We start from the raw sequence: 71,523 nt of genomic DNA, 5'->3' as shown, positions 1-71,523 counted from the left end.
ATTCAATGGGTGATGTGATTGATCTGTTATTGGTGATGAATACTATACTATTGTCTCTCTCATTTTGTTAATTTTTTAATTAATTTTTTAGAAATGGGAGTCTCATTTTGTCACCCAGGCTGACTGCAGTGACTCCATCATAGCTTCCTGAAGCCTCAAACTCCTGGGCTCAAGCAATCCCCACACCTCAGCCTCCTGAGCAGCTGAGACCACACACTACCACACCCAATTTTTTTTTCTTTTTTAAGATGAAGTCTCACTCTGTTGCCCAGGATGGAGTGCAGTGGCAGGATCTGAGCTCATTGCAACCTCCGCCTCCCAGGTTAATGTGATTCTCCTGCCTCAGCACTCCAAGTAGGTGGAATTATAGGCGCCTGCTAGCACACCCAGCTAATTTTCATATTTTTAGTAGAGATGGGCTTTCGCCATGTTGGTCAGGCTGGTCTGGAACTCCTGACCTCACATGATCTGCCTGCCTCAGCCTCCCAAAGTGCTGGGATTACAGGTGTGAGCCACTGCAGTGCACCTGGCCAATGCCCAGCATTTTTATTTTTATTTTTTGAGACACAATGTTGTTCTTGTTGCCCAGGCTGGAGTGCAATGGTGCAATCTCAGCTCATTGCAACCTCCGCCTCCTGGGTTGTAGTGATTCTGCTGCCTCAGCCTCCTGAGTAGCTGGAATTATAGGCACCCACCACCATGCCTGGCTCATTTTTATATTTTTTTTAGTAGAGATAGGGTTTTGCCATGTTGGCCAGGCTGGTCTTGAACTCCTCACCTCAGGTGATTCGCCAGCCTTGGCCTCCCAAAATGCTGGGATTGCAGGCATGAGTCACCACAGCTGGCCAGGCAGCTTTTTTTTTTTTTTTTCTTTTTCTTTTTTCAGTTTTATTTTAGAAATGGATCTGTGTTGTCAGGCTGGTCTTGAACTCCTGGCCTCAAGCAACCCTCCAGCCTTAGCCTCCTGAGCAACTGGGGCTACAGACATGTATCACCATGCCCAGCTTGAATTTGTCTTTTTAAAAAAGAGTGCATTGAACATTGGTGTAAACAGTCAGGATCACATACACTGCACTTCCCAATGTGGAATTGAGGATCCGTGAGAAGCATCTAGATATTCATAAGGCACTTCTGGAATCAAAAGCTGAAAGGCTGTGTCCTGCAGTGGGTGAATATTTCCACAATCTCTGGGCTCCTGAGCATCAGGGCCACCTCTTCCCACCACATGGGTTGGTCTGCAAACTAAGAAGAAAGTCATTCCTTAGTTCCAGTCATTCTAATAGTTTTTTGGAGATTTAAATTTTATTTCATGATACAGACTTAAAGAAGGTAGAGGGAAGAAAGAAGAAAGAAAGGGAGAAAGAGAAAGGGCCAGGCGCCTGCCTCACACCTGTAATCTCAACACTTTGGGAGGCTGAGGTGGGTGAATCACAAGGTCAGGAGATTGAGACCAGCCTGGCCAACATGATAAAACCCTGTCTCTACTGAAAATGTAAAAATTAGCTGGGCGTGGTGGCAGGCACCTGTAAGCCCAGCTACTCAGGAGGCTGAGGCAGGAGAATTGCTTAAACCTGGGAGATGAAGGTTGCAGTGAGCCAAGATTGCACCACTGCACTCCAGCCTGGGTGACAGAGCAAGACTTTGTCTAGGGGAAAAAAAAAAAATAAGAAATTAAAGGAAGGAGAGAGGGCTGGGGCAGGGAGGAAACACAGTCATAAGAACAACAACTTGTGTTCTAACTACTCTTCAGCTTCATTCATCCTTTGGTAATTATTATTTTTTTCTGTCTTTGAGATAGAGTCTCTGTTGCCCAGGTTGGAGTGTAGTGGCATGATCTTGGCACACTGCAACATCTGCTTCCTGGGTTCAAGCCATTCTGCCTCACAAGTAGCTGGGATTACAGACGCACACCACCACACCCAGCTAGTTTTCATATTTTTAGTAGAGACGGGGTCTCACTATGTTGCCCAGGCTGGTCATGAACTCCTGGAACCAAAGTGCTGGGATTGCAGGAAGGAGCCACTGTGCCTGGCCAAAACAATTCTTTTTTTAAAAAAAATTTTGTTAGTTTTTAAAATTACTATAATTTTAAGAGACAGAGTTTCATGCCATAACCCAGGCTGGAGCACAGTGTTGCAATCATAGCTCACTGAAACCTCAATCTCCCGGGCTCAAGTGATCCTCCTGCCTCAGCCTCTCAAGTAGGTGGGACTATAGGTGTGCATCGCCACACCCAACTAATTTTGTTTATTTTTATTTTTTTTAGACAGAGTCTTGCTCTGATGCCCAGGCTGGAGTGCACAGGCATGATCTGGGCTCATTGCAACCTCCGCCTCCCAGGTTCAAGCAATTCTTATGCCTCAGCCTCCCAAGTAGCTGGGATTACAGATGCTCACCACCACACATAACTAATTTTTATATTTTAGTAAAGATGGGTTTTCACCATGTTGGCCAGACTGGTCTTAAACTCCTGACCTCAGGTGATCTGCCTGCCTCAGCCTTGCAAAGTGCTGGGATTATAGGTGGGAGCCACTGTGCCTGGTCAAAATTTTAAATTTTTTTTCTAGAGATGCAGTCTCCCTATGTTACCCAGTCTGGTCTTGAACTCCTGGCCTCAAATAGTCCTCCTGCCTTGGCCTCCCAAAGCTCTGGGATCACAGGCAGGAGACACTGCACATAGCCTAATTTTTTTTTAAATATTTTATTGTGTTCTAGGTTTTGGGGTACATGTGAAGAACATACAGGATTGTTGCATAGGTGCATACATGGCAATGTGGTTTGCTGCCTTCCTCCCTATCACCTATATCTGGCATTTCTCCCCATGTTATCCCTCCCCAACTCCCCACCCCGTGCTGTCCCTCCCCTAGTCCCCCACCAACAGACCTCAGTGTGTGATGCTCCCCTCCCTGTGTCCATGTGTTCTCATTGTTCAACACCCACCTATGAGTGAGAACATGCGGTGTTTGATTTTCTGGTCTTGTGTCAGTTTGCTGAGAATGATGGTTTCCAGGTTCGTCCATGTACCTACAAAGGACACAAACTCATTGTTTTTTATGGCTGCATAGTATTCCATGGTGTATATGTGCCACATTTTCCCTGTCCAGTCTATCATCGATGGGCATTTGGGTTGGTTCCAGGTTTTTCCTATTGTAAACAGTGCTGCAATGAACATTTGTGTGCATGTGTCCTTATAATAGAATGATTTATAATCCTTTGGATATATACCCACTAATGGGATTGCTGGGTCAAGTGGAATTTCTATTTCTAGGTCCTTGAGGAATTGCCACACTGTCTTCCACAATGGTTGAACTAATTTACACTCTCACTAACAGTGTAAAAGTGTTCCTATTTCTCCACATCCTCTCCAGCATCTGTTGTCTCCGGATTTTTTAATGATCGTCGTTCTAACTGGTGTTGAGATGGTATCTCAATGTGGTTTTGATTTGCATTTCCCTAATGACCAGTGATAATGAGCATTTTTTCATATGTTCGTTGGCCTCATATATGTCTTATTTTGAAAAATGTCTGTTCATATCCTTTGCCAACTTTTGAATGGGTTTGTTTGTTTTTTTCTTGTAAATCTGTTTTAGTTCTTTGTAGATTCTGGATATTAGCCCTTTGTCAGATGGGTAGATTGCAAAAATTTTTTCCCATTCTGTTGGTTGCCAGTTCACTATAATAATTGTTTCTTTTGCTGTGCAGAAGCTCTGGAGTTTAATTAGGTCCCATTTGTCAACTTCGGCTTTTGTTGACAATTCTTTTGGTGTTTTAGTCATGAAGTCCTTGCCTATGCCTATGTCCTGAATGGTTTTGCCTAGATTTTCTTCTAGGGTTTTTATGGTGTTAGGTCTTATGTGTAAGTCATTAATCCATCTGGAGTTAATTTTAGTGTAAGGTGTCAGGAAGAGGTCCAGTTTCTGCTTTCTGCACATGGCTAGCCAGTTTTCCCAACACCATTTGTTAAACAGGGAATCCTTTCCCCATTGCTTGTTTTTGTCAGGTTTGTCAAAGATCAGATTGTTGTAGATGTGTGGCATTGCCTCGAAGGCCTCTGTTCTGGGCAGTATGGCCATTTTCACAATATTGATTTTTCCCAGCCATGAGCATGAAATGTTTCTCCTTCAGTTTGTGTCCTCTCTTATTTTGTTGAGCAGTGCTTTGTAGTTCTCCTTGAAGAGGTCCTTTACATCCTTTGTTAGTTGTATTCCTAGGTATCTCATTCTCTTTGTAGCAATTGTGAATGGGAGTTTGCTCATGATTTGGCTGTTAGTCTGTTATTTGTGTATAGGAATGCTTGTGATTTCTGCACATTGATTTTGTATCCTGAGACTTTGCTGAAGTTGCTTATCAGTTTCAGGAGATTTTGGACTGAGATGATGGGGTCTTCTAAATATACAATCATGTCATCTACAAATAGAGACAATTTGACTTTCTCCTTTCCTAATTGAATACCCTTTATTTCTTTTTCTTGCCTGATTGCTCTGACTAGAACTTCCAATACTATATTGAATAGGAGTGGTGAGAGAGGGCATCCTTGTCTAGTGCCAGATTTCAAAGGAAATGCTTCCAGTTTTTGCCCATACAGTATGATATTGGCTGTGGGTTTGTCATGAATAGCTTTTATTATTTTGAGATATGTTCCATCAATACCTAGTTTATTGAGAGTTTTTAGCATAAAGGGATGTTGAATTTTGTCAAAGGCCTTCTCGGCATCTATTGAGGTGATTGTGTGGTTTTTGTCTTTGGTTCTGTTTATGTGGTGAATTACATTTATAGACTTTTGTATGTTGAACCAGCCTTGCATCCCCAGGGATGAAGCCTACTTGATGGTGATCGATAAGATTTTTGATGTGCTGTTGCAAGCAGTTTGCCAGTATTTTATTGAAGATTTTTACATCTGTGTTCATCATGGATATTGGTCTGAAGTTTTCTTTTCTTGTTGAGTCTTTGCCAGGTTTTGGTGTCAGGATAATGTTGGCCTCATAAAATGATTTGGGAAAGATTCCCTCTTTTTGGATTGTTTGGAATAGTTTCAGAAGGAATCGTACCAACTCCTCTTTGTATGCCTGATAGGATTCAGTTGTGAACCCATCTGGACATGGGCTTTTTTTGGTTTGTAGGCTATTAATTGCTGCCTCAACTTCTGCCCTTGTTATTGGTCTATTCAGGGTTTTGACTTCTTCCTGGTTTAGGCTTGGGAGGAGGCAAGTGTCCAGGAATTTATCCATTTCTTCCAGGTTTACTGGTTTATGTACATAAAGTTGTTTGTAGTAATCTCTGTGTGTAGTTTGTATTTCTGTGGGATCAGTGGTGATATACCCTTTATCATTTTTTATTGCCTCTATTTGATTATTCTCTCTTTTCTTTTTTATTAATCTGGCTAGTGGTCTATTTTGTTGATCTTTTCAAAAAAACAGCTCCTGGATTTATTGATTTTTTTGAAGGGATTTTGTGTCTCTATCTCCTTCAGTTCTGCTCTGATCTTAGTTATTGTTTTCTTCTAGCTTTTGAGCTTTTTTGATCTTGCTCCTCTAGCTCTTTCAATTTTGACAATAGGGTGTCAATTTTAGATCTTTCCTTGCTTCTCATGTGGGCATTTATTGCTATATATTTTCCTCTAGACACTGCTTTAAATGTGTCCCAGAGATTCTGGTATGTTGTGTCTTCATTTTCATTGGTTTTAAAGAACATCTTTATTTCTGCCTTCATTTCATTTTTTATCCAGTCAACATTCAAGAGCCAGTTGTTCAGTTTCCATGAAGTTGTGCAGTTCTGAGTTAGTTTCTGAGTTCTAACTTGATTGCACTGTGGTCTGAGAGACTGTTTGTTATGATTTCCATTATTTTGCATTTGCTGAAGAGTGATTTACTTCCAATTATGTGGTCAATTTTAGAGTAGGTGTGGTGTGTTCCTAAGAAGAATGTATATTCTGTGGATTGGGGATGGAGAGTTCTGTAAATGTCTATTAGGTTTGCTTGGTCCAGGTCTGAGTTCAAGTCCTGGATGTCCTTGTTAATTTTCTGTCTCATTGATCTGTCTAATATTGACAATGGTGTATTGAAGTCTCCCACTATTATTGTGTGGGAGTCTAAGTCTCATTGTAAGTCATTTAGAACTTGCCTTATGTATCTGGGTGCTCCTGTATTGGGTGCATATATATTTAGGATCATTAGCTCTTCTTGTTGCATTGATCCTTTTACCATTATGTAATGTCCTTCTTTATCTCTTTTGATCTTTGTTGGTTTAAAGTCTATTTTATCAGAGACTAGGATCGCAACTCCTGCTTTTTTTTTGCACTCCATTTGCTTGGTAAATTTTCTTCCATCCCTTTATTTTGAGCCTATGTGTATCCTCGCATGTGAGATGAGTTTCCTAGATACAGCACACTGATGGGTTTTAACGTTTTATCCAATTTGCCAGTCTGTATCTTTTGATTTGGGCATTTAGCCCATTTACATTTAAGGTTAATATTGTTATGTGTGAATTTGATCCTGCCATTTTGATGCAGCTGGTTGTTTTGCCCATTAGTTGATGCGGTTTCTTCATTGTGTTGATGATCTTTACCATTTGTTACGTTATTGGAGTGGCTGGTACTGGTTGTTCCTTTCTATGTTTAGTGCTTCTTTGAGGAGCTCTTATAAAGCAGGCTTGGTGGTGATGAAATCTCTCAGCAATTACTTGTTTGTAAAGGATTTTCATTCTCCTTTGCTTATGAAACTTAGTTTGGCTAGATATGAAATTCTAGGTTGGAAGTTCTTTTCTTGAAGGATGTTTAATATTGGTCCCCACTCTCTTCTGGCTTGTAGGGTTTCTGCTGAGAGATCTGCTGTGAGTCTGATGGGCTTCCCTTTGTGGGTAACCCGACCTTTCTCTCTGGCTGCCCTTAGCATTTTTTCCTTCATTTCAACCCTGGTGAATCTGATGATTATGTGCCTTGGGGTTGCTCTTCTTGAGGAATATCTTTGTGGTGTTCTCTGTATTTCCTGGACTTGAATACTGGCGTCCCTTGCTAGATTGGGGAAGTGTTCCTGGATGATATCCTGAAGAGTATTTTCCAGCTTGGATTCATTCTCTCTGTCAAATTCAGGTACACCTATCAAACGTAGGTTAGGTCTTTTTAAATAATCTCATATTTCTTGGAGGCTTTATTTATTTCTTTTTACCTTTTTTTCTCTAATCTTGCCTTCTTATTTTATTTCATTGAGTTGATCTTCAGTCTCTGATATCCTTTCTTCTGCTTGGTTAATTCAGCTATTGAAACTTGTGTATGCTTTGCGAAGTTCTCGTGTTGTGTTTTTTCAGCTCCATCGATTCATTTATATTCCTCTCTAAGCTGTTTATTCTCGTTAGTTTTTCATCAAACGTTTTTCAAACTTCTTAGTTTCTTTGTATTGGTTTAGAATATGTTCTTTTAGCTCAGATAAGTTTCTTATTACCCACCTTCTGAAGCCTGTTTCTGTCAATTCATCAGACTCATTCTCCATCCAGTCTTGTTCCCTTGCTGGTGAGGAGCTGTGATCCCTTGGAGGAGGAGAGGCGTTTTGGTTTTGGGTGTTTTCATCCTTTTTGCACTAGTTTCTTCCCATCTTTATGGATTTATCTCCCTGTGGTCTTTGTAGTTGGTGACTTTCAGATGGGGTTTCTGAGTGGACATCCAGTTTGTTGATGATGAAGTTATTTATTTCTGTTCCTTAGTTTTTCTTCTAACAGTCAGGCCCCTCTGCTGTGGGACTACTGGAGGTCCACACCAGACCCTGCTTGCCTGGGAATCACCTGCAGTGGCTGCAGAACAGTAAGGGTTGCTGGCAGTTTCTTCTTCTGCTATCTTTGTTCCAGAGGGATACCCTCCAGATGTCAGTCTGAGCTCTCCTTTATGAGGTGACTCTTTGGATGTATAGGGGTAGGGGAGCTGCTTGAGGAGACAGTATGTCCCTTATAGGAGCTCAAGTGCTGAGCTGTGAGCTCCATTGTTCTGTTCAGAGCTGCTGGGCGGGTATGTTTAAGTCTTCTGCAGTGGAGCTCATAACTGCCTTTTTTTTTCCCCCAGGTGCTCTGTCCTGGGAAGGTGGGCTTTATTTATAAGTTTCTGTCATGCTACTGCCTTTTTTCAGAGATGCCCTGCCCAGCAAGGAGGTAGCCTAGTCACAGTCTGCCAGCAGAGGCGTTGCTGAGCTGCTGTGGACTCTAACCAGCTGCTGTGTGAACTTCCTTGCAGTTTTCTTTATAGGGGTATAGTTAGAACTGCCTTGGTAATGGCGTCTGCCTCTGTAATGGCAGACTGTCTCTGTAATGGCGGGCTGCCTCAGTAATGGGGGACTGCTTCAGTAGTGGCAGACTACCTTGGTAATGGCGGGCACCCTTCCCCCACAGAGCTGGACCCTCCTGGGTCCAGCTGTGCTTGCTGTGAAGCTCTCAATCCAGAGCATTTCAGATTGCTGGTCTTTGTGGGGGTGGGACCGGCTGAGCCAGATCACCTAGCTCCCTGTTTCAGTCCCCTTTTTTCTTCAGTTGCATGGGTGACTCTGTCTCCCAGGTGTTCCAGTCACCAGTTGAAAAGGTGCCTGGATTTGTGTGAGTTTTTGTGCAGAGACCCTCTGCACTGGCTGAAACAGCAGCGCTGGGGGCTCATGGCGCTTTACCACCTGGGAATCTCCTGGTCTATGGGCAGTAAAAATCTGTTTGGAAATGCAGTAATCACTCACCCTCTGCATTTTCACTGGGAACTGCAATCCAGAGCTGTTCCTATTTGGCCATCTTGGATCCCTCACATATCTGTTTTTTGTTTTGTTTTGTTTTGTTTTTTGAGATGGAGTCTTGCTCTGTCACCCAGGCTGGAGTGCAGTGGCTTGATCTCAGCTCACTGCAACCTCTGCCTCCCAGTTTCAAGGGATTCTCCTGCCTCAGCCTCTGGAGTAGCTGGAATTACAGGCACCTGCTGCCACACCCAGGTAATTTTTCTATTTTTAGTAGAGACAGGGTTTCACCATGTTGGCCAGGCTGGTCTTGAACTCCTGACCTCGTGATCCACCCGCCTCAGCCTCCCAAAGTGCTGGGATTACAGGTGTGAGCCACCGCACCTGGCACCTAATTCCTATTCACAGGTTGTAGATGGGAGCTATGGAACCTCTCCCCAGAATACATCCTGACCCCATCAGAATGTCAGGGTTCAGGCTCTTAAGAGATGATTCCTCTGTTTGTGCTCCACACCCAAATAATCCATCTTAGTCTACTGTCAGACAACTTCCAGGAATGACAGTGGCTGTAGTCTAGCTGGAAAAACACTGAAGTAGGAGTCAGTAAACCCCCGGGACTCTTTTGACTCAGCCACTATCAACTTAGTATGGCCTTGGGAAGAAAAGAAGCTGGAGCGACCATGCCTGTAATCTCAGCACTTTGGGAGGTCGAAGTGGGAGGACTGCTTGAGCCCAGGAGTTTGAGAGCAGCCTGGGCAACAGAGCAAGACCCCATCTCTACAGAAAAATTCAAAAAATTATCCAAATTTGGTGGTGTCTCCCTGTAGTCCCAGCTACTTGGGAGGCTAAAGTGGGAGGATCAGGACTAAAGTCCCTGAGGCCAAGACTTCAGTGAGCCAAGATCATGCCACTGCACTCAAGCTTGGGCTTCAAAGTGAGACACTATCTCAGGAGAAAAAAAAAAAAAAAGCGGGAGCTTTTGTTTTCTCATTTGTAAAAGGTGTATGATATTATCTCCTTCATGGAGTTACGTGAGGATGGAAATACAATTATTATTTTTTCCTCTCCTTTTAGAAATACAATTAGATAAGCACAGTGGCCATGTGTGGTGGCTCACGTCTGTAATCCCAGCACTTTGGGAGGCTGAGGCAGGTGGATCACCTGAGGTCAGGAGTTCAAGACCAGCCTGGCCAACATGGTAAAACCTTGTCTCTACTAAAACTACAAAACTTAGCCCAGCGTGGTGGCATGTGCCTACAATCCCAGCTACTCGAGAAGCTGAGAATTGCTTGAACCCAAGAGGTTGAGGTTGTGGTGAGCCGAGATCATCCCACGGCATTCCAGCCTGGGTGACAGAATAAGACTCCATCTTAAAAAAAAAAAAAAAAAAAAAAAGCCAGGTGTGGTGGCTCAGGCCTGTAATCCCAGCACTTTGGGAGGCCAAGGCAGACGGATCACCTGAGGTCAGGAGTTCAAGACCAGCCTAACCAACATGCAGAAACCCCATCTCTACGAAAAATACAAAATTAGCCAAGCATGGTGGCTCATGCCTGTAATCCCAGCTACTTGGGAGGCTGAGGCAGGAGAATCACTTGAACCTGGGAAGCGGAAGTTGCAGTGAGCTGAGATTGCACTCCAGCATGGATGACAAGAAGGAAACTCCGTCTCAAAAATAATAGTAATAATAATTAGATGGGCATAGTGCACAAGATAATATCAGATGACACCTGCACCACCACTTAGTACCACTTAGAGTCCGGACAGACGACATAGGCCTCTGTGCCTCAGTTTTTCCACCTGTCAAATAGGAACCATATGAGGAGTTACTCCTAAGATGATGCTCAAGGTTAAATAATGTAACCCACAAAGGTACCTAGACCAGTACCTCCTGCATTTTAAATACTCCCTTTTGGCTGTTGCTGTTACTGTTATTATTTTACTAACTGGAGTTATTTCTAGCCTGTAAAAAAAAGGATCAGAAGTTTGTGAACAAGACCATTATTCCTTACCAACTGATTCATAACCTCACTTTTTCTTTTTCTTTTTCTTTTCTTTTTTTTTTTTTTTTTGAGAAAGAGTCTCACTCGCCCTCCCAGGCTCAAGTGATTCTCCAGCTCAGTCTCCCAAGTAACTGGGATTACAGGCACCCACCACAATACCAGGCTAATTTTTGTATTTTTAGTAGAGACAGGGTTTCACCATGTTAGCCAGGCTGGTTTCAAACTCCTGACCTCAGGCGATCCACCCACCTCGGCCTCCCAAAATGCCGGGATTATAAGCATGCACCACCTCCCCCAGCCCATGACCCCAGTTCCTTTTTACCAACTTTGATTACAGAACTTGGCAGCACGCCCAGATTCCCATAATACAAGTTGTCCTCCCCAGTTATAACTGCCAGTTTGTTTTCATCTAAGAAAAACAAAACAAGACAAAACAAACATTGAAATGCTGGTCATTTCTGTGGACAAAAAGAAGTATGGCCAGGTGCGGTGGCTCATACCTGTAATTCCAGCACTTTGAGAAGCTGAGGCGGGAAGATCACTTGAAGCCGGGAGTTCAAGACCAGCCTAACCAACATGATGAATCCCCTTCTCTATTAAAAATACAAAAATGAGCCAGGCGGGGTGGCATACACCTGTAGTCCTAGCTACTCAGGAGGCTGAGGCAGGAGAATCGCTTAATCAGGGAGGCAGAACTTGCAATGAGCAGAGATCATGCCACTGCACTCCAGCCTGAGCAACAAGATCAGAACTCTATATCAAAAAACAAAAGTAATGCAACTGCTATTTTCTGGTTATAATCACAAAGTTCATGCGGAAAAGCTAAGCAATATGAAAAAATATAGAGTTAAAGTTTTTAAAAATTACCCCAGGCCGGGCGCGGTGGCTCAAGCCTGTAATCCCAGCACTTTGGGAGGCCGAGGTGGGTGGATCACGAGGTCAGGAGATCGAGACCATCCTGGTCAACATGGTGAAACCCCGTCTCTACTATAAATACAAAAAATTAGCTGGGCATGGTGGCGCGTGCCTGTAATCGCAGCTACTCAGGAGACTGAGGCAGGAGAATTGCCTGAACCCAGGAGGCGGAGGTTGCGGTGAGCCGAGATCGCGCCATTGCACTCCATCCTGGGTAACAAGAGTGAAACTCCGTCTCAAAAAAAAAAAAAAAATTACCCCAAATTGGATCAGCAAACCTTGTTTTTCTTTTTTTCTTTTGAGACAGACTAGGTCTTGCTGTTGCCCAGGCTGGTGTGCAGTGGCACAATCACAGATGACTGCAGCCTTAACCTTCCGGACTCGCTCTGTGCTCCTGCCTCCCGAGGAGCTGAGACTACAGGTGCACACCCCTACTGGGTGCACACCCAGCTAATTTTTTTAAATTGTTTTTGTAGAGGTGAGGTCTCACTATGTTGCCCAGCCTGGTCTCGAACTCCTGGCCTCAAGTGATTCTCCCACCTTAGCCCTCCAAAGTGCTGGGATTACAGGCATGACCTTATTGGAGACCGGATCTTTACAGAGGTCATCAAATTAAAATGGGTCATGAGGTGGGGCCCTGATCCCATATAACTGGTGTCCTTACTAAAAGGGAAATTTGTTGCCCGTAAACAAAAGAGAATAAAATACTTTTTTTCTTGAGACAGGGTCTTGTTCTGTCACCCAGGCTGGAGTGCAGCGGTGTTATCTCAGTTCATTGCAGGCTTATCCTCCCTGGCTCAAGCAATCCTCCCACCTCAGCCTCCCGAGTAGCTTGGGAGCATAGTCACATGCAACCATGCCTGGCTGATTTTTTTTTTTTCTGAGATGGATTCTTGCTCTGTCCCCTAGTCTGGAGTGCAGTGGTGCAATCTCTGCTCACTGCAACCTCCATCTTTCTGGTTCAGGCAATTGTCCTGCCTCAGCCTCCTGAGTAGCTAGGATTACAGGCATGCGCCACCACACCCAGCTAATTTTTGTATTTTTAGTAGAGACGGGGTTTCACCATATCGCTGGTCTCGAACTCCTGACCTCATGATCCACCCACCTCAGCCTCCCAAAGTGCTAGGATTACAGGTGTGAGCCACCATGCCCAGCCTTGTATTTTTTCAGTAGAGACAGGCTTTCATCATGTTGGCCTGGCTGATCTTGAACTCCTGACCTCAAGTGATCCTCTCACTCACCCTCCCCAAGTATGGGGATTACAGACATGTGCCATGGCATCTGGCCTGAGACAACAAATTTGTCTTGTTCTAAGCCACTTAGTTTGTGGTACTTTGTTACATCATCCCCAGCAAAGTTATACCCAAGGAATAATCCATTTCACTCTTCGTCTTTTTTTTTCTTTAAAGACAGGGTTTCATCATGTTGGTCAGGCTGGTCTTGAACTCCCGACCTCAGGTGATCCGCCCACCTTGGCCTCCAGAGTGCTTGGATTACAGGTGTGAGCCACCATGCCTGGCCCATTTCACTGTTAAAGGACACAGAAGTTCATGCCCTCGGTCATTTCTGAATGTGTAATTAGGTTTTCGCCAGGAGCAGAGGCTCATGCCTGTAATCCCAGCACTTTGGAAGGCTGAGATGGGAGGATCACTTGAAGTTTGGAGTTTGAGGCCAGCCTGGCCAACATGGTGAGACCCCATCTCCACAAGCACACACAAATTAGTTGGGCATGGTAGCACACAGCTGTAATCCCAGCTGCTCAGCAGTGGGAGGATTGCTTGAGCCTGGGAGTAAGAGGCTGCAGTGAGCTATGATCGTGCCACTGCACTGTAGCCTGGACAACACAGGAAGACCCTATCTCTTAAAAAAAAAAGGGGGGCAGAGGGGGCTTGATCTTGTGGTTTTGTTTTTGTTGTTGTTACTGTTGTTTTTGAGATGGAGTCTCGTTCTGTGCCCAGGCTGGAGTGCAGTGGTTCAGTCTCAGCTCACTGCAACCTCCGCCTCCTGTATTCAAGTGATTCTCCCGCCTCTGCCTTCTGAGTAGCTGGGATTACAGGTGTGAACCACCACACACCGCTCATTTTTGTATTTTTAGTAGAGATGGGGTTTTACCATGTTGGCCAGCCTGCTCTCAAACTCCTAACCTCAGGAGATCCGCCCACCTTGGCCTTCCGAAGTGCTGGGATTACAGTTGTGGGTCACTGCGCCTGGTCGATTTCATGTTTTGGCTGGGTTGGGTCTGGTAGGCATATGGTTAATAAACCAGGTCTAAATATTTCTAGGCTACTGGTGGGTCGGGCACGCACTGACAGCAATGTTGTGGATGGTGAGATTGGCTTCAAGCATGGAAGAAAACAAGGTCTTGTCTCCTTTTTTCACCCAGACGGTGTGGACAAGCTGATCTAGGAGATAACAGGTACATGAGGCCCCATGTACATCCTGGGAAAGGGGATGCCAACTGCTGGGACCCCAGCCCCCTGCCACCACCCAGCCCACCCAGCCAGTGGCTCTTCCATATTCCTTACAGCTTTGGAGAGGTTCGCTATTCAAAGGAGAATGAATCAAGGAAAATACAAGGCTGGGGCACAATCTTATCAAACAAGGCAAGGAATATGCTTTGGTTTAAGAAAACCCATGGCTGGGCATGGTGGCTCACACCTGTAATCCCAGCACTTTAGGAGGCTGAGGTGGGAGGATCACCAGAGGTCGGGAGTTCAAGGCCATCATGGCCAACATAGTGAAACCCCCATCTCTACTAAAAATACAAAAATTAGCTGGGTGTGGTGGCACATGCCTGTAGTCCCAGCTACTCAAGAGGCTGAGGCTGGAGAATCCCCGCAGGCGGAGGTTGCCGTGAGCCGAGACCACGCCATTGTACTCCAGCCTGGGTGACAGAGTGAGACTCCATCTAAAAAATAAAAGATAAAAATAAAAAATAAGAAATCCCGATCCTTCTGCCAGGAATGGGGTTCCATGCCTGTAATCCCAGCACTTTGGGAGGCTGAGGAGGGCAGATCACTTGAGGTCAGGAGTTCGAGATCAGCCTGGCTAACATGATGAAATCTTGTCTCTACTAAAAATACAAAAATGAACTGGGCATGGTTGCATTTGCCTGTAATCCCAGCTACTTGGGAGATGGGGGCAGGAGAATTGCTTGAACCCGGAAGGTGGGGGTTGCAGTGAGCTTAGATCATGCCCCTGCACTTCAGCCTGGGGGACAGAGCCAGACTCCATCTCAAGAAAAAAAAGAGAAAAGACAACTCGACCCCCATTAATCTTCTCTATAAGCAGGCTCAGAGGGATGGCCGTGGAGTTTTTGGTCAACCAGGGGCTTGAATACAACAGAATGTCTTCTAATACAGGTGACCACTATAAGGAATAAAACAGGTCAGGTTTGGTGGCTCTCATCTGTAATCCCAGCACTTTGGGAGGCTGAGGCTGGAGGATCACTTGAGCCCAGCTGTTTGAGACCAGCCCAGGCAACAGGGTGAAAGCCCATCTCTACAAAAAATAAGTTAGTCATGCATGGTGGTGCACCTGTGGTCCCAGCTACTGAGAGGCTGATGCAGGAGGACTGCTTGAGCCTGACAGGTGGAGGCTGCAGTGAGCCACAGCTGCACCACTGCACTCCAGCCTGTCTTCAAAAAAAAAAAAAATCCCATTGTAAAGATAAAACAGTCTGAGTACAGTGGCTCGCAGCTGTAATATCTGGACTTTGGGAGGCTAGGGCAGGAGGACTGCTTGAAGCCAGGAGTTTGAGACCACCATGGGTAACATAGGGGGACCCAGTCTCTATAAAAAACACAAAAATATTAGCCAGGCATGGTGGCACATGCTTGTCACCAGCTACTCAGGAGGCTTAGGTGGGAGGATCATTTGAATCCAGGGAAGGTAGAGGCTGCAGTGAGCCATGATGTCACCTCTGCACTCCAGCCTGGGTGCAGTAGTACAGTCAGAACTCAGCGCAGCCTGCACCTCCACAGAGTGAGACCCTGTCTCAAAAAAAGGCTGGGGGCTCATGCGTGTAATCCCAGCACTTTGGAAGGCTGAGGTGGGCGGATCACAAGGTCAGGAGATCGAGACCATCCTCGCCAACATGGTGAAACTCCATCTCTACTAAAAATACAAAAAAAAATTAGGTGGGCGTGGTGGCACATGCCTGTAGTCCCAGCTACTCAGGAGGCTGAGGCAGGAGAATTGCTTGAACACAGGAGGCAGAGATTGCAGTGAGCCGAGATCGCACCACTACACTATAGCCTGGGATTACAGGTGCATGCCACCAGGCCTGACTAATTTTTGTATTTTAGTAGAGATAGGGTTTCGACATGTTAGCCAGGCTGGTCTCCAACTCCTGACCTCAGGTGATCCTCCCACCTAGGCCTCCCAAAGTGCTGGGATTGCAGGCATGAGCCATCGTGCCCAGCCTGATTTTTTTCAAGTATTTAAAAATATAAAACAAATAAACATTCTTAGCAGCTCATGGGCTGTATAAAAACAGGTGAGGCATCTGTGTGTCTCCCGTGTAGATACTATATGCCGTGGTTTCCAGAGCCCTGGCTGGATGTTTGTTTGTTTGTTTGAGACAGAGTCTCACCCTGGCCAGGGTGGTGGAGTGGTGTGATCTCAGGTCACTGCAACCTCTGCCTCACAGGTTCAAGCAATTCTCATGCCTCAGCATCCCTAGTAGCTGGGATTACAGGCACTACTATACCCAGTTAATTTTTTGTATTTTAGTAGAGATGGGGTTTCACTACGTTGGCCAGGTGCTCTCAAGCTCCTGGCCTCAAGTGATCTGCCTATCTCAGCTTCCCAAAGTCCTGGGATCACAGGCATGAGCCCTGGCTAGGTACATTTAAGGTATAATGGCATATGGAGCCTGAGGTGGGAGGATCACTTGAGTCCAGGAGATCAAGACTAGCTTGGGCAACATACCAACCAGAGAGATCCTATCTCTAGAAAAAAATTTTTTTAATTAACTGGGCATGTTGGTGGTAATTGCACACCTATAGTCCTAACTACTTGGGAGGCTGAGGCAGGAGGATCATTGAGCCCAGGAGTTCAAGGTTATGGTGAGCTGTGATCACACCACTGAATTCCAGCTCTGAGACACAGCAGGACCCTCTTTCTAAAAATTGTAAAACATGTTTTGTTTTGTTTTCTTGACACAGAGTCTTGCTACGTCACCCAGGCTGGAGTGCAGTGGTGCAATCTTGGCTCATTGCAACCTCTGCTTTTTGGGTTCAAACAATTCTCCAGCCTCAGCCTCCTGAGTAGCTGGGATTACAGGCATGCGCCACAGGGTCTGGCTAATTTTTGTATTTTTAGTAGAGACTGGGTTTCACCTTGTTGGCCAGGCTGGTCTCGAACTCCTGACCTCAGATGATCCACCCATCTCAGCCTCCCAAAGTGCTGAGATTACAGGTGTGAGCCACTGTGTCCGGCCTTGTAAAAAATGTTAGTGGCATTTTGATTATAATTGACTACTTCAAAAAAAGTCAAATGTGCATGCATATGATTATTTTTGCCAGGACTAGGGGCCAGGACCTTTTCTAATGCCTTCACCTTGTATTCCAGGGCCTTGCAAACAATAGGTGCTTAGCAAGTGCAATAGAAGGCACTCAGACAGTGCTTGATGTGCAGTGCGTACATGTCATCATTAGGAAGAAAGAGACGGAGAGAGGAAGAACATGGGAAAATTCAGGGCAATTGATCAGGTTGGCCCCATTGTTGCTAAAAATCAGAGGAGACCAGGCCGTGCGCAGTAGCTCATGCCTGTAATTTCAGCACTTTAGGAGGCTGAGGAAGGTGGATCGCTTGAGGTCAGTAGTTCGAGCAGCCTGGCCAACATGGGGAAACCTCCTCTACTGAATATAGAAAAATTAGCTGGACATGGTGGCAGGCGCCTGTAATCCCAGCTACTAAGGAGGCTGAGGCAGGAGAATCGCTTGAACCTGGGAGGCGTAAATTGCAGTTAGATGAGATTACACCACTGCACTCCAGCCTGAGGGACAGAGCAAGACTTCACCTCAAAAAAAAAAAAAAAAAATCAGACAAGACCAAGATATCTGCAGATAATGTACGGTGTCACTTTTCCTGTTCACTTTTCCTGCCTCTTTGTAGACAGCTCCTAACATCACCATGAGATGCTGGTGAAGGAGGGGTGGATACTGGGGTTGCTTGCTACAGTTAAATGAACCATTTTTCCCCCAGAGATAAATGTTCATCTTCTGTCGTATTCCTTTGAGTGTTTTTCCAACACCTGCTGTGGGAGGTTTACCCTCAGGGCACTTTTCCATGAAGCCACCAGATGGCGCCATTGCTGCATAAATGAAACAAACTGACCCACGATTAGAACAGTGTTCTATTTTCTTTGAGCTGGGCGGAGTGGCTCAAACCTGTAATCTCAGCATTTAGGGAGGCTGAGGTGGGTAGATCACTTGAGGCCAGGAGTTCGAGACCAGCCTGGCAACATGGTGAAACCCTGTCTCTACTAAAAATACAAAAATTAGCCAGGTATAGTGATGCACGCCTATAATCTCAGCTACTCGGGAGGCTAAGACAGGAAAATTGGTTGGGAAGTGGAGGTTACAGTGAGCCAAGATCGCTGCACTGAACTCCAGCCTGTGTAACAGAGTGAGACTCCATCTCAAAAAAAAAAAAAAAAGTATTCCTAAGGACTGAGAGGGGAACCTGAGGCACACAGACTGGAGTTGGGGTGGGGATTGGTGAGAGAATGAGTTCAAGTAACCTGTCAAGGACTCTCAGAAGTCACAGCAACTTAAAAATCATTTATTCTACCTCCCACTTCCACATTTTCCAGATACAGAAACCAAAACTGAGAGGGGGAAGATAACTATCCCAAAAGCACCATGTTGGTGGGGAGCAGGATTGCCAGAGAAAACCCCAGACATCCAGTGAAGTGAGAGTTTCGGACTCTCAGTGTATATCCCAAATAATGCACGAGACTTAGACTAAAATCTTATTCACTCTTTGTCTTCAAATGTAACTGGGAATCTGTATGATGATTTGCTAAGTCTGACAACCCTCATGAGGGTGAAATGAAGATTAGGAAGATTATTAAATGTAAAAAGCAAATGTGCAAAATGAGGACAACTCTGTTCCCATTTTGCAGACGAGGGAATTGCACGTTAGGGAGGTGACTTGCCCCAAGGCCACACTCACAAGCATCAGAGTCAGGATTTGAACCCGGTCCTGATTCCAGAGGTCTCAACATCCCCTAGTCCCACTTCTGTGTGTGCAAGTTCTGTCTTGACTATAACCCTCTCCCCATTGTGTAAGTGGGCCATTCCCCTCCCTGACATTGATATTGAAGGACCCCGTCTTCAGCAGGCGCCTCCTGACCCAGCAGATCCCCATGAGCCCAGATCCCTGGGACCTGGTGGCTGCCCTTATCACATCCCCGACTCCCCATCTTAGGACCCAAGTCTGACCCCCTTCAGGATCTGCAGCTGTGTACAAGAAAGGGGACCCGATCCAGACCCCAAGGGAGGGTTCTTGAATCTCGTGTAAGAAACAACTCAGGGTGAGTCCGTAATGTGAAACCCCTTTTTTTTTGTTTGTTTGGTTGTTTGCTTTTTGTTTTGTTTTTCTTTTTTGGGATGGAGTCTCACTCTGTTGCCCAGGCTAGAGAGCAGTGCTGTGATCTTGGCTCACTACAACCTGCAGCTCCCGGGTTCAAGTGATTCTCCTGCTTCAGCCTCCCAAGTAGCTGGGATCACAGGTGCCTGCCACCACACCCGGCTAATTTTTATATTTTTAATAGAGACAGGGTTTCACCATGTTGGCCAGGCTGATCTTGAACTCTTGACCTCAGGTGATTTGCCTCCGTCCGTCTCCCAAAGTGCTGGGATTACAGGTGGGAGCCACAGAGCAAGTTTACTCTTTCCTAAAAAAGCAAGTTTTTTAGGAAACTAAAGATAGAATGGCTACTCCATAGACAGAGCAGCTCAGAGGGCGCTGGTGCCCATCTCAGGGTTATTTCTTGGTGACATGCTAAACGGGTGGGTTATTCACACTGCTCTTTTTTAGATCATACAGGGCAACTTCCTGAGCTTGCCATGGCATTCGTAAACTGTCATGGCGCTGGTGGGACTGCAGCAGTGAGAACGAGCAGAGGTCACTCTCCTGGCTGTCTTGGTTTTGGTGCGTTTTGGACTGGCTTCTGTCCTGCAACCTGTTTTATTGGCAAGGTCTCTGTGACTTGTATCCTGTGCTGACCTCCTATTTCATCCTGTGACTTAGAATGCCTTCACCACCTGGGAATGCAGCCCAGGAGGTCTCAGCCTCCTTTTACCCAGCTCCTATTCAAGATGGAGTTGCTGTGGTTCACACGCCTCTGGCAGCTGGGCCCCTCAGGATCTCCTGACATCCTGTCCCCTCTGTCCCCAGGTCCTGGGCCCCTCCGCCCTCACTGCTATCGCTGTCTTCCTGAGCCTCCTCCCTCTGAATTTCTTCATCACCAACAAGAGGAATCACCATCAGTTTCGGCTTTTGGGAAAGGGACGGACCAGGCAGGAAGTAGGGAGGAAGTCACAGTGCTGGTGTGGGTGATGGGGAGGGGGGAGCTGAGTGGGAGCCCATGGGTCTTCGGCTGTGAGTTGCCCTTGTGCAGACCTGCACCTATCCTCCCCCATCGCAATGGATGGCGGCTCCTCCCTCCAGTGTTCAGGCCCCAGGCCCTGGGTCAGTTCAATCCCTTTTTCTCCCGCACCCCATGGGTCAGCGGATTTGCTTGGTGTCACCTTGAAAATGCACCCAGCATCAAGGCCCTGGCTCACTCCTTTCTGCCCCAACCTCTCTCCACTCCCAGCCACAGGAGACCTGTGTGAGCCGAATCCATTGCACCCTCCTCTGCTCAGACCCACAGCAGCCCCATTTTCCTCAGTCTGAGCCAAAGGCCCCACAGTGGCCCACCAGGCCCACCCTGAGCTGCCTCATCACCCCCAGCCTCACCTTCTACCCATCTCCCTCCCTTCCTGATGTTCACACATCTCTCCAGGCATCTGCTTTAGCTGTTCCCTCTGCCTGGACCACCCTCACTCCAGAAGAGCCTTGTCCCCTCCATCACCCCTCTGCAGTCGGGGCGACCTCCCTCACCACTGTCCTGCAAGGACACGGCCCGCCTATCCCTCTCCTCCCAGCAGCTCCTCTCCTTGGCCTGTCCTGGGTCCATTTTTGCTTTTCCCCAGCACTTCCCACTTCCTAAGGGCCCTGCAGGAAGCGCTTGGCAGGGGGCCAATGACCTTGCTTTCCTTAGACTGGAAGCTCCACAGCAGCAGACTCGGTATCTAGTTAGTGCTTGGCATACAGAAGGTGCTGGATAAGTGTTTGAGAACTATGGAGGAATGGAGGGAGGGAAGAAGGGAAGGAGAGAGGAAGGGAAAAAGGAAGGGAGGGGAGGAGAGAAAAGGAGGGAGAGAAGGAAAGATAGGAAAGGGGAGGACGGAGGGAGGGAAGGAGGGCAGGAAAGAGTTAAGAGAGGAAGAGAATGAATGAGGGAGGGAAGGAAGAAAGGGCAGGAGAGCGGAAAGAAAGGAGTAGGGAAGAAAGGGAAGAAAGGCAGGAGAGAGGGAGGGATGGAAGGAACTTATTTACTCTCTAGGCCCAGCTGTCCAATGTCCATCTGTCACCTGGACTGTTTCTCCAGCCTCCTGCGTGGCCTCCTCCGGGCACTATGTCTCATGCCTGTAATCCCAGCACTTTGGGAGGCCGAGGCAGGTGGATCACCTGAGGTCAGGAGTTCAAAACCAGTCTGGCCAACATGGCAAAATGCTATCTCTATTAAAAAATACAAAGATTAGCTGAATACGGTGATAGGCACCTATAATCCCAGCTACTCCAGAGGCTCAGGCAGGAGAATTGCTTGAACCCGGGAGGTGGAGGTTACAGTGGGCTGAGATCGCACCACTGCACTCCAGCCTGGTAACAGAGCAAGACTCTATCTCAAAAAATAACAAAAAAGCTTCTTCAGGCAGCTGCCTTCTGATGATGCCCCCCGCACCCCGGTGAAGCACAGGAGACCCCAGACTCCTGCCTGACCCTAAAAGGCCAAGTGACCCTGCCCACACACTCCTCTGGGCACACAGTGTCCTCCGAGTCATGCTGTTCCCTGGTCCTGAGTTTTTGCTGCCCCCTGTCTCAAAGCCCTCCCCTCCCTCTTCCAGGCTCCATCCCCCCATCGTCTGCCTGCTCAGCACCCACATCCTAGTCATTTAAGATGTAGCTCAGGCTCTCATCCCAGCATTTTAGGAGGCCGAGGGCAGAGGATCACTTGAGCCCAGGAGCTTGAGGCCAGCCTGGGCAACATAGTGAGACCCCCAACTCCACAAAAAATGTAAAAGGAAGAAAAAAAGATGTAGCTCAGTCATCGCCCACCTCCAGGTAGCCTTCCTGATGGCGCCATACCCAGGTGGGCTCAGGGGCTGCCTCCCTGGGGCGATTGTCCTGGGTCAGCTCCTGCAGGAGTCCGGGCACAGGATGACGGTGCATGGACCAGGACTGAGGGTCAGAGACGCTGAAAGGCAGACAGCTGTGGGACGCACTTGGCGAGATCAGTGGGATTTGCTGCAGGGTGGCTCTCAGGGTGCAGGGGAGAATTCTGGACCAGCCCTGTCTTCATCTCTCTTCCCTCCAATTCCAGAAGAGCAAATGAGGCAGAAGGACTTGCAGGCCCGGCTCACCAGCTCCATCCTCAGAAACCCAAGGATCATCAAGTTCCATGGCTAGGAGGGAGCCTTTCTGGACAGGGTCCTGGGCGTCCGGGGCCAGGAGCTGGGCGCCTTGCAGACCTCTGGACTCCTCTTCTCCGTGTCGCTGGTGTCCTTCCAAGCATCTTCATTTCTGGTGATGTAACTCTAGACTCTATGCCGAGCAGGACTGGGGAAGGAGTGTGGGGGTTGGGGGGTGAGGTAGGTGGAGCCTCCCAGATCCTACCACCCTGTCCACCAAAACCCACACATTCGGGATCCTGTGCTCTCGGGGTTCCTGCTGTCTTCTGCGTGAAGGAATTAATCACATCATTCTGGTGAAGGTGGCAGCGGCTGATGAGGTCTGCTCTTCTGAGAGTTCCAGGCTTCTACTGATGTGGGGAGGAGGGTTCATGTGCAGGCGGGCTGCAGAGGTGGAATCCGGGGTCTGAGTGGCTTCCCTGCTGCTGGCCAGCAGATGTCCATGGCCACCCTGTCACTGACGTCATCCTTGTCCCGACATTCTATAATTTATTTCCGACAGCTCTCAGACCAACCTTCCTGAAGCTGTGCTTTCGGAAGAATTTGAAAATGTTGGTACATAGGCCAGGCACAGGGACTCCGCCTGTCATCCCAGCTCTTAGGGAGGCAGAGGTGGCTTGAACCCTGGTGGCGGAGGTTGCAGTGATCCGAGATTGTGCTGCTTCACTCCAGCCTGGGTGACAGAGCAAGACTTCATCTCAAAAACAAAACAAAAGGACCACAGATGGCACCAACACCTAGAGCCCTCCCGTGCTGCTCTCCCCAGGAGTCCCCAGGCTCAGGCCTCGTGTCTGTCACCTTCACAGAGAGGCCTTTCCTGACCACCTTCTCCACCACCACAGCACCCCTGCTCATGCTAGTTCACCCTACACCCGAAGCTTTCTCTTTACTTTTTTTTTTTTTTTTTGAAGACAGAGTCTTGCTCTGTTCCCCGGGCTGGAATGCAGTGGTGCAATCTTGACTGACTGCAACCTCCACCTTCTGAATTCAAGCAATCCTCCCATCTCAGCCTCCTGAGTAGCTAGGATTACAGGCAGGTGCCACCATGCCTGGCTCATTTATTTATTTTTTTTGTACTTTTAGTAGAGATGGCATTTCACCATGTTGGCCAGGCTGGTCTTGAACTCCTAACCTCAAGGGATTCATCCACCTTGGCCTCCCAGAATGTTGGGATTACAGGTATGAGCCACTGCACCTGGCTGCACCTGCTTTCATATTTATTCTTCGTAGTGTTTTGCACCCGATGTGCTGTCTGTGTTACTGGTTTGTTTATGGATGGCCTGTCTCTCCCCCCCTCATTAGAATGATGGATCCATTGAGAGAGCAGCAACTTTGTTTTGTTCCCTGCTGTTTCCCCAGAGCCTGGAACCCTGCTGGGTATATGATAACCAGATAGTAGTTATTAGTGGAATGAATTAATGAATGTAAGAATGAATGAATGGCCGGGTGCTGTGGCTCGTGCCTGTAATCCCAGCACTTTGGGAGGCCAAGGAGGGTGGATTGCTTGAGGTGAGGAGTTCGATACCTGCCTGGACAACATGGTGAAACCCCATCTCTACTAAAAATACAAAAATTAGCTAGGAATGGTGGCAGATGTCTGCAATCCCAGCTACTTGGGAGGCTGAGGCAGGAGAATTGCCTGCACCCAAGAGGTGGAGGTTGCAGTGGGTTGAGCTCATGCCACTGCACTCTAGCCTGTCAGAAAGAGTGAGACTCTGTCTCAAAAATAAATAAAAATAATTTAAAAAAAGAATGAATGAAAGACAAGAAGGCCTAGATAGAAGGAATAAGTTACAGTAATCAACAGTGCACAAGGACAATTACAGTGAATGAAAATTTATTTGTATATTTCAAGATAGCTAGAAGAGAAGGATTTTCATATTCCCAAAACAAAAGATAAATGTTTGAGGTGATGACTGTCTGTTATCCTGATTTGATCATTACATATTGTCTACAGCTGGGGTCCCAACCCCCCTGGCCATGGATCAGTACCAGTCTGTGGCCTTTTCTGTTTCTATTTTATTTTTTTGAGACAGAGTCTCGCTCTGTGCAATGGTGCGATCTCGACTCACTGCAACCTCCGCTTCCGAGATTCAAGCAATTCTCCTGCCTCAGCCTCCTGAGTAGCTGGAATTACAGGCATGTACCACCACACCTGGCTAATTTTTGTATTTTTAGTAGAGATGGGGTTTCACCATGTTGGCCAGGCTGGTCTCGAACTCCTTTATTCAGGTGATTTGCCCGCCTTGGCCTCCCAAAGTGTTGAAATTACAAGTGTGAGCCATCGCACTCGGCCCTTTTTTTTTTAGACGGAGTTTTGCTCTGGTTACCCAGGCTGGAATGCAATGGCGTGATCTTGGCTCACCACACCCTCCACCTCCTGGATTCAAGTGACTCCTGCCTCAGACTCCTGAGTAGCTGGAATTACAGGTATGAGCCACCACACCAGGCTAATTTTTGTATTTCTAGTAGAGACAGGGTGTCTCCATGTTGGTCAGATTGGTCTCGAACTCCCGACCTCAGGTGATCCACCCACCTCAGTCTCCCAAAGTGCTGGGATTACAGGTGTGAGCCACTCCCCCCGGCTCACCTGTTAGGAACTGGGCAGACAGCACAGCAGGTGAGCAGCAGGCAGGCGAGGGAGGCTTCATCTGTGTTCACAGCCACTTCTTATCATTGGCATCACCGCCTGAGCTCCACCTCCTGTCAGATCAGTGGCAGTGTTAGAGTCTCACAGGAGTGCAAACCCTACTGTAAACAGCACATGCAAGGGAGCTGGGCTGCATGCTCCCCATGAGACTCTAATGCCTGATGATCCATCACTGTCTCCCGTCGCCACCAGAAGGGACCATCTAGTTTCAGGAAAACAAGCTCAGGGTTCCCACTGATTCTACATTATGGTGAGTTGTGTAAGTATTATAATAGTAGAAGTAGGCTGGGTGCAGTAGCTCACGCCTGTCATCCCAGCACTTTGGGAGGCTGAGGCGGGTGGATCATGTGAGGTCAGGAGTTCAAGACCAGCCTGGCCATCATGGTGAAACCCCATATCTGCTAAAAGTGCAAAAACTAGCCAGGCATGGTGGCAGGCACCTGTAATCCCACCTACTTGGGAGGTTGAGGCAAGAGAATTGCTTGAACCCAGGAGCAGAGGTTTCAGTGAGCCAAGATCACAGCATTTTGGGAGGCTGAAGTGGGCAGATCACCTGAAGTCAGGAGTTCAAGACCAGCCTGGCCAAATGGTGAAACCCTGTGTCTAATAAAAATACAAAAATTAGCTGGGTGTGGTGGTAGGTGCCTATAATCCGAGCTACTTGGGAGGCTGAGGCAGAAGAATTGCTTGAACCCAGGAGGTGGAGGTTGCAGTGAGCTGAGGTCATGTCCCATGTCCTTGCACTCCAGCCTGGGTGATAGAGCAAGATTCTGTTTCAACAACAACAACAAAAAAGGCAAGCCAGTTACAATGGCTTATACCTGTAATCCCAGAACTTTGGGAGGCCAAGGTGAGAGGATCACTTGAGGCTAGGAGTTCCAGGTAAACCTGGGCAGCATAGCAAGACCCCACCTCTACAAAACGTTTTTTAAAAACTTAGCCAGGCACAGTGGCATATGCCTGTAGACTTAGCTACTCAGGAGACTGAGGCAAGAGGATTGCTGGAGCCCAGGAGGTTGAGGCTGCAGTGAGCCATGCTTGTGCCACTGCACTCCAGCCTGGGTGACAGAGACTCTGTCTCTCAAAAAAAGAATTCAGAGTAGAGAAAGGTATGAATGGTGAGTTCAAGCATGCCATGTCCCACATTCCTGCAGCAGTCTTGACACATGCCCCATGAAATCTTCATTCATTTCCCAGCACTGCCTTAACAAAGTACCCCAAACTGTGTGACTTCAACCATAGACTTATTCTCACAGTTCTGGAGGCCAGGAGTCTGAAATCAAGGGGTTTTTGTCTGTTTGTTTTCTGCGAAGGTTGTGAGGGAGGATCTGTCCCAGGTCTCGCTCCTGGATTCTCGTAGCTTCCAGAGTTCCTTGGCTTGTAGGTGGTCTTCTGTCTCTGTCTCGACATCGTCTTCCCTTTGTAGGTGTCTGTGTCCACACATCACCTTTTTATAAGGACATCAGGCACACGGGATTAGGGTTCACCCTCATCACCTCAGCTTAGCTTGATCACAAGTGAAGAGCCTATTTCCAAATAAAGTCACATCCACAGACCCTGCGGTGTAGGGCTTCAGCGTCTTTCGGGGAGACACAGGACAATGCGTAACACTATAGATTTGCAAACATTTTTATTTTGGGTTTCTGCATTCCATTTTTTCTTTTTCGCATCAGATGGGTGATGTGATGATGTCATAACAAGTTTTGAGGAAGGCTATATCACAAATAGCATGAAAACCCAGTCGTCATGCTTAGGTTTTGGTTTTTTAATTTTAATTTTAATTTTTCTTGAGGCAGGATCTTGCTCTGTCACTCAGACTGGAGGGCAGTGGTGCAAATGTGGCTCACTGCAGCCTCCACTTCCTGCGCTCCAATGATCTTCCCACCTCAGCCTCCCAAAGTGCTAGGATTAGAGGCGTGAGCCACCATGCCCAGCTAGTCCCTATTTTTTGTTTACCTTGCTCTTTTTACTCAAAAATATACCTTGGTGGCTCACGCCTCTAATCCTCAGCACTTTGGGAATCCGAGGCAGGTGGATCACTTGAAGTCAGAAGTTCAAGACCAGCCTGGCCAACATGGTGTAACACCTTCTCTACTAAAAATACAAAAATGAGCTGGACATGGTGGTGCGTGCCTGTAATCCCAGTGACTCAGAAAGCTGAGGCAGGAGAATCACTTGAACCCTGGAGGTGGAGGTTGCAGTGAGCCAAGTTCGTACTACTGCACTCCAGACTGGGTGGCAGAGCGAGACTCCGACTCAAAAAAAAAAAAAAAAAAAGAAATATACATATGTATACATACACACACTCACACACACATAACACACTCACACACACACACACACAGACACACACACACCCTGGCAATCTTTTTATATATCAGCATGCACTGGTACAATTTAAATTCTGTTGTAGATTTCATTTAGATTAATTCTATCTAAGTACTCTTCTATTAAGTTCTACAATTAAAAAAATAGGCAATGCATTTAAATGATTCAAAGTTCAAAAGCTATGGAAGGGTACAGAACTGAGTCTCCCGTATGGCTGCCAGTGGCATATGTGTTTATTGAAATCTAAATGAGGCCAGGTATGGTGGCTCAGGCCTATAATCCCAGCATTTTGGGAGGCCGAGTCAGGTGGCTCCCCTGAAATCAGGAGTTGGAGACCAGCCTGACCAACATGGTGAAATCCCATCTCTACTAAAAACACAAAAAGTAGCCAGATGTGGTGGTGAGCCCCTGTAATCCCATCTACTTGGGAAGCTGAGGCAGGAGAACAGCTTGAACCTGGGGGACAGGTTGCAGTGAGCCATGATCACGCAACTTCACTCCAGCCTGGGCAACAGAGCGAGACTCAATCTCAAAAAAAGAAAAAAAACCTAAATGAATTAACATTAAAGAAAATGAAAGATTTGGTTCTTTGGCTGCGCGGATCACATTTCAGGTGCTCCACAGCTGCAGGTGGCCCTGAAACATGGTCCTCATTGCAGAAAGCTCTATTGGTTGGTGCTGCTGCAGCCTTAAAGCCTCTCTCCCACCCCTCCTGAAAGCCAACTGCTGTTAGGGTTGTTTTGGTGATTCCTTTCCGAGATGATCTATGCACACAATCAGCACACGGAGTTAATGTGTCCACTTAAAAAAAAATCAGCATCTCCCGTGTAGCGTGAATGACCGTGTAATAGTCCATGGAATGGAATGTATTCAGCTAGTTTCATAATGAAGTGCTCTTGAGTTTTTACCATGTTTCTTCTCTTACAAACATTCTCCTGCGAACACCATTCTCTCTGCAGAGTAAATTCTTAATAGTGGAATTCCCTGGCCACAAGGTTTATGTTTTTTCTCATTTATTTTCTCTTTTCTTCCTTTTGTTTTCTTTTCTTTCCTTTCTCTCCCTCCCTCTATTCTGTCTCTTTTCCTCTTCCTACCTCTTTCCCTCCCTTTCCCCATGTCTTTTCCCCCCATGTCTTTTCCCCCCTCTTCCCCCCCTTTTCTCTCTCCCCCACTTTTCTCTTTTACAAGAGCTTCTATGCAGTGGCATGATCCTAGCTCACTGCAGCCTCGAACCCCTGGGCTCAAGCGATCCTCTTGCCTCAGCCTCCCAGGTAGCTGGGACTAAGGCCTGTGCTACCATGCTCTTCTATTTTTTTTCTTTTCTTTTTTGTGGCGATGGGTCTTACTATGTTGTCCAAGCTCATTTTCATCTTAGCAGGTGCTTTTCAATGGTTCTTACCCAAGGGTACCTGGATGGAACTTAGTGAGTCACTTGAAGCCCTTGTCATTGTGTTGAAGTTTTGCATCTGTCTCCTCCATCCTGGGGATAAGATTTAAAACTTCTATCCTCTTTTCAAGCAGATCGATGACTTTAAAAAGTATACAAATGTTGGGAGGCTGAGAAGGGAGGATCACTTGAAGTCAGGAATATGAGACCAGGCTGGCCAAGATGGTGAAACCCTGTCTCTACTAAAAATACAAAAATTAGCTGGGCGTGGTGGCACATGCCTGTAGTTCCAGCTTCTTGGGAGGCTGAGGCAGGAGAATTGCTTGAATCTGGGAGGTGGAGGTTGCAATGAATCGAGATTGCACCACTGCATTCCAACCAGGTACAAATAGCAGCTTTAGACTTGATCCCGCCAGGCATGACCCCTGGACACGTTCAGCAGTGGATCTCCCAATTCTGCCTCAGTTTTCAGTGTCTTCTCAGAGAGACCTAGAATGGAGCATCTGAAACCAGGGCTGGAGGTCTTGCTGCATAAATGCACTCTCCACTTCCAGCTCTGCCGTCAGCCTGGGTGGGGAGAAGACCCATGTCAGGGGAGAGCAGTCTTCCTCCTAAAGCCACACCTGCCTGATGGCTGAGACTTACGCCTCCTTTCTGGAACTCCCAGGGGCCCCCGAACTTCTCGTTTGCTAAATGTGCAAGCATGGATTGCCTGTACCTCCCCTCAGACCTTCCTGCTGCTCCCTATAGAGCTGTCTGCAGCCTGGAAATGCTTATTTGCCTTTGGAGAAATTCTAGTTCCATCCACCCCAGACTCATCACAATTCCAGTAACAGACAGCACTCTGGAACTTTCTGGAGCTTGTTCTAGCAGACATGAGGTCCCTTCTTCAAGTCCTCTCTGTAACCCCATATGAGATGAGGAAACTGAGGCAGATGAGCTCATGAATACTAAGTGCCAGAGCTTGAGTTCAATTTGTCTCAAAGTTTATGGGATTTAAGGTTGGTGTGGGAAGTGTTCTGTTTGACACCCCCTCCCCTGGTGTGTGGGGGTTGGGTCCTGGGTTGCCTGGAGAGCCCCAGCTTACACCTGCTGACCTGACACATTTACAACTAGTGTTCTCTTTAACTGCAAAATGTTGTGGTTTGGGTGAGAAATTCTGTGCTTATCCTGTTCACATGCACCCTGAGGAAGCTCTGACACCACCGTGCAGCCTCTGATGCAGACTGGAGAGAGCCGGTGCTAGGATGCGCCTGTCAGCAGGAAAAGCTGTGAGCATCTACATCCACAAGTACACATATCTGTACACATACATTCATATACACACATCCATGTATATACACGTCTTTACACACATCCATACACACACGTCCATATATACACATGTTCATACACATCTACATATAGATACATCCGTGTACACATACACATCTATAGCCACATATTCGTGCACACATACCTGTGTATATCTACACACGCACACTTCTGTATACACACACATCCATGTACCGATACATCTGTACACACATTCGTACACACACATCTGCACACACATCTGTGGGGATCAGGGAAAGACAGCATTAAGTAGTGATGGTCTGGTAATAGCAAGTGTTGTTTTGACATCTTTTGGGTGAACTGACCAGCTAGTGGCCATCAGAGGGGTGTGTGGGGTGGGTCTGCAGGTTGGCGGGGCCATCAAAGATGGTATTTGCAGTTGCTCACGGCTTTTCTAGAGGATATCCCGTGTGGGGCCTTGGAGTGTAGTGAGCCATCCCCGTGGCCCACTTGCCAGCATCTGCACCACTGACCACAAAGTTCTGGCTTCACTGGCCTTCTCAAGGACTTTGGATTGTACTGTAAGAAACGATAGTGTGCCATCATTCGACATGTCTGGTCACCACGTGGAGATCAGTTACCAGTGGTGGGACGGGAGCCGGGAGAGCCAGGAGGATGCTGCAGTGAGACAGGAACGATGACCAGGGCTGGAGTTGGTGTGGGAGCAGAGGTGGCAGAAGGGTGTTGATTCTAGTCACATTCCATAGCGATGGTCGACTGAGTTCCTGATGGATCCAACGAGGGGGTTGTCGAGGAGAGAAGAGGAGTCCTTTGTATTTATGTCTGAGTTCGTAACACAGGTTTCTAATTTTGAGAAATCTGGAGTTTAAAAAATTGGGGAAGGGGGTTGGGCACAGTGGCTCACGCCTGTAATCCCAGCACTTTGGGAGGCCAAGGTGGGCAGATCACTTGGGATCAGGAGTTTGAGAACAGCATGGCCAACATAGTGAAACCCCGTCTCTACTAAAAATACAAATATTAGTTGGGCATGGTGGTGATTGCCTGTAATCCCAGCTACTTGGGAGGCTGAGACAGGAGAATCATTTGAACCCAGGAGGCAGAGTTTGCAGTGAACCAGGATCCTGCCACTGTATTCCAGCCTGGGTGACAGAGTCAGACTCTGTCTCAAGAAAAAACAAACATTGGAGAAGGATTGGCATAGAAAGCCATTAGCTGGGCTCTCCTGCCCTTTCTCTGGTCCCAGCTTATGTGATCATGGCTGGGCTTGCTGGCCAAGCCTATCCTCCCAGGTGACACTGAGGCCTTTTCAGGGCTGGAGTGATCTGCAGCCACCCATGGGTGGCGAGGCTGAGTCGTTCCAGGAGCAGCTGGAGATGAAACTGGTGATGGAAGCAGCACTGTCCTCTTTACAGGGAACCTCACATGGCAGGTTGGCAGCAAGCTAGCCTTTTCTGCATCGTTGAGCCATCTGCTGAGTGACCAGGCTCACGTGACAGGTAGGAGATGAGACCCCTTGTGCCCCATCTCCTACCTGGCCAGGCTAGGGTGTGGGCCAAATGCCTCCTGATGGTCCTCATCACCCCAGCCTCTCAATATCAACATCCCATCTAAGGACAGACACAGGCTCAGTGTGAGCCCCCAGAACCTCCCCCAACCTCCAACTGCCCCCACAAACCTTAAAATAGCAGCTTTTGGGTTATTTTTATTCTGACCCATGATAAGAAACACAGGTAGCATTTTGATGTAAAATACACTGGGCATTTAAACAAACACACACAGGCTGAGCAGGTGCTGGCCCTGTGCCGGAGCTGGGGTGGTGGTACCTGGGTGTGCCGCTTATGTGTTCTGAAAGATTCCAAGGTTAAGGACAGGAGCTGGGGCTGGGGGCACTTGGGGCAGTGGCTGTTGACCACCTCATGTGGGTGTTTGGGAGTCATAACAGCTGGTCCAGTTCCGCCTGTGTGTTCTGGCTGACCTTCAGTATTGCAGAAGCAGAAGCTTCAGAAGGTGAAATTTACCCGACAACCCGTGATGCGTGGTTAATTCTTTTCTCATCTGTCCTATTTGATTTTTTTTTTTTTTTTTTTTTTTTTGAGACAGAGTCTTGCACTGTTGATGGGACTGGATGCTATGGCACAATGTTGGCTCACTGTAACCTCTGCCTCCTGGGTTCAAGCGATTCTCTTGCCCTAGCCTCCTGAGTAGCTGGGATTATAGGTGCTTGTCACCACACCCGGGTAATTTTTTTTATATTCTTTTTAGTAGAGACCCCCAAAGTGCTGGGATTACAAGCATGAGCCACTGCACCCAGCCTCATTCTACTTTATTCTTGGGCCAAGCACAGTGTCCCACGCCTATAAGCCCAGCACTTTGGGGGAAGCCAAGGCAGGAGGATTGCTGGAGCCCAGGAGTTCAAGACCAGCCTGGGCAACATAGTGAGACCCCTGTTTCTAAAAAAAAAAAATAGAAAAATTAACCAAGTGTGGTGGCACATGTCTGTAGTACCAGCTACTCAGGAGGCTTACGTGGGAGGGTCGACAGAGCCTGGGAGGTCAAGGTGGCAATGAGCCGTGATCAGGCCTGTCTGTGGCCTGTTGTGTAGGGCACAGGTGTTGGCTCTTCAAGGAACCCCCAACCCCAAGGCCCTTGGGGGATTCCCTCTTTGCCTGGGGCTGAGGGCTTTGGTACTCAGAGACTGACCCTTTCATCTGCCTGCTCTCTGTCCCTGCAGCACTGCTGGAGAGGAAGGAGGAGGATGGACGGTGGGTGGCCGCCTTGGGTGCCGAGCTCTTCATGCCAGGGCTGGCAGGGCTGCGTGCCCTTGGCCTGCTGCAGCAGTGAGGCTGGCTCTGGACCAACTCCCTAAGGATGCAGTACAGCCTCCTGGGTAAGGCACCGCGTGCCTGGCTGCAGGGCAGATGGAGGTAGCAGGGCCTGCCCTGTTTCCTGTGGCTGTGGCTCTACAAGCTAAGATATGCTGTCACCATGGGGTTTTCCATTAGTCATTCTGTGGACTCTGAGTAGGGCTTAGTACCTGCTCATTAAAAAAAAAGTGTCTGTTGAGGGGACATTCACCCATCTCTTAAGACCTCCCCACCAACAGGTTCTAATGGAGTGACAGGTGGAGCAGAGCACGGGGCTGAAGGGGGGGCATGGCTGAGGCCAGGCTGGGCTGGGCCCTCCTCCTCTTGGAGCCGTGGTGAAGGGCTGCCTGGCAGAGGAGGGCAGCGGTCTCTGGATCGATCCTCACAGCTCAGGCAAAGCAGCCAGCGCATGAGTGCAGCACCAGCGAGAGGCTGCAGACAGAGAGTGGCTCAGACGGTGCCTACAGGCTGGAGCTGGGCCATGAACTCCACTGCACAGAGATCCCAGCCTTCAGCCACAAGGTGAGTGCCCAGGCCAGGTGGGATGTCCAGATAGAGCACCAGAGTCAGGCAGGTGGTGATCTGAGTACCCCGGGCCCAATCTTGAGGAGATGAACTTGCTCCCAATAGCATAGCCATACAGGATGGATCCAGGGCTGGCACTTCAGCCTCAGTCTTATGTCTCTTCATGCAGGGGTGCTTGAGCCCAGGAGGCAGAGGTTGCAGTGAGCCAAGATGGTGCCACTGTACTCCAACCTAGGCAACAGAGTGAGATCTTGTCTCCAAAATAAATAATAAATTAAAAAAAAAACAAAAACAAAAAACAAGGCCGGGCACAGTGGCTGATGCTTGTAATCCTAGCACTTTGGGAGGCTGAGGCAGGTGGATCACGAGGTCAGGAGTTTGAGACCAGCCTGGCCAACATGGTGAAATCCCATCTCTACTAAAAATACAAAAATTACCCAGGCGTAGTGGCAGGTGCCTGTAATCCCTGCTACTCCGGAGGCTGAGGCAGGAGAATTGCTTGAACTGGGAAGACAGAGTTTGCAGTGAGCGGAGATTGTGCCACTGCACTCCAGCCTGGGAGACAGTGTGAGACTCCATCTCAAAACAACAACAACAACAACAAATAGTGATTTCTACAGAACTGTCTGGAGTGGGTGGCTGTGAGGGGGCCCAGAGACTAGATAGGCAGGGCCTCCATGGACAGTTCACCACTCTTGTGTGTCCCAGGTCCAGCTCTGACACGAGGAGGGCTCGAGCCACCTGCGCTCACTGCTGGAGGTGAGTTACGGGAAGCACTGGGATAAGAGCAGCAACAAGAGGCATCTCCGTGTCAGCCAGACCTTCAAGAATGACTCGGGGCCCACCCTGAGCAATCACTTCGTGGAGGTGAGCCCGGCCACCGCAGCAGAGCCGTGCCCCATGAGTCCAGTGTGGCTGGTGGGAGCTGGGAACCCCACATGGCCCTTTGGCCCTGGCTGCAAGGATGCAGGCAGCTGAAACTCAGCCTTGGTGACTTTCCTTTTTGCATCTCCAGCCCCACGTCCCCAGGGGTGAGAAATGTTTGTCACAGTGCCAAGGACTGGAAGGAGGGCTTGGGAAAAACAGATTTCCAACCGTAAAAATGCATTTTGGAAACAGCGGCTCGCTTTTAGTTTTTCCCGGAGGGTGGGTTCTTTTGCTGTGTTAGGAATGATGGTGAGCTTAGCAGCCGAGCAGGTGACGGTTCTTGTACAGCACACATTTAACCTTGTACATTTATTTAAAAATTGGTTTAGATTTTTTTGCCTTTTCACATCCAGTCCTGCAAATGATCTTGTTTTTTTTTTTTTTTTTTTTTTTTTCGGATGGAGTCTTGCTCTGTCAACCAGTCTGGAGTGCAGTGGCGTGATCTTGGCTCACTGCAACCTCCGCTTCCCAGGTTCAAGCAATTCTCCTGCCTCAGCCTTCTGAGTAGCTGAGATTACAGGTGACTACCACCACACCTGGCTGATTTTTCTATTTTTAGTAGGATAGAGTTTCACCACGTTGGCCAGGCTGGTCTCAAACTCCTGACCTTGTGATCCACCCGCCTCAGCCTCCCAAACCGCTGGGATCACAGGCGTGAGCCACTGCGCCCGGCCTCACTGAAGGTTTTACTGAGGTGGTCGTGCAGTGGCATGGGAGGGAATTACATCTCGAAGCAGAGTTTGAGAAACGTTTTCCGTCAAGGGCCAGATAGTAAACGTCTTAGGCTCTGTGGCCCCGAAGTCTCTGCCGCGGCTACTCCATTCTGCTGCTGTGGTGTTGTGAAAGCAGCCGCGGGAATAGGACATGAGCGTGTTACAGGAAAGGGATCTCGATCCAGACCCAAGAGAGGGTTCTTGGATCTTGTGCAAGAAAGAATTCAGGGCTGCTGGTGCCTATTTTTATGGTTATTTATTGATGACATGCTAAACGGGGTGGATTATTCATGCCACCATTTTTAGACCATGTAGGGTAACTTCTTGACGTTGCCACCATATTTGTGAACTGTCATAGCGCTGGTGGGAGTGTAGCAGTGAGGACGACCAGAGGTCACTCTCGTCGCCAACTTGGTGGGTTTTGGCCAGCTTCTTTACTGCAATCTGTTTTATCAGCAAGGTCTTTATGACCTGTATCTCTCTCTTTCATTCTTTCTTCTTTTTGCAATGGAGTCTTGCTCTGTTGCCTAGACTGGAGTGTAGTGGTGCAATCTCAGCTCACCACAACCTCTACCTCCCAAGTTCAAGTGATTCTCCTGCCTCAGCCTCCCCAGTAGCTGGGATAATAGGCAGGTACCTATCACTCGCAGCTAATTCTTGTGTTTTTTAGAAACAGATGGAGTTTCACCATGTTGGCCATGCTGGTCTCGAACTCCTGACCTCAAGTGATCTGCCCCCCTCAGCCTCCCAAAGTACTGGGATTAGAGGAGTGAGCCACTGCACCTGGACATGACCTATATCTTGTGTGACCTCCTATCTCATCCTGTGACTTAGAATTCCTAACCGTCTGGGAATGCAGCCCAGTAGGTCTCAGCCACATTTTACCCAGCCTCTATTCAAGATGGAACTGCTCTGGTTCAAATGCCTCTGACAAACAGGCAGGGCTGTGTTCCAATAAAACTTTATTTACAGCAACAGGTGTGGGCTGTGGTTTGCCAACCTGTTTCACGTCAGCCAGGACATCTTCGTCTTCCCAAAGTCATTCTCCAGCCGTCCTCCCCAGGCCCCCTCCCCACTGCCTGCCCCACCTCCTGATTGGTTTCTCTGTGTTTCCTCTGTGGGTTCCTTGGTGCACATATAGTTAGTTGGAGTAACTGCGTTGGTCATCAAACCTGCTCCTTCAAGAGGATCTGAGTTCCTCCCACCACAGGGACACAGATGGCACTGATAACCCCAGGGTGTGTGGGAGCCAGTGCCAGCTTGCCCCGGGCTGGCTCTCTCTGCACAGGGCAGTCCAGCGTCTCCTTGGTATCATTCCAGGTCTTCATGGACACTCACAACGACAGCTCAGGCTCTGAGCATTCTGGACACATCCTGATGAGACCCACATCTCTCAACTACTCCATGAGCTGCTGTTACCATGATGGGCACCTGGAGCTCTCTGGCCAGAGCTGGCACAACAGTGAGGCTTTATTGTGGGCGGGGTTCCCAGGCGAGGCCTCCCTGAGTGCAGAACTGCAGATACATGGTAAGGCACCCAGCGCACAGCCCCGGGACTGGGGAGCTGGCTTCCTCCATGCCTGGGCCAGCCCAGCAGCCTCAGGCCTGGACCCAGGTGGCACCCTATCAAGCCCAGTGTGGCCCTGGGCTCTGGGATGACCAGGACAGCCTTGCCCATTGATGGCCTCACTCCCAAGGCAGGAGGATTTGTTCCCTAGGACTTCCGCAACCAACCACACACCAGATGGCTTAACATACAGAAATCTTAGCCAGATGTGGTGGCATGTTAAGTGTGGTCCCAGCTACTCAGGAGGCTGAGGCAGGAAAATCGCTTGAGCCAGAAGGTCGAGGATGCAGTGAGCTATGATGGCAACACTGCGCTGCAGCATGGATGACAGAATGAGACTTTATCTCAAAATAAAAACAAAACAATCCACAGTGGATTGAGGACCCGTCCGGCTTGAATATGACATTATTTTCACTTAATTCCATCTGTAAAGACTCTATTTTTGTTTATTTATTTATTTATTTTGAGATGGAGTCTCACTCTGTCTCCCAGACTGGAGTGCAGTAGTGTGATCTTGGCTCACTGCAACCTCCACCTCCCATGTTCAAGCGATTCTCCTGCTTCAGCCTCCTGAGTGGCTGGGATTACGGGTGCACCACCACATCCAGCTAATTTTTGTATTTTTAGTAGAGACAGGGTTTCACCATGTTGGTCAGGCTGGTCTCAAACTCCTGACCTCGTGATCTGCCTGCGTGGGCCTCCCATAGTGCTGGGTTTATAAGTGTGAGCCACTGCGCCCAGCCAAGACCCTATTTTTAAATAAGGTTGTATTCATAGGACAGAGGGCGAGGGGGCTGGGACTTCAATATCTCTTTTTGGGGGACACGGTTCAACCCATTTTGGGGGGAAGATAAAAGCAATAAGAGGAGCCAGCATTGGCTGGGCACTTAACTGCATACACGAGGCAAGCTGTGTACACACGAGAGCTCAGTACAGTACAGCTGTCCTCATCACACAGGGGAAAGCCACAGCTCTTAGAGGGGCCTGCGAGCTGTCAGAACCTGCACCCTTCCCCCATCTGACCTTGTCTCCCAGCCCCCAATCCCACCTGTTCCACTCCTTGCTATTCTTTAATACACCGGGCTTGGTGCTGCCCCAGGACTTTGGCACGGGCTGATCCTGCCACCTGGAATGCCTCTCTCCCACACACTTGCCTGGCTCCCTGACTTCTCTTAGGTATTTTTCCAATGTCGTCTCAGGGAGGCCTCTTTTCCACCTCCCCATCTCCTCCCATCCCCCACATCCCCTTCCACCCTCTCCCCAGTTCTGTCATTTGAACACACCGTGTAGCATACAATTGCCTTTGTTCCTCATTCTCTCTACACTAGAATCACCAGAATGTGTGCTCCATGAGGGCAGGGATGAATTTTGTCTGCTTTGCCACAGGGCACATAGAAGGTGTTGAACGTGTGTGAATGAGCCTATGAGGTAGGGTTAGGAATGTCATTCTCATTCTGCAGATGAAGAATGGAGACTCAGAGAGGTTGAGTCACCTGGCCCGGGCCACACAGCTAGTAATGACGGAGCAAGGATTGAACCTGAAGCCACCCTCTGAGCCCCATATAGATTATAGAGACCTGGCTCTTCACCATTCAGGACCCCTGGGTCTCCCAAGTCCCCTAGGGCATCTTCTGTTGGCTTCAAATTTTTTTTTATTTTGAGGGCCAGGTGTGATGGCTCATGCCTGTAATGCTAGCACTTTGGGAGGCCAAAGTGGGTAGATCATTTGAGGTCAGGAGTTTGACACTAGCCTGACCAGCATAGTGAAACCCTGTCTCTAAAACAACAATTAGCTGGGCATGGTGGTTCCTGCCTATAGTCCCAGCTACTCAGGAGGCTGAGGCACAAGAATCACTTGAACGTGGGAAGTGGAGGTTGCAGTGAGCTGAGATTGCGCCACTGCACTCCAGCCTGGGCGACAGAGTGAGACTGCATCTCAAAAAAATAAACAACAAACAAGAAAAAACTACTTATTTTTGGCCCTCAGCTTCCTGAGGGGTGAATGGAGGACTGGATCACATAAGGAAATTGTCCCCAGTCTGAGCTGACCTCAGAATTTGTTGGGGACAGGGTGGCCAAGTGATGGGAGGTCATTCTGGATGAACACCTCCACGCCGCTCTAGTTCCCAAGCCAGGATGCCTGGTGTGGCCACCCCCAGCTAGGAGTGACCTCTCCCTCCTCCCGTTGCTGTACGCAGTCTGCTGCTCCCCTTCTCGGGGACACTTTGCCTGTTAACATTCTTGGTGTCTCTGACAGCCAGACCCCCCCAGGTGTGGGAACTGTCCCCTCCCTCCTCTGGCCCTGCACGTAGTAGGTACACATGGTTGAATGTTGAATAAGGAAGGAAGGAAGCATTTCCCAGGCCTCCTGCATGCCCCACATGTGGTCCCCTCCCATGTGTTACCCCATTTACTCTGGACGCTGTCCCTTGAGGCGGGTGGGCTGTGCCCACCTTATAGATAAGGAAGTCAAGGCTCAGAGCTGTAGGGCTCATCCACCCTTCTGGCCAGATGGGAGGTGCTGGATAGGGCTGAGTGTCACTTGGGCCTGAGCCATGAGCTACACCCATGAGAACCTGGCCTCTGACATAGATTAGGCACCATCTGTTTGCTCTGGGGCTCCTGGACCCGATGGTTCTGTGTGTAGCAGAGGGAATTTAAGTCAAAGAAGAAACTCCTAACTGTGAACCAGACTCTCCTGTTCTGTGGGGGGTGATGGGAGGGATGGGACCCTCCAGCCAGGGCCAGGTGGCTGCAGGTGGGTATCAGTGGCCATTTGTCAAGAGCAGACCTCATGCTGATTCCTCTGCAGGCTGCTCAGAGAATCCCCAGGAATCCCTGCAGAGCCCTTCATCCCACAGTCATTCAGAAGGCACTCACTGAACCCCTGCTGTGTGTGAGGAGCTGACCTAAAAGAAATGGGGGTGGGGGGGCTGGGGGTGGGGGGGTGGCTGTCTTTCTTGTGGGGTGGCAGTAGGGGAGCAGGAACCTAGTAAGTAAGTGAGTGAGGTCATTACAGGTTGTGCCAGAAACCCCACTCTAGGGAGATAGGATGGAGGGTGCCTGGCAGCAAAGGATTGGGAGGGACTTCAGATATGCAGTCAGGGGAGGCTTCTTGGAGGAGGTGTCATTTCAGCAATTCAACTTCAATGAAAGGAGGAGCCACCCAGACCTAGATCCTCAGGGACAAATGATAACAGATGATGTCAAGGAGGCTCAAATGGGGTTGACCCCACCCAGCACCTCATGGGAGCCTTTCCCTTTCCTGCTGGTGTTGTGTTTGAGGGCCACAGGGCATGGCCCCTCCCAAAGTCTGGTGTGTTACTGGGCTGGGAAGGGTGGTGAACCTGCTTCAGTAGCCCGTGGCATTTTCTTCTTCTAGAGACCCAGACCCAGGCCAGCATGGCCTTCTGTGGCAGGGAAGGTGGGGTCAGCGTGGACCTGGCAGCCCTGGTGGCTTGGCCACTGCATGGCCCACTGCAGCTGGTGGCCAGTGCCAGCCACACAGTGCCTGCTCTCCGAGGCTGGGCCTGCCCTTCTCCAGCCAGTTAAGGAGTGGATGGGGCAGGACCTCCCTCCAAATTCTGTCCCCTCTGTCCAATTCCTGGGGCGTAGAGGACCCGCTGTGTGCAGGGTGGATGGGGAGGGCCAGGCCTTGGGTTTCCCCAGCACTTCACAGTTTACAAAGGCTTCATTTGTAATTGCTATAACCAGGTCTGCTGAGCAGTCTCTGTGTTCCCAATCACAGGGCTGGTGTGGACGGGTACCCTGGATTAGCGTCTGGCTTCTGGCCTGTGTCTTTCTGCCCTGCAGTCTTGAGTCAGAATCAAACCTCCTGCTTATCCAGTGCCTGCCCCATGCCCAGCCCCCTTTGAAGGATTCATGGGCATTTGATAGTTTCATCCTCCCAATGCCCCAGAGAGAGGCAGGATGGCCCCTTCCTTACCAAGGCTTTCTCCAGTGTTCAGACCCCACCTCTGCTGCTTGCTGGCTGTGTGACCTTGGGCAAATTCCTTCGCCTCTCTGTGTCCTCATCTCCTCATCTGCAGAATGGGGATGATGATATTACCTGTAACGTGGAGGTTGTGAGGACTGAGTGAGTTAATCTCATGAATGCCTGAGTCGATGCTTAAGAAACACTTGCTGTGATGAAGAAGAAAAAGATGATGCTGATGCTGTGACAGTGACCATTATCATCATCATCACCATCATCTCTGGGTCACATTCGAGAGTGTGGGTGACTCGCCCAAAGTCACCTAGCAAGCAAGCAGCAAAATAGGGCCTCAGACTTGGCACCCAGGTCCTTCCACACGGGGCCCTCCTGCCTTGGCAGAGGAACCTACATGGGGCCATGCCCTGGCCACTGTCACTTGGCATGAACTCGCCCTGCCTGGCTGGCCCTCCTTCTCCAACAGCCACGGAGCGTGTTCCAGAGCCAATGCTGCTTTCACAGCCTCCTGTTTTAGATTACCCAGCAACCCCTGCCCCAGTCCACTCTGTGGTTGGAGGAGGGGACGGCTCCTGGGGTCTCAGGGGGCCAGGATGTCACCCCCTCCTGCAAAGGCTCTCAGCTCTGTACCCTAAAGCTGAGTGGACTGGATACCCTGTGCCCCTGACTTCATCTAAACTCTTTCCTGCACTTGAGGCCAGGTGACGGGGAGCCCCGCAGGGAGCACGTTCTCTGCTGATGTCTGGGCTGCAGCTGTCCTTTGGGGTCCCTCGGTGGGCACTGCCAATCTGAGCTGCAACAGGGGCCGACCCTGGCCCTGCATCTTCAGCACCCATGAGAGTGTTGGATGAGCCAGGCCTGCAGGGCTTGGGAACAGGGACGTGCTGGGCTGTAGAGCTTGGCCGGGGTCCCCACGTGGCCTCCTCAGGCTGTCTACACCCGCACACCTCGCAGTCTGCTCCCTCCTCAGCTCATGTTCCAAGGACGCTGGGCGGCAGAAGAGATGAGCTCCTCACTGCAGCTGACCTGTGATTCTCGGGCCAGCTTGGTCCTTAACGCCCGTGGCCAGAACCAGGCAGTCAGGTGAGACCTCCCACCCACTAGGAGGAGAGGAGTTGGGGGGAGGAACCATTGACTGGGCACCTACTATGCACCAACGCTGGACACAGCACCTCTCAGTCCACTGCTCAGCTCGCATCAACAGATGCAGGCAGGAAGGCTCAGAGAGGGCAAGTGACTTTTCCAAGGTCACACAGCTATAAAAATCCCTCAACCTCTCCAGGCAGGGCACTGATGAGTTTTTGGTCTCAGAAACTAAGTGTATCCCAGGCCCCAAACACTTGTTAGTGATTCTTGCTGCCCTTGGGGCTGGGGGCCTGGTGAAGTGCTTGGTGTTCGCACGCGTACGCTACGTCAGGGGCCACCAGCCAGTCTCCAGCGTTCAGATCTCAGCAGTGGGGGAAGGGTGAGTAAGCCACTTGTTGAAGGGATAGACCAGTGGTTCTCACTTACAGGCAAGTTCCCCCCGCCCCCAGGGACTTTCGGCAGTGTCTGGGGAGTTTCTGGTTACTACACTGGGGAGGAGGACGCTATGAGGGTCAGTGTACAGAGGCCACGGATGCTGCTAAGCATCTTACGGTGTGCAGGGCACACCCATGACTGTGAGTCCATGAGCCAAGACGTCAGCTGTGCCAAGGCTGAGACCCTGGGGTGGAGAGGAACCCGACAGGAGGGTGCAGTGCCCTGGGGTTACACAGACCTGGCACAGTGGCTCACACCTGTAATCCCAGTGCTTTGAGAGGTTGAGGTGGGAGGATTGCTTAAGCCCAGGAGCTCCAGCAACATATGAGACCAGCCTGGGCAACATAGTGAGACCCCCCACCTCTACAAAACGTCTTAAAAATTAGCCAGGTGTGGTGATGCATGTTGTAGTCCCAGCTGCTCTGGAGGCTGAGGCGGGAGGATCACTTGAGCCTGGGAGGTGGAGGCTGCAGTGAGCAGAGATCATACCACTGCACTCCAGCCTGGGTAACAGAGAAAGACCCTGTCTCTAGGAAAAAGAAAAAGAAAAGGAAACATGGAGACGATTCCCACCCTGGCCTGAAGGAGTGAGGGGAGGGGAGCTATGTGAGGAGGAGCCCTGGGAGGCGGCCAGGGGGTCACAATCCTGCTGTCCAGACCCTGCTGGGGCTCCCATGGGACCAACCCAAGAAAGCTTGTGGATGGGCTCATGGCAGACTTGCAGCCCAGAGCCATGCTTAACCCTTGATATGAATGGGGAAACTGAGGCTCAGAGAGGGGCAACCAAGAAGCTTGCCCATGGTGCCAGAGCTAGGCAGAGGCCAAGCTGGGATTCAAACCCAGGTCACCTGAATCCAGGGTCCAGCCCTAACCAGGACACCTATGGTCCTGAGGCCTCAGGGTGTGTGAATAACCCTTCATGGGGCCACTGATGTGATCATGGCTCTCTGACCCTCTCTTAGGGAAGTCGACTTGGTCCCAACCTGGCCCTGGGGGCACTGGACAAGGCGGTGTCTTGCCAGATTCAAGCCCTCTCTTTCCTTCCTTCTAGCAAAGAGCGGCTGTTCTCAGGCCAGCATCACCTCCCCTCCCTCCTAGGCCACTGCCCCAGCTCGAGCCTGCAATCCCAGTACTTTGTGGGTGGAGCACCTGAGGTCAGGAGTTCAAGACCAGCCTGGCTAACATGGCGAAAACCCGTCTCTACTACAAATAGAAAAATTTTCTGGGCATGGTGGCACACGTCTGTAATCTTAGCTACTCAGGAGGATCACTTGAACCTGGGAGGCGGAGGTTGCATGAGCCCAGATCGTGCCACTGCACTCCAGCTCCAGCCTGGGCGACAGAGCAAGACTCTATCTCAAAAAAAAAAAAAAAAAAAAAGTACCAGCTCTTGAACCTCTTCTCAGAGACTCCGTTTTTGTAGGTTTTAAGTGGGAGCCCAGAATCTATATTTTTAGTAAGTTTCCCCCAGTGATTCTGCTATTCAGCCATCCTGGAAGTTAGCACATCATTTCATACAATTTTCACAGCAACCCATAATAAAATAGGGGTCCTTATCGTGTTTTGGATTAGAAGGCTGAGACTCGGGTGGTTAAGGAACTAGCTGGAGATCACTCACCTCTCCGTGGTGGATCCACACTTGGAGTTCTGTGTGTTTGATGCCGACACAAGCCCAAGCATTGTCCTTTCTGCTAGACTGCCCCCTGCGGTCTGCAACAGTACTGCAACTAGAATTTTTGCCTGCTGGCACCAGGCTGGTAGATACTTTCAAGTCAGTGTTATAGCAGGGAGGGCCTGAGAAGATAGTTGTCATGGCCACATTTGATGGCCTAAACTGAGGCTCCAAACCCTTGCTTCATCGGAGTTCCTCCAGCCTAGGAAGCTGTGGGTCTCCTGGGCCTGGGGCTTTGGAAGGCAGACCTCATGGCTTAGAGCCAGCATCTGCTTAAATGTTCCATCAGAGCCCTGATGAGGAGATCTATCATTCTTTTTTTTTTTTTTTCCCTGACCCAGCTACACTACTCCAAGGGTGAGTTTCAGAGCACGTTTGCCTTGGGTGTGGAGGAGCGTCATTTTCACATCAGCACCTGGCTGGTAGCTGCTAAGGCCAGTCTCGCCAACTTCATGAAGCTGGAACAGACTTTCCTACAGGTGTGTGGAGGACAGCCCAGGCCCAGGGCATACTGGGGTGGGGATGGGGAGCTCCTGGGACAGCCCTTTGAGAAAAGAGAAATTGTCCTGATGTTCTGGTTCCTGGGAGGGAAGGGCAGGCAAGGCTGTGAAATGTACAAAATTTGCTGGAGTCGATTATCAGCTCATGCCTATATCCATCCCTTCTTCCTTTTGCATTATTTATTGAGCATCTGCTAGGTGCCAGGCACTATTTTAGAAGCTGGGGTGTGACCTAAAATGGAACTGATCAATCCTTTCATTAAATGTGCACTCTAGTAGGGGAGATTAACTACCCAAAATCACACAAATATGCCAGATAGTAGTATGATGTGGAGAAGACGCACTGAAGGGACTGAGAGTGGACAGGGAGCGTATTTAGATTAGGTGGCCAGGGAAGGCTTCACTGAGGAGGTGGCTCTTGAGTTAGCCATGGATGATAAGCACCAGCCATTTGAAAATCTAAGAGAAGGCCAGGAGTGGTGGCTCACATCTGTAATCCCAGCACTTTGGGAGGCCAAGGTGGGTGGATCACAAGGTCAGGAGATCAAGACCAGCCTAGCCAACATAGTGAAAACCCATCTCTACTAAAATAGAAAAATTAGCCAGGCATGGTGGCACATGCCTGTAGTCCCAGCTACTCAGTAGGCTGAGGGAGGAGAATCGCTTGAGCCTGGGAGGTGGAGGTCACAGTGAGCAGAGATCACACCACTGCACTCCAGCCTGGGTAACAAAGCAAGACTCCATCTCAAAGAAAAAAGCAAACTTCCAACCCCACCCTAGCAGTCCCCTTGCAGTGTCCTCAAGTGACCCTCGGACTATGGTACCTACCAGCAGGACAGCGACTCACTCCGAGCCTTTGCACAGACTATTCCATCTGCCTGGAATGCTCTTCCCTGCCTCCTCCCCAAGCTTGCTTCTCTGCATTCCTTTCTCCCTTGAATGCCTCTGTGACCATCCTTGTCCCATCATTTTCTGTCCTGTGACTATCTCTTTGTCAGCCTGGAAGCCCCTTAAGGCCCGGGACCAGGTCTTGGCTATCTTTGTACCCAGGCGCTCAGCACTGACTTGGGAGCATAATACATGCTTAGTACATGATTGAGAAATCTCAATACCACTGTGTGGCTCCTACAAGCTCCCCTCCATGATCTAGCCCTGGGCTGAATGCACCATTCGTATTATCTTGCGGAGGTTGATACTTTCTTGCCTCCATTGTCTAGGAAAGTGAGGCTCAGAGAGGTTGAGAAACTTGTCCAGAGCCACACGGTTTGGAGTTGAGAGGTGGCTGTTCTGCGCTGCCTCCAGTTGGCCATAGTCCCCTCACCCACTCCCCTCCTTTGTGTTATCCACTCATCCTTAGGAAGATTTGGCTTTTTGATTCCCTGACATATGTCGCCATGCAGGAAACTATAAATGATCCACAAATACTCCCTTTTCCTCCTCTGCAAACTTCTCTCCTTTCCCATCCCAGGCAGAAGCGTGTGTCAGGTTCCCCTGTGACACCATCATTCTCTTCCAGCTCAGCACTCTTCCCAGGGAGCTGGTCCTGCAGACCACATATGAGCGAGCTCATGGGACCCATGTCCTGTGCCAGGTGGTGCTGTGGGATGGCCAGGTGTTGGCCATCACTGGGAGCCTCTCTGGGCCTCTCCCCAAGCTCTTCAGGAACCTCAGCCTGCAGGGTGAGTGTGTAAGGGGATGCAGGCAGCAGTGACCCAGTCACTCAAAAAATCATCTCTAGCTGGGCACAGTGGCTCACACCTATAATCCAAGCACTTTGGGAGGCCAAGGTAGGTGGATCATCTGAGGTCAGGAGTTCGAGACCAGCCTGACCAACATGGTGAAATCCCATCTCTACTAAAAATACAAAAATTAGCCAGGTGTGGTGGTGGGTGCCTGTAATCCCAGCTACTTGAGAGGCTGAGGCAGGAGAATCGCTTGAACCTGGGAGGCAGAGGTTGCAGTGAGCCAAGATCGCATCACTGCACTCCAGCCTGGGCAACAGAGTGAGACTTGATCTCAAAAAAAAAAAAAAAAAAGCCATTGCTGAGCACCTGCTGATTCCAGGTGTGATTCTAGGTACAAGGGATCCATCAGGAAGCAAGATGGCCCACGTGTCTCCCCTCAGGGAGACAGTCATTGAGCAACAAGACACACATAAGCAAAATAACATCCAACATGACCATTTCCATGCTTGGGAAAGACTGTGAGAGCAAGCAGGGTCTGTGTGGAATGTGGGGCTCCTTTAGGTGGGGTGGTTTGGGAAGGCTTCTTGGAGGAGGTGACTTCCAAGCTGAGATCTGAGGGATAAGAAGGAGCTGGCTGAGGTGCAGAGGCTGAGCAGAGGCACTTCAGGTGGAAGGCCCCTGGTGGAAAGCAGCATCAGGGAGGTCAGTGTGGCTGGAGTGGGGAGAAGGGAGGAGGTGAGGCAGGAGGGCTAGGGGACCCAGGTCACACAGGAGCTGGGGTTTATCCTGAGTGCGACTGGGCAGGGAGAAGGGGTCAGGTTGTGGGAGGGGTGGCTTCCCTGGGCAATTCTGGTGCCAGGGGAGGTGAATACCAATGCAGCCCCGACGGCAGCCGTGAGTCCCGGGGTCCTCCAGGAACAGGAATCCCTGGAAGGGGCTGTCATTCGTGGCTTGTGCAGCCACGCAGACTGTCAGTTTCTGTGTGAGAAACCCGCTGGGCACAGAGAAGAGCCCAACCCCTGACCCACCAGGTGTGGAGACAGAGTGCAAGCCCCAGCCCGGGGGCATGGCTTGCCAGGTGGCCTATGAAATCCTCCCAGAGTCATGTTTGCCACATGTGTGCCCTGGAAGGCAGAGGAAATGAGCAGGTCCTCAGCGAGCCAAGGCAGTGTGCATGTATGTATGTATGCATGTGTGCATGCATGTGTGTGTATGCCTGTGTGTGCGTGTGTGCCTGTGTATGTGTGCACACCTGTATGTGCACATGTGTATGTGCATGTGTGTATGCCTGTGTGTGTGTGTGCATGCCTGTATGTGCGCATGTATCTGCACCTGTGCGTGTGTGCATGTATGTGTGCGCCTGGGTGCATGCCTGTGTGTGCATGTGTGTGTGCATGTATGTGTGTGCATGTGGATGCCTGTGGGCATGCCTCTGTGTGCATGCACATGTATGTGTGTGCCCATGTGTGTGCATGTATGTGTGTGCATGTGTGTATGCCTGTGTGGGCATGCCTCTATGTGTGCATGTGCATGTGCATGTGTGTGTCCATATGTGTGCATGTGTGCATGTATGTGTGTGTGTGCATGCCTGTGTGCATGGTTTGTGTATACATGCACGTGCATGCACGTGTGTGTGTATTTGTGCCACCCTTGGTGAGCCTCACAGCCTGCAGCCCCACACTGTGGTCACAGCATTGCAGATGGTGGGTCAGCAGGTGGCAGGGAAAAGGCTTCCAGCCCTGCATGTGGTCAGCCTCCCCAGAACCAATGACTGGGTGATGCCCTGAGAACCAGCTGTGTCTCTGGACATGGCTCCCTGTAGCCCATCTGAACACGTGCGTACCCTTTGTACAGAGCTCAGAGCTCACCACAGTGCAAAGGGCCCATGGGCAGCCTCCTGCTGTGGGGGTCTGGGAAAGCAGGGCTGTTCAGGGGCCTCAGGAGGTGGGGTCAAGTGAGGCAGGAGGTCAGGGCAGCTTGACTCACCTGGGAGACAAAGGAAGAAGACCCAGGATGTGAAGACTGTTGTGAGGACTCAGCTATGGGATGCAACCTGTCATGCCCCGAGATGGAAGGAGAGCATAGGACTGGGCAGCATGGGGGTGTGGGGCTTGTGAAGGGGCGCAGGTCACCCATGCATGTGAGGCCCTGAGAGTGATACAGGTTGTCGGGGGTTGGGGCTGCACCCATTAGCTCCTGATTCAAGATAGTGACAATCTGCTCTGAAACTCAGCAGCATAAAGTGAGCATTGCTCCTTGCTCACGAGTCTGTGGGTTACCTGGGCAGCATTTCTGGTTTTCCGCATGTTCAAGGTCAGCGTAGGGTGAGCAGGCAGCTCTGCTGGCTGGGCTTCTCTGACCTGCTCGGGGGCTGGCTGTCAGCTGCACTCGGATATCCTGAGCTGAAACCAGGCTCCCTCCAACCCCAGGTGGCACCAGCCCACAGGCGAGCAGGTTTGTTCTCATGTGGCTGGGAAGGGGTTCGAGGGAGGAAGCAGGGCGGGGCCTCTTAAGGCCTGGACTTAGAACTGGCACTGGGTCACTTCACTGAATCCCATTAGCACATCACGAGGCCAGCCCAGGTCCAAGGGCTGGGGAGGCAGACACCACCTCGTGGAGGAGCCGTGAAGTCTCATTGTAACAGGGGCTCCCACGGGGACAGTGCAGGGTGTCAAGTGGTGATGGTGACAAAGTGAGTGTGTAGCTTCCGAATTTTGTGAAAATTATCGGGGTATGTAGCCCCCAAGTGGCCATCTGCCTGAGCTGGCAGTGGTGTCCGCTGAGGGTCCCCTGAACGCCCCCCCTAGGCCTGGAGCTGCTGACCTCAGCTCACACGCCCTACCCTTTGTGTGTGTCCTCACCCACCCAGTGGAGCTCACCCACCCGCTGCCCCTCCCCCAGCCGTGCCACTGCAGTCCCCTCCTGTCCTCAGAGCATTTGGGAGGCAGCCACCAGGATGGCCTTGTTGTCAGCTGGGATGGCAGGGACCAGGTAGGTGTCAGGGCCGGACGGTGACCCTGGGGCAGAGCTGAACTCCACCCTGCAGGCTGAGTGGAGTCCTTGGGGCCCTCCCCTGCCCAAGGAGCTTTACCTGGGGCTGACAAGGCTACATCCTGTCCCACAGTCTCTCCAGAAGGGCAGCAGGAGACCTGGGTCCCCACAACACCTTGAAAGGCATGGCACTGACAGTGGCTGACAGGCCCTGAATGCTTATCCCATGATAGGTGCTGTGTGTCAACCCACACCTCAGCCTCGCATCTGCTTGGTGCTATTAATAGCCCCATGTTCAGATGACGAAATTGAAGGACTCAGAGGCGACGTGACCTGCCTGGAGCCACAGAGCTATGGGAAAACAGTGGAAGAGGAGGGCGACCTCCAGTTTCATCTCTGTCATGTGTTTGCTCCATCCTTTCCTCTCCAAGCCTCAATGTCCTTCTCTGAGAAATGGCTGTGCTCTTTCTCAGGGCAGGTGGCTTTAAGCACAAACCCAGGGCCTTGCGCAGGGCTGGGTTTGTGCTCAAAGCCACCTGCCCCTGCAGCCTTGGCCTTGATGGAGAAGGTGGTCTATGTGGGTGGGAAAGAGGTGCAGCCTGTCTGGGTAAGGCCCCTGGCTGAGTCTGTCCCCCTCCCCAGGTGCTGTCTCCTCCTCCCCATGGCTGAGGAAGAGTGAGCTGGCTGCCCGCCTGGCCCTGGCTTACCCATTCAATGTCTCCTGGCAGAAGCCGAGGCCAGTGGCCTTGCTGAGAGCAGGGGTGGCAGGCAGAGCCGGCAGGTGAGTGAGGATGTCCCGGGCGCCCTTGGTGGGGGTGGGAGCGGGAGCCACAGGGCTGAGCCTGTGGGGCTGGGCCCCTCAGGTAGGAGAAGGAGAGTGTGTTCATCAGTGACAAGGACTCCAGAATCACAGCTCCCTGAAGCCTGGGGATCTCCAGGTCCTTCATTCAGTTGTTTCTTTATCAATACCTCATTAAGCATCTACTGTATACCAGGCAGTGTTTGAGGACAGCTCACATTTAAACGTGGGAAACAGATACAGACATCTCCAATTCATCATTTATAGTTGCCTGTTTAGTGTTAGCTTTGGAGACTGAGTGAGGCAGCTGGGCACCCTGTCTGGCTGGGTGGCCTTAGGCATCTCCCATTGCCTCTCTGAGCCTTAGATTTTTCCATCTGTGAAAGGGAGGACGATAGACCAGCTGTGTGCAGGCAAAAGACGCTCTCCAGAATTCAAGCCAAGGAATGAATTTAAAAATCAGAAGGTGTGATAAGCACCATAAAGCAGTAAAGGGGCCAGGCGCAGTGGCTCATGCCTGTGATCCCAGCACTTTGGGAGGTCGAGGCAGGTGGATCATTTGAGGTCAGGAGTTTGAGACCAGCCTGGCCAACATGGCAAAACCCTGTCTGTAATAAATTACAAAAAATTAGCTGGGCACAGTGGTGCACACCTGCAATCTCAGCTACATGGGAGGCTGAGGCAGGAGAATCACTTGAGCCCGGGAGGCGGAGGTTACAGTGAGCCCAGATCATGCTATTGCAGTCCAGCCTGGGTGACAGAGTGAGACTCCATCTCAGAAAAAAAAAAGTAAAAAGTATATAAGATTGAGAGTGACTGGGCAGGAGCCAGGCTTGGGGGAAGCTGGAGAAGCTGGAGAAGCTGGAGCAGCAGCACTGCAGGCGGCAGGAAAGCGCATGCAGAGGCCCCTGTGGTGGGAAGGAGCCTGGTGCTTCGGGGAGAGCTGGAAGGGGAATAAGACAGGGGCAGAGTGATTGGCAGGGGCGGGGGACAGGGAGATGAGGTCAGATGGGCAGGGATAGATCCTGCTGGCCCCGGAGGCCCCAGTGAGGTGTGCAATTGCTTTCTGCTTTTGGAAATGCTGAGTCTGGGTGTTGGGGATGAGGCAGGTTTTTTAATCCAGATGCTTTCAGTCTCCAGCCTGGGAATGGCTCTGGGATCTTCTAGAGATGGGGGCAGGGCAATCTCTCTACCCCCCATCCTGATTCCTCTACAGGGATGTTGCGGGGAGGGGCGCCAGCTTCTCCATCCTCCCTAGCCTCTCATTTTCCAACAGAGATGGGGTGTGGGGTGCTGTTAGCCTCTCTTCTCCCTGACATCTCTCCCTTACCCCCACCACTGCCCTCTCATCTCAACACAGGTGCAGCTCACCTGGAACAGAGGACAGCCTGTGACCCTGCAGCTCGCCTGGGCTGACAGGTTCTCAGCACACAGCACCGCCTGGGATGGCTGCCTGGCCACCTCCCCAGGGCAGGTATGTGGGGCCTGACCACTGCGCCCAGTATGGGGCTCCCCTTTGCTCCAGGCTGGCCCCCAGGTCATGTACCTTATTTCTCTTCCGTATCAGCTCCAGGAACCCTGGGGCCTGGACACCCTCCAGGCCTGCGAGACCATAACACAGACCCCAGACATGTTCACTGTACAGCTTGACCTGTCCTGGGGCCAGAAGTGCATGCGGCCTGGGGAGCAGCGTCTGGGCAGGGAACCCCTAGGTGGCTCCACCTGCTGCAGGAGCGCCCCACTCTGGGACTGTGTGGTCTTGGATTCCAGTGCTTGCGGGATCCTGGGCAACTCACTTCTCTGCTGTGAGCCTTGGTTTTCTCACCTTTGAAATGGGCACAATACTTCCTTCCTACCTGGGATGTGGTGAGGGCTCTGGAAGATAAGAAAAGCATGTGTTACCAGCATCTCATGCTGGGGAAGGAGGTGGGTTGCTAGTGGGCTTCTCAGGAGGGGGTGCAGGGAGATCGGGAGCTCAGGTTCCTGGAGGCATCAGGGACCAAGTCTCCTCCAGCATCACTGCCTGCCAGGCTCCTCATGGGGCCAAGCGCTGTTCTGCAGAGCCTGGGGCAGGAACCAGGACATGGAGAACTGGGGAGAGCTGGCCCTGGAGGCCCCCTTCCTCCTCTGGGCCTCCCACCTGGGTTCCTGGGGCTCTTAGGCTCAGCTCCCTAAGTGCTCACAGCAGTAATCCTGCCACAGGCAAGGTGCGGTGGCTCACGCCTGTAACTCCAACATTTTGGGAGGCTGAGGCAGGGGAATCACCTGAAGTCAGGAGTTCGAGACCAGTCTGGCCAACATGGCGAAACCCTGTCTTTACTAAGAATACAAAAAAATTAGCTGGGTGTGGTGACGTGCACCTGTAGTCCCAGCTGTCTGGGAGGCTGAGGTGGGAGGATCACTTGCACCTGGGAGGTGGAGGTTGCAGTGAGCCAAGATCTTGCCACTGCATTCCAGCCTGGGCTACAGAGCAAGACTCTGTCTCAAAAAAAAAGAAAAAAATAAAGAAAATCCTGCCCCAGAGTGTAAGGGGGTGCTGTGGCGGATGAGTGTTCTGACGGTGGATTCCTGGCACATGCTCTTGCTAAGTGAGGGTCTCCACCTGCAGCTGGCCATGGGCATTCTCTTACATGATAAGCCCACGACCCATGAGCCTTCTCATTCCAGAGGCATCGGCCATCTCAGCCAGACAAGATCTTCATAGAGGTCATGCTGGAGCACATCCTCGGGGCCTCTTGTGCCCAGCAGAGCTTCTGGGGAGAAGTACAGACCGACTATGCACACTGGCTGTGGCACTCCCTCCACTTGGGACTCTGTGACCTGCCCAGGGTGAGTCTGCCCTGGGGGAAAGGGGCAGCTGGAAGACCAGGGACCCATGGTGAGGGGGCAGCAGGGAGGGTGGTGCCCACAGAATGCAGAGGTATGAGTGAGGCAGCCAGATGCCAGCATGGTGGCTCTGCCATTCACCTGCTGGGTGACTGGGCAGGGCGCCTCTCCTCCCTGAGCCTCCAGTGTTTCATCTGAGGAATGGAAGCAGCAGCAGGTTCCAGGATGTAGGTGATGGTGAGTTAAGAGAGATGTGATGCAGGAATGCTCAGCCTTGCTGTCTGGCACAGAAGTTAGAGTTGCTGTTGTCATAATTGCCTCAGAAGAGAGGTGTTGGGGCCCTTTTCCTCAACCCCTTTCCCCTTCTGGGGTTGGTAGCTGGTTGATTGGTTCTTCTATTCACCCATCCTTCCATCCATCCCCCTATTTCTGCCCTCCCACCCTTGCATCCCTCCATCCCTCCACCATCCATCCATCATCCATCATCCACCATCCACCTGTCCATCTATCCACCCACCCACCATCCATCCATCCACCATCCACCCACCCACCTACCATCCATCCACCATCCACCCACCTACCATCCATCCATCCACCACCCACCCACCCACCATTCCTCCATCATCTACCATCCATCCACCCACCATCCATCCACCATCCACCATCCATCCACCCACCATCCATCCAACATCCACCCATTATCCATCCATCCACAATCCATCAGTTCATCCACCATCCATCATCCATCTACCATCTAACAATCCATCCACCATCCATCCCTCCACCCACCATCCATCCACCCACCCACCATCCATCCATCCATCCTTCCTAGGGACTCACACTCTTCTGTAAAGGGACAGATAATAAATATTTCAGGCTTTATGAAACATCCAGTCTCTGTTGCAACTACCAACTCCACCACTGTCTTGTGAAAGCAGCTATAGATGATATGTAAGTGAATGCATATGGCTGTATTCCAGTAAAAATATTTACAAGAGTGGGCAGTGAGCCAGATTCGGCCCTGAACCATAGTTTCCCACCACTTATCTATTCCTCTGTTCATTCAGAAAACGTGTGTGTTTCACCTATGCCAGGCTGTGCTCTGGGTGCAGGGACTGGGTAGTGAAAGAGACAGCCCCAGTGCCGGCCTCCTAGGTGGTGCATTCCAGCGGGGCCAGGAAGATACAGCAAACTAGAGCTGCAAGGTCTGTGGTCAGGGCATGGTATATGCTGTACAGGAAGGGAGCAGGGCGAGGGAGCAGGGTGTTGGAAAAAAGAGGCCTCACTGGTGAGGGTGAGCCCTGCAGAGGGAAGGGACCTGACGCAGGACTTTGCCTTGAGGAACACGGGGCAGCCTTTATGGAGGGAGAGAGGGAGGTGAGGTTGGGAAAACTAAGCAGGCCTCAGCCATGCCAGAGCCTGGCTTCTCTTTTAAGTGCAGGGGACAACGTCCGATTTGCATTTTTTGTTGTTTTGTTTTTTTCCCTGAGACAAAGAGTCTTGCTCTGTTGCCCAGGCTGGAGAGCAGTGGTGCCATCCCAGCTCACTGCAACCTCCACCTCCCGGGTTCAAGTGATTCTCCTGCCTCAGGCAGGGGCAGGCATGGAGGCTGGGAGGTGACAGCTGCTGCTGCATTCCTGGCATAGGGTATGGTAAGGAGAGGAAGCTGCCACCCCTTGTACCTGCCTGATACCCGCCTGATACCCAGATTCTCTCATCCCAGGCCCTCTTGGTCTCCAGAGAGCACATCCCGGGCTGGATGGGCTCCTGCTGCTTTCCCACTGCCAGCTGGGCCTCGCCCCAGCCCCAGACCACGGCCTACACCTCAGCCTCACCCTCTGAAACCACAGCAGGCCTCATTCGCCTGACTTCTCCGGGGAGCTGGAGGTGGGTGGCCAGGATCGAGCTCACAGTCCCTGGGGAAGATGCCCGGACTTCCCTCCGTTCCTCCCTGGCCAGGTCCTCACTGCCTGTGCGGCCCCGCCATCTAGTGGCCACCTGAGGAACTGCAGACCAGCACCCTGGATGGGGCCAGAGCGTCACTCCAAGTGCGGGGAACACCTCCTGAACCCCAGGCCTGGCCCTGGCACCAAGACAAAGCAGCTCCTCCACCACCCCAACACCCAGCCCTTCCTGTAATGGAGAGGTAGTGGCTGGGCTGCCCAAGTTTGAATCTGAGCCCAGCTGCCTCCTGGCACCTGAGTTTCCTCCCATGTAAAATGGGTATAATAATTGCACTGGCCCTATCTCCCATGAGGTTAATATTGCAAAGATTAAATATGTTCACAGGTATAGATTGCTTACAGCAGTGCCTGATGGAAACAGCCACTATGTAAGTATTTGCTGTCATTAGCCATCTCCTGCCCCTCCTGCCTCCCAGCAGCCCTGGGAAGTAGGAAGGGACAGAGTTGGCCTCCAATGCCTACTCTGCCCTGACCTGGCCAGGTGATCCCAGCAAGGAACCTCTCTGAATATGTTTCCTCATCTTGGATCAGGTATTTCACAGGGTAGTTTTTGGGGGTCTGGAGACAAGTTCCCACTGCCTGCATAGCCAAGGCACGTGACATAGCAGGTGCTCTCTGTGTTTCCATTCACCTCCTCTGTCTTCCTGGCTGAGTGAACTTGGCCTTGTGACTTTCCTTTGCTGAGTCTCACTGTTCCCCTCTGTCAAATGGGAACATCTACCATCTCCCTTGCAGAATCGTTAGGAGGAAAACAGACATTTGTACAACATCTGCACGTAGTAGGTGCTTGTGAGATGGGAATTCCCTCCCTTCCTGGCATCTGGAGCTGGATGAGGATGACATTTGTGGGTTGAGAGTTCAGCAACCATGGCCATTTCAAAGGAGCTCCTCCTTCCAAGGTTCTTGTTCTCCGGGACTTACGGTCACTTCCCCATCTCCCAGCCAGGCTCCTGGCTGCTCCCAGATCTGTAAGCCCCATGCCCGATGGAACCGGATGCCTGGAAATGAGCCTGTGGCAGACACTCAGCAAGTGGCTGGTCCTCTTGCTTCTCTGTCCCCGATTTATTTGGGACAGCCGTTCTGACTCCTTCTCACTCGCTCCATTCTGGTGTCTGTGGAGTGGTCAGAGGCTTTCCTAGCCTTGTTTGTTCTTCCGCACAACCCAGTGGCCCCAGGACAGATACAGGGAGGTCAGGCACTGGCCCAGGCTGCACAGAGGCAGGTGGGGCCCTCGCTCTTCAGTGATAGCCAGTGAGGGGCTGAGCTCAGGCGTGGGGAGCCATCCAGGGCTGACTTCGTGTGGTCTGCACACCGTCCCCTGCCCCCACCTGCCTGGCAGGATCACACTGTGCTCTGTGAAACTCCACAGGAGTCCGGGGCTGTACCCTCCTACCAACTTGGATCTCCTCGGAGAGCGACATGCTTCTGCATGTATAGTAAGCACCCTGGATTCGATTCCAAGAGCTACTGTATTAAAATTCCAACCAGAAGTCTTAATGCAACAGAAATGTCTTGTCTGACAGTTCTAGAGGCCAGAGGTCCAAAATCAAATTGTCAGCAGGGCCGAACTCCCTCTGAAAGCCCTAGGGAAGATCCTCCATACCACCTCTGGCTTCTGGTGGCTGCCGGCAACCCTTGGCTGTGGTGGCATCATGCCAGTCTCTGCCTCTGTCCCATGTGGTGGCTTTTCCCAGGAACAGCATTCATTGGGTGTGTGACCTGCCTTCATTCACTGTGGCTTCATCTTAACTTGATTACATTTTTGCAAAAAACTTATTTCTAAATAGCACCACGTTCATGGGTATATGGGGTTAGGACTTCAACATATCTGAGGAACAAAATTCAACCCATAACAGACAGACACAGACACACACACACACACACACACACACACACACACACACCACACTCTCTCTCTCTCAAGTCCTGCTAAGTTTTGTGAACCATTGTTCTGTATGTTTCACAGAACTTGGAGCTGAGGCCCGGATAGGGTGCCGCCCTTACTGAAGGGTGCACAGCTTGTTAGCTGCAGTGTCTGGACGAGAATACAGGGTAGCTGAGGCTCCTTCCCCTGCAGGGCCTCCTCCAGGCTTGTGTTCTCTCGGGGCCTCTATGCCTCTCCCCAGTCCCATTCTAGACTCACCTGTCCTGGTCCTGGTCCTGGTCCTGGTCCCCACTGTGCTCCCAAGGTTGGGCACCTGCAGGGATTAAGGTAAACTGCTCCATGCCTGAGGTGTTACGCCAGGTGTTACCCATGTCTCCTTGAACTTGCTTAGACCTTTGCAGTGGTTCCCATGCAAACTTGGAAAGCCTGAGCTGTTGGCAGAAACACCAGGGCACTGGGAATGTTAGAAATACAAGTGCCCGGGCCACCCTCAAACCAATTAAATCAGACTGTCTGGGCGGGGCCTGGGAAGCAGTCATTGCTACGTTACCCTGTGGCGGCTGCTGCTGGGTTGGTGGGCTCCTAGATGGGTGTTGTGTTTTGTCTTGTTTTGAGACAAGAGTCTCGCTCTGTTGCCCAGGCTGGAGTGCAGTGGCACCATCTTGGCTCACTGTAACCTCTACCTCCCAGCTCAAGTGATTCTTCTACCTCAGCCTCCCAAGTAGCTGGGACCACAGGTGTGTGCCACTACGCCTAGCTAATTTTTTGTATTTTTAGTAGAGACAGGGTTTTACTGTGTTAGCCAGGACGATCTTGGTCTCCTGACCTCATGATCCACCTGACTTGGCCTCCCAAAGTGCTGGGATTACAGGTGTGAGCCACTGCGCTCAGCCTAGATGGATATTTTTAAAAATTTATAAATCTGTTTTATGAGACTGGCTAATTTTTGTATTTTTGGTAGAGACAGGGTTTTGCCATGTTGCCCAGGCTGGTCTCAAACTCCTGAGCTCAAGTGATCTGCTTACCTTGGCCTTCTAAAGTGCTGGGATTACAGGAGTGAGCCACTGCACCCAGCCCTGAGTATTTTCATAGGTGCTTTCTGTGATGGGGCACTGGGAGCCTTGGGGAGGGATGTGGCATGGGGAAGCTGGTGCCCTGGAGATCGGGCATGGGTATTGTGCCTTCCCTTCGTTTCCTACAGGTCCGACCACAGCCTCCCCAGCCAACCCCTTCCTGAGCCTGGGGCTGGCAGGGGACAGAGACCAGGGACAGGGCCTGGCCTAGGCTCCACTCAGGCCTCTGCCCTCCCCTTCCCAGCTTCACGACTCTAAGGCTCAGCAGGTCGGCCTATTGGGCCATGTCTCCACCTCGGCTTCTCAAAGCCTGATCCGGCTGGAGGGAATTGTGGACAACGGGGAGGAGAAAGTGAGGCTGTCCATGTCCCAGGCCCCAAGCTGTCTCCAGGACTCTGTGGCCCATGAGGAGGGTGAGTGGCAGCTGGGTCCCAGCTCAGCTGGCTTGGTCATGGCCCCTGTTGGCTCAAGAAAGGAGAGGGGTCTGGGCATTAAGATCTCAGAAGTCAGGGCTGGGCACAGGGGCTCACACCTGTAATTCCAGTACTTTGGGAGGCCAAGACAGGAGGATTGCTTGAGCTCAGGAGTTCGAGACCAGGCTGGGCAACATAGTGAGACCCCTGTCTCTACTTAAAGAAAGGCCTGGTGGGGTGGTGCGCTCCTGTGTCCCAGCTGCTGGGAGCAAGCTGTGATGGTGGCACTGCACTCCTGCCTCGGTGACAGTGCGACCCTGTCTCAAAAAATTTCAGGAAACCCTATCAGGACTGCATGGCATCCCTCCCTGACTGCCATGTCAGGTGAGGCTGCTGGGAAGGGTACAGAAGAGGGGGCTTCAGGTGGTTCAGCAGGTTGATGGAGGTGGGGCAGCTCCAGGTTCTCAAGTCCTAGGGCTTTGAGGCTTGGCCTGCGGCAGTGGGGAGCTATGGAAAGTGGTGGAGGAGGAGTGGGCAGCTGGAAACATCATGGGTGTACAAGCAGGTCCCCTTCTAGCTCCAGGGGGCAGAGAAGAGAGAGTGGTTCTGCGGGTGCATGCCCACGGGTGGACAGCGGAGGCAGATGTCCTGTTCTGGGATAGCAGGCAGCCCTTCCAGCCCCTGGGACGCCTGACCCTACAGGCTACCAACCAGAGCCTCCTGCTGGCTGCGCACAGCGGCCAGGGGTGCCTGCTGGGCCACGTGGAGGTGAGAGGGCCTGGACTGGGACACAGGGAAGGGGTTACTGTACCCTTTGGGTACATCTGTGCCCAGAAACCACAGCAGACAGCCCCAGGGTGAGGCCTGCACCTGCCACTGGCACCGAGACCTTTTGTCTATTTCATTCTTACGTGGCCCCAAGGGAGTCCCAGCCTCTTCTCTGTCCTCATGGTCCAGGATGCAGCGGCTGCCTCCCAGGTGCAAGCCCGGCTGGAAGAGAAGGTTCAAGGCTTGGGTGCCTCTGTGAGAAGTTTCCATCACCTGGTGGGTAGCACAGGGGGGAAGGGTTGGGTGGAGAGCTCCCGCTCTAGCCTGGCTTGTAGCCCTTACTGACCAGGCATCCCACCCTGGGCAGGAGGGTCTGGGGATCTCTCTGCCCCAGACCTCACCCCAATTCTGCCTCAGTTTCCCTGGCCAGGTACAGCCAGCAGGCACCCTGGATGGCATGGCAGGCCTCCTCCTACAGCTGTCCCAGGGAGGGCTGGAGGCTGTGCAGGCGAGTGGTCAGGCGGTCACCACCTTGTGGGGCCAGAGCCAGGCCAGGCAGGCACTGACCCAGCACCTCTTTACCTGGACCAGCTGTGGAATGAGCTGGAATGTGTGTGTGGGAGGGAGGGCTCAATCTTGTACCAAAATTCATGACCAGCCTGGGGCCCTAAGCCCTCACATTGGCCTATGGCACTGTTTCAATCAGAACATGGCCTTGCTTCCCACAGGCCTGCAGCCCAGCTGTGTTGAGACCCCCACCTTATTTCTTACAGACCTACAGCCTTGGGTTTTTTTTTTTTTTTTTTTTTTTTTTTTTTTTTTTTTTTTTTTGAGAGTCTTGCTGTGTTGCCCAAGCTGGAGTGCTGTAGCAAAAATTTGGTTCACTGCAACCTCCACCCCTCCAGGTTAACACGATTCCCCTGTCTCAGCCTCCCAAGTAGATGGGACTACAGGCTCTCACCACCATGCCCAACTAATTTTTGTATTTTTAGTAGAGATGGGTTTTCACTATGTTGGCCAGGGTGGTCTTGATCTCTTGACCCCATGATCTGCCTGCCTTAGCCTTCCAAAGTGCTGGGATTACAGGTGTGAGTCACCACACCTGGCCCAACCTTCATTTTTTCGTGGACTGCTGTCTCAGGGTGTCCAAGCTAACATCTCTTGTGCCTGCTGCCTAGGTTTCTTCAGTCTTCCGCCTGCTTTCTTCCGCCTGTCTTGTTTCTGTGAAGCTCACTGCCACGGGGTTTCTTTCTGGTTCCACAATGAGCTCTCTGTGGCCATGTGGTCCTTAAACACTCACAGCTGTTACCCCAGCCGCCCTCCTGGCAGGACTAGGAACTTCTGGCCTCTCCACCATCCAAGGCTAATGCCCGGCCCAGCACCAGGGTGGGCATCCCTCTGACTGGCTGTTGAATGTCACCTCCACATCCTCTCTACTGTGCCAGAGTCCCATGGCCACCCACAGGGCAGTGAATTGGGAGGAGTGCTCCAGGACTCGGCACACTGTGCTGTTCGCGGCTGTGATTGACTACAGCGGGAGGAGGCAGGAGTGTTGCTGCAGGGAAGGGGGGTTGCTGGGGCAGAGTCCAGGGGAACCAGGGCCAGCACCGTGTCCTCTCCCAGTCCCAGTGCCTTCACACGGGATGCACTTGGCTATCCCAGCAGTATGTCACCCAGGGTTTTTAGTGGGGGCTGCCACATTGGCAGGTGCTGCTTGGCATGGACCACACTGTCAGACTTCTAGGAGGCAAGCAGGGGTCCGGCATAAGCCATGTTTGTACAAACAGTTCAGGTGAGGTGTGGGACCTCAGCGCTCAGTGTGGCAGCATCCTGCCGGCCCAAGACTTTGCTCACAACACATTCACCCTGATGCTGAGTCGGACAGGCTTGGGGCTCACAGCCCTGACTGTGGAGCTGAACCACATGACCCTCATCATCTACCACAGCCTGCAGGTGAAGAGGAGAGGTCTGCGCATCTCTCGGAGACCTGTGCCTGTGGCAGTTTGCTTGGGGGGATGGCACTTTCAAGCTCGTCCCCTGGCTGTGGGTCAGCCCTCCTGCCCATCTCCTCTGGCCCACAGGCTTACAGGCTGTACAACTCCTCCCTGCCAGGGAAGAGCTGTCCAGACCTCCAGCTGCGTCCTGCCATGACAAGGAGGGACATCTCCAGAATTGAGCTGTCCAATGAGGATGGAGTGTCCGTCTCCTATGACATGCCTACTGGCCTCTGACTCTGGGCCTCTGGCACCACGGTGAGTCTGGGCCCCAGCAGGGCTGGCCCCACCAACAAGGGCCTCTTCAGGACGCACCATTCTCAGCTTCCAGTGCAAAGGTCCCAGGTGGTGACCGTGGATGCAGAGCCTCTGCAGGCCTTGTCTCTAGCATTGCAGCCTGTTACTGACCTTGTGTCCAGATGATCGCACAGAGGCCCAGGGCTTTCTTCCCCATCTGTGGGATATGCGGCTCCAGGGTGGAGTTGGGCTTTCTGTGGTCCCTCTGCCAAGGAACACAAAGGACGGGCCTGGATTCCAGCCACTCTAGCTGAGGATGTGTGGAGGGGATGGCAGGGGACACATGCTGTCCTCAGTCCCTGTGCTTTCTCTCCCTCTGATGAGGGTTTGGAGCCAGGGCCCTGGGCTCCAGGAGTCCAGGGTGGAGGTCACAGATTCTACCACTCCTCGGTGTGCCTCAGGCTCATCTCACACACAGGTCCCCTCATGGAGGATCACGGGCTCTCAGGACCTCCTCAGCTTCCCTCCTCCCCACAGGTATATCCTCCAGACTTCTGGGCACCAACGACAATGAAGCAGGCAATGAGCTGATATTGCTGGGTGGCTCTGTGGCCCACAGCCTGGAGGAGCTCAGCCTGACCTGGCAGGTGAGCGGGTGTACCTGCCCAGCCTCCGGCTGAGGCTCTTCAGGGCTGCTCGCTGCAGAGTCTCCTGAGAGGCAGGTCGCCTGCTGGCTCTGTAGAGGACTTTGCAGGCCCAGGGTTTGGGGGAGTCTTCTGCTAAGGCTGATGTATGTGGGGGAGCCACATGGTCCAGGGGGAGGCCTGAGTCTTGTGTCTGTCCTGCCAGGTGGATGGTGACTGCAGGGCCACCGAGAAGACTCAGCAGGCCTGCCCAGGACAGAGCCCCACCTGCCGGGCCTTCTTCCAAGACCCCTGGCTCCAGCTTGGGGAACTGCTTCTGGGTGGTGAGTGTGGACCTGGCCCGTGGGGCACAGAGAGCCCTTTCTCCAATCTAGCCTCGGCCCCTCCTCCACACCACTCCCCAAGGTAGGGACAGTGACTTGGTGGCCGTGATTTCAGGTGGACCCTGCACCATTCCTCAGCCTGTGTGTGCAGGACCCATGTGGCACCTGGGAGCTCCAGTCTGCCTGCACCCTGGCAGCCACCTACATCCACCTACGTGCCTGCAGTTTTGTGCCCCTGGCCCTTCCTCCACAGTGTGGTGAGCCGCCCCAGCCAGCTGGCACTCTGATCCCTGTCTGGCATCTGCCTTCCAGCCCAGAGGGAAAATCTCTCTCTCTCTCTTGCCAGGGAGGACAAATACTCAATTGTCATTCAAGGAGCTTAGAGGCAAAACAAAACATTTAAGGCCCGACATAGCTTGGATTTGTGTCCCCTACAAATCTCGCATTTGTTAGAGGGGGTGCATCCCTCATGGATGGCTTAGCATCCTCCATTTGGTGAAGCATGAGTTCTTGCTCTACTAGTTCACATGAGAACAGTTTGTTTATAAAAAACCTGGCACCTCCTCTCTTTGCACCCACTCTCATTTCTGCCATAATTGTAAGCTTCCTGAGACCTCGCCAGAAGCCAAGCGGATGCTGGAGCTGTGCTTGTGCAGCCTGTAGAACTGTGAGTCAATTATATCTCTTATTTATGAACTGCCCAGGCTGGAGTATAGTGGCGCAATCTCAGCTTACTGCAACTTCCACCTCCCAGGTTCCAGCAATGCTCCTGCCTCAGCATCCCAAAAATACAGGCACATATTTTTGTAGAGATGGGGTTTGGCTGTGTTGGCCAGGCTGGTCATGAATTCCTGACCTTGGGTGATACGCCTGCCTCGACTCCCAAAGAGCTGGGATGACAGGCGTGAGCCACTGTGCCCAGCCTCATTAGGGATTTGAATATACACTGCTGTTTAGGGAAAATGCTCAGCCCCCATTTTCCCTCTGCTCTCATACCACATCGTCATCAATACAGAAGATGACTTCTGTGAGCAAATGTGTGGGGGTTTGTCCCCACTACCAGGGCATCCCTCTAATTCAGTTCTAACACTAGCTACCTTGAGATAGCATCAGAGCCCGCGTGGCGAGAGATTCTTCAGCCAGTGCTGCATATGATTGCCATAGCCAAAGCCCCACCTAAGGGCATATAAGTCAGTGGCAATAAGAGGAGTGGACTTCCAAGAGCTTCAGATGCCAGAATTAGTGGCTGCCATTCACAGACATTTAAAACTTAACGAATTCAACAGCAGAAGAGACGATCAATTGGAAAATATGACAAAGGGAGGATGAAATGAGAAGATCCAATATGTCTCAAAGAAATTCCAGGTCAGGTGAGGTGGCTCATCCCTGTAATCCCAGAACTTTGGGAGGCCAAGATGAGTAGATCACCTAAGGTCAGGAGTTTGAGACCAGCCTGGCCTACATAGTGAAACTCTGTCTCTACTAAAAATGCAGAAATTAGCAAGGCATGGTGATGTGTACCTATAATACCAGCTACTCAGGAGGCTGAGGTGGGAGAAATGCTTGAAACCAGGAGGTGGAGGTTGTAGGGTGCTGAGATCTTCCCACTGCCCTCCAGCCTTGTGACAGAGTGAGAGTATGGCTCAAAAAACAAATTCCAGAATGAAAACAGAGACAGGACCCAGGATGCACAATCCCCAATACAATAAATCCATCCAACCTAGACCCAGCAAAACAAAATTGCAGAAAAGACAAAGAAAATGTCCTAAAAGCAACTGAGGAGGGTGGAAAGAAGGAAGAACATGCTCACAACTGCTGTCCCACCAGCAGCAACAGAAGACAGTAGAATAATAGAAAATAAGCCTGAGGTTAGAATTTATATCCAGCTCAACTATTACTTAATGAAATAACCTCTCAGTACTGATCAGTCTAGAGATAGCTTTACCACAAATGGACACTTACTCAAGGGATACATCCACATGTTCATTTATGTACTGTCTGTGTCTGCTTTCCTGCTACAGTCCAGAGTATTTGCAAGAGACCATATTTTTGCTCTCTGAAAGACTATTAGGAAGATGGAAAGAAAAGATACAGATTGGGAAAAATGTTTACAAACCACCTATCAGACCAAGGACTCATTCCATTCCAGAGACTCATCTCTAGAATGTACAAAGAACTCAAAGCTCAGAAGTAGGTCAGGTGCAGTGGCTCACACTTGTACTCCTAGCACTTTGGGAAGCTGAGGTGATCTGGCTTGAACCTAGGAGATCAAGGCTGCAGTGAGCCATGATCACACTACTGGCTGCATGACAGAGTGAGACCTTGTCTCACAAAACAAAACCTCCAAAGTAAAAAATGGGAAATAAACACATGAACAATGTTTACAATCCCAACCATAGAGAAACAAGGTAGTGCTACACACCTGAGCTCCAGTGAGTTCTGGCACCGGCTGGTGAGTTCCTGGGACTCCGCAGCATAAAGCATTAGTTGAGGCCAGGTTGTGATTTCAGCATCCACTTATGAGTGTGCCATAAAAAGCACCATTCTAGTACCAAAAAACTGGTGGCTGCTGAGAATCAAGCTAGGCTTAGAGGCAGGAATCAATGTCATGGTCTACCAACCAGATCCTCTTGGGAAACAGCCTTGGACTCACAAAGTGCCAAGACAGGAGGTGATGTGGCTCCATGGGAAGCTTGTAGAATCTGTCAATCAAGCAGGAGCACTCGTTGTTTTGAACATGTAAAGACAAAACTGTCAGCTACTACAGCCATCAACAGAACATCTGGGAGGACAAGCAACTCAGAAGATTTATAGCCACAGGATAACAATGGACTATTATCTGCAGTTAAACTCTCAGATGGGAGAGGACCTTATTTATTTTTTTGAGACAGAGTCTCGCGCTGTTGCCCAGGCTGGAGTGCAGTGGCACAGCCTCTCAAGTAGCTGGGATTACAGGCATCTGCCACCATGTTTTTGTATTTTTAGGAGAGACAGGGTTTCACCATGTTGGCCAGGCTGATCTCAAACTCCTGACCTCATGTGATCCTCCCACCTCGCACCTGACCAGGGAAATTAAGACATTCTCAGATAAACAAAAGTTGAGAGATTTCATTACATTTGGACCTGCCCTGCAAGAAATGCTAAAGAGAATCCTTCAAGTCAAAACAAAAGGATTCTAGGTGGAAATTTGAAGCCATGTATAAAGACCTGTATTACTGTGATTTTTATTCATATCTCTGATTTTAATTATTTTATTGGATTTAAAAGAGATGTATAACCATAAGCCTATGTTAAATATATAATTTATAAAAAAAAAAAATTAGGCATGGTGGCATGCACTTGTAGTCTCAGCTATGGAGGATTGCTTGAGCCCAGGGCCTTGAGGTTACAATGAGCTATGAAAGTGCCACTGAACTCCAGCCTGGGTGACAGAGTGAGACCTTGTCTCTAAGAAATAGATATACTTTGTGACAACAACAACATAGGAGGGGGCAGAGCTGTCAAGAAGTAGAGTATTTGTATGTGATTGAACTTACTAGTTTAAAATCGATTCCTATAACTTCATGACGTTTTATGTAATCCTCATGGTAATTACAAAGAAAATATCTATAGAATGTACACAAAAGGAAATGAGAAGTGATTCTAAGTGTGCCACACACAAAAAATCAATTAAACACAAAGGAAGGCAGAAGGGAGGAAATGAGAGAGAAAACAGACCATAAGCCATGCAGAAAACAATCCACAGAGTGGCACCGGGAGGCCCCGTAAATGGTGTGCTGGAGTCCTCCCAAAGCAACTGCTCACTTCATCCCTGGGTGTGGGCCTCATGGCACAGCCACCCACCAGGCTAGTGAGTTTCATCAGATAATCTTTAAAAATGCAAATGAATTCCACAATCAAAAGACTGTAAGAGACTTACACATAAGTTGAAAGTAAAGGGATGAAGAAAGATACTCCATGCAATTGGTAACCAAAAAAAAAGGAGGAGGAGCTAGACTGATATCGGACTAAATAGATTTAAGATCAAAAGCTGTTATAAGAGATAATAACAGTCAATTTACCAAAAAGATGTAACAGTTACAAATGTGCATGCAACGCACCTCAGAGCTCCTAAACATATGAAGCAAACCTGGACAGAATGAAAGGAGAAACAGACAGTTCTATGATAATTGTAGGAGATTTCAACACTTCACTTTTTTTTGTTTTTTGTTTGAGACAGAATCTCTCTCTCTCTCTGTTGCCCAGGTTGGAGTGCAGTGGTGTGATATGGGTCACTGCAACCTCCTGGATTCAAGTGATTCCCGTGCCTTGGCATCAGAGTAGCTGGGATTACAGGTGTACACCACCATGACTGGCTATTTTTAGTAGAGACAGGGTTTCACCGCATTGGCCAGGCTGGTCTTGAACTCCTGACCTCAAGTAATCCGGCCCCTCGGCCTCCCAAAGTGCTGAGATTACAGGCATGAGCCACTGCACCCAGCCCAATAACTCACTTTCAATAATGGATACAATACCCAGACAGAAGATCAAGGAGGAAACGGGGCTTGAACAATACCATAGAAGAATTGGACCTACCAGACATACACAGATGACTTCACCCAACAGCAGAATACACATTCTTCAAAGTACATGTGGAATGTTCTCTGGGAAAGATCATATATTAGGCCTCAAAGCAAGATCTAATACATTTTAAATGACTGAAATCATAATAGCAGGAGGAAAACCTGAATATCCTCAAATCTATGGGAACTAAACAACATACTACAAAACTAATGGATCAAAGAAAAATGAGGAAAATTAGTATTTTGAGACAAAACAATGTATCAAATCTTATGAGATGCAGCAAAAGCAGTGCCATGAGGGAAATTTATAGCTGTACACACTTACATTAAAGAAAGCTGGCCGGGGGCGGTGGCTCACACCTATAATCCCAGCACTTTGGGATTAAAAACATACTGACTAGAAATAGAAACAACCTCAATGTAGTAAAGGTCATATGAACAACCCCCAGCTAACATCATTCTCAATGATGAAAGACAACGCTTTCCAAGATGAGGAATAAAACAGTGATGCCTGCTTTCATAACACTGCAGATCCTAGCTAGAGCTCTTAAGGAATAAAGGAAAAAGAAAAGGCATCCAAATTGGAAGGGAAGATGTAAAATTTTCTGTTAACAAATGACATGATCATCTTTGTAGAAAATCCTGAAGCCTGCATAAAAAAAACTGTTAGAACTAATAATTTGTCCAAGTTTCAGGATTATGAAATCAACATACAAAAGTCAGTTGCATTTCTACACACTAACAGTCAACAATCCAAGAAGGAAATTAAGAAAACAGTTCCTCTGGGCTTGGCTGTGGAAGCCTATAGTCTCAGCTACTTGGGAGGCTGAGGCAGGAGGATTGCTTGAGCCTGGGAGGTCAATGCTGTCAATTTTTATAATGATTATAGCTGTGAATAGCCACTGTACTCCAGCCTGGGCAACATAGTGAGATGTTTTTAAAAAAAAAAAAAAAAAAAAAAAAAAAAGAAGGAAAAAATGTCAGTTTACAAATAGCATCAAAAATAATAAAAGGAATAAACTTAACCAGGAAGCAAAGACTTTGGCAGGATTTAGAGTTTCAAAGACCAGTTATGTAAGAAATGTAAAGTCATCTCATATTTATAGGTTAAAGGCTTAGTTTTCTTAAGATGTCAATATGACTCAAAATGGTCTACAAGTTTAGTATAATTGCTCTCAAAATCTCAGTGACATTTTTTCTTCAATTATAGAAAAATTCATCCTTATAAATTGTGTGAAGTTTATATGCAATTTCAAGGGATCCCAAATGGCCAAAGAAATCGTGAAAAAGAATAACAAAGTTGGAAGTCTTTTACTTCCCAATTTCAAAATGTATTATCAAAAGTGACAGTGGTCAAAAGTGTGGTACGGCAGTAAAGACATACATAGAGACCAGTGGAATGGAATACAGGGTACAGAAGGAAACCCTTACACCTACAGTCAAATGAGTTCAATAAGGATGCCAAGACTATTCAATCAGGGAAGGGACAGTCTTTCAACAAATGGTATGGGAAAACTAGATATCCACAGGCCAAAGAATGAAGTGAAACCCTTACTTTATATCATGTTTAGAAAGAAAAGGAAACCTCAACAATGTATCAAAGACCTAACTGTAAGATCTAAAACTATACAACTCTTGTTTTTTTGAGATAGAGTCTCACTCTGTCTCCCAGGCTGGAGTGCAGTGATGTGATGTTGGCTCACTGCAACCTCTGGCTCCCAGGTTCAAGCAATTCTCTGCCTCAGCCTGCCAAATAGCTGGGATTACAAGTGCCCACCACCATACCCAGCTAATTTTTGTATTTTTCATAAAGATGGGGTTTTACCATCTTGGTCAGGCTGGTCTTGAACTCCTGACCTCCTGATTCACCCTGCTTCAGCCTCCCAAAGTGCTGGGATTACAGGCATGAGCCACCATGCCCAGCTGACAACTCTTAAAACACAGAAGGAGAGCTTTCTTTGGCAATGATTTCTTGGATATGATACCAAAGGCACAAACAAACAACAAAAGGAAAAGTAGACAAATTGGATTGCATTGAAGGATACTATGAACAGAGTGAAAAGGCAACCTACAGAATGACAGAACAGATGTGCAAATTACACATGAAAGATTTCCCATCTAGAATATATAAAGCACTCTCACAATGCAACAACAAAAACCCAACTAACACAGTTCAAAAATGTGCAAAGGATGTGAATAGACAGTCCTCCAATTAAGAGATGCAAATGGCCAATAAGCACATAAAAAGATGCCCACCATCACTAATTATTAGAGAAACTCAAACCAAAACCATGTGGAGAGGCTGGGCATGGTGGCTCATGCCTGTAATCCCAGCACTCTGAAAGGCTGAGGTGGGTGAATCACTTGAGGTCAGGAGTTCGAGACCAGCCTGGCCAACATGGTAACACCACGTCTCTACTAAAAACAGAAAAATAAGCTGGGTGTGGTGACACATGCCTGTAGTCCCAGATGCTAGAGAGGCTGAGGCAGGAGAATTGCTTGAACCCGGGAGGCAGAGGTTGCAGTGAACCACGATTGCACCACTGCACTCTAGCCTGGGTGACAGCGAGACTCCATCTGAAACAAAGAAAAAGAAGCAAACCTACATGGAGAGGCCACCTCAGAGTCATTAGGATGGTTGTAATCAATACAGAAAATAACAAGTGTTAGTGAGGATGCTGAGTGGTTGAAACCCTTGTGTACTCTTACTGTGAGTTTAAAATGGAGCTGCAGTGATGGAAAACAGTATGGCAATTCATCAAAAAGTTAAAAATAGACCAGGCACTGTGGCTCACACTTGTAATCCCAGCATTTTGTGAGACCAGGGCGGGCCAATCACTTGAGGCCAGGAGTTTGAGACCAGCCTGGCCAACATGGTGAACCCCATCTCTACTAAAAATACAAAAATTAGCCAGGTGTGATGGTGCAGGTCTGTACTCCCAGCTACTCAGGAGGCTGAGAGATAAGAATTGCTTGAACCCAGGGGGCAGAGGTTGCAGTGAGCCAAGATTGCACCACTGCATTCCAGCCTGGGGGACAGAGTGAGACTCTGTCTCAAAACAAAGAATTATCATATAATCCAGCATTTCCACTTCTGGGTATGTACCACCTAAAATTGAAAGGGCCTCACAGATTTATACACTGATGTTCATAGCAGCATTGTTGAGAGCAAATTCTGACATGTGTAAGAAATCCTATTGTTTGCTGAGAAATCCTATTGAGAGCAGCGGCAAGGAACAATTAGTCAGCCCCCATAGCAGAAAACTGCTCAAAGCATTATATAACAGTAACCAATATAAATATGTCTCACGCCAGATGAATTACTTCTTTGAACACAGGATATGTGACCCTTTCCTTTGTTCCCTCATAAAGAGCATGTTAAAGACAAACTTTAACCTATAGTAAACATACACTTGCTGCCTGGTTAGTTTGCCTTTAACCAGTGAAAGAATACAGAGCATCTGCTTGTAAAACTTGTCACTGGAAAGTCAAGAATAAATATGTAGGTCAGAGTCTGCTGTGGACTCTAAGCTGGAAATACTGTGAGAACTCTGCTGCTCCACTCTGAACCTACCTTTTGCTTTCTATTTCTGTGTCTCTTTTTTTTTTTTTTTAAGACAGAGTCTTGCTCTGTCACCAGGCTGGAATGCAGTGGCACAGTCCCGGTTCACTGCAACCTCTGACTCCTGGTTCAAGTGATTCTCCTGCCTCAGCCTCCTGAGTAGCTGGGATTACAGGCATGCACCACCACACCCAGCTAATTTTTGTACTTTTAGTAGAGATGAGGTTTCACCACATTGGCCAGGATGGTCTCAATCTCCTGACCTCATGATCCTCCCGTGCCTTGGCCTCCCAAAGTGCTGGTGTGAGCCACCATGCCTGGCCCACGTGTCTGTTTCTTAATTACTTCAGTGCCGCCTGGGTTGGGGTCTCCATGGCTGAGCTGGTCTCAGCACAGTGTTATTGACAGCAGCAACTCAAGTGTCCACTGACAGATAAACAAATGTGGTCTCTCCATACAGTCAAACATTATTCAGCCTTTAAAAGGAAGGAAGTTCTGACACATGCTAACACATGGATGAACCTTGAGGATGTTATGCAAAGTGAAATAAGCCAGTCAGAAACAGAGAAATACTGTATGATTCCTTATGTGTAGGACCTAGAGTAATCAGATTCATAGACACAGAAAGTAGAGTGGTGGCTGCCAGGAGCTGGGAGACAGCAGTAATGGCTTATTTAGTGGGGAAAAAGTTTCAGTTTGGCAGGATTTAGTGAGTTTCAGAGTTTGGCTGCAAAAAATATGAATGTACTTCCACTGAATTGTGGTACTTTAAAATGGTTATGGTAAATTTTATATGTGACTTACCACATTTAAAACTTTTTACATTGGAAATGTATATTTACTGAGCACCTCTGTGCTAGGCATGATGATATGATTATGAACACCATAGATAGAAAAAACACTCTTAGGGAGATAAAATTCTAAGTGTAAAAACTAGCATAGACACACAATAATAGACACAGACCCATAGAACACAGAGAGTAGGCTTACTAGACACGGATTATTAGATTTCAGCAGGGAACTAGAAATTATTAAATTTACTAATCACTAAATTTGTAGTTTAGTAATTAATTTAACCAATCAGCTAATTTACTAATTACTGAAAATTACATACTGAAAAAGAACCAGAATGTAGTAGAAAGAAATGGCAGAAAAGGCCACCTAAGCCCATCTTTTAGACAGTTTTCTTAGCAGATGAGGGATAGAAGGGGACTTCCTGGCCAGGCGTGGTGGCTCATGCCTGTAATCCCAGCTACTCAGGAGGCTGAAGTAGGGGAATCACTTGAACCCAGGAGGCAGAGGTTGCAGTGAGCCAATATCGTGTCACTGCATTCCAGCCTGGGCAACAGAGCGAGACTCCATATCAAAAAAATAAACAGCAGGGTGTGGTGACTCATGCCTGTTTAATCCTAGCACTTTGGGAGGCCAAGGCAGGAGCTCACTTGAGGTCAAGAGTTGGAGACCAGCCTGGCCACACCTTGTCTCTACTGAAAATACAAAAATTAGCTGGGTGTGGTGGCAGGTATCTGTAATCTCAGCTAC

The 71,523-nt window shown here is 49.8% G+C and overlaps 2 pseudogenes; one reads left to right on the top strand and one right to left on the bottom strand.

Annotated features, from left to right (window-relative positions):
• Window positions 1–26,673: 26,673 nt before the first annotated feature.
• LOC135275052 (small nucleolar RNA U13) lies at window positions 26,674–26,769 on the bottom strand (annotated as a pseudogene).
• Window positions 26,770–30,607: 3,838 nt separating this feature from the next.
• On the top strand, window positions 30,608–64,336 carry LOC135274844 (uncharacterized; annotated as a pseudogene).
• The last annotated feature ends 7,187 nt before the right edge of the window (window positions 64,337–71,523 follow it).

Source organism: Aotus nancymaae, unplaced genomic scaffold, assembly GCF_030222135.1.
Source record: "Aotus nancymaae isolate 86718 unplaced genomic scaffold, 86718_ANA_hifiasm-v0.15.2.pri h1tg000014l, whole genome shotgun sequence".
In the NCBI taxonomy this organism is placed as follows: domain Eukaryota; kingdom Metazoa; phylum Chordata; class Mammalia; order Primates; family Aotidae; genus Aotus; species Aotus nancymaae.
The sequence above is the reverse complement of the archived record's forward strand: the minus strand, read 5'-3'. Positions and strand labels throughout refer to the sequence as shown.